Source organism: Cajanus cajan, chromosome 2 (assembly GCF_000230855.2).
Source record: "Cajanus cajan strain Asha chromosome 2, NIPB_CcT2T_4, whole genome shotgun sequence".
NCBI classification, from domain to species: domain Eukaryota; kingdom Viridiplantae; phylum Streptophyta; class Magnoliopsida; order Fabales; family Fabaceae; genus Cajanus; species Cajanus cajan.
The window spans coordinates 58,070,122-58,142,210 of NC_138518.1; the positions used below are offsets into that span (position 1 = coordinate 58,070,122).

Consider the following 72,089-nt stretch of genomic DNA (forward strand, 5'->3'; position numbering starts at 1 on the left):
AGATTGATACAAGAGAGGATGAGGACAGCTTAGAGTAAACAAAAAAGTTATGCTGACAGGATGATAGACCATGGGCCAAGGGCCCAGTTACCAGAGCTATGGCTAGAAGAATACAGGAAGAGTTGGATCTTGTGAAGACTAGTGGGCTTGCCAAGCCCAAGGTAATCTTCACTTGGAATGCTCTATCATGAAGAGAAGGCCTAGTTCTACTTGTTTATATTGTACAATTTATACATAGTCTTTTGTATAGGTTACTTTTGCCTTTGTATTTGTGAGGCACTTTACTTGCTTTTTCTAGTGTTTGTATATTGATTTTGAGGTAGGTTACTTGGAGAGTTTAACTCCATTTAACCTCCCTAGTTGATACATTCATTTTGTATTTTTTCAGTAGGGAAAAGGGGTGACATTTATAGCAAAGCTTGAGGGTGTGCTTAGAAATTGGGCCTGAGTTGGGCCTAGGAAAAATTTTGCATATTGGACTCATTTTGCTCCTAATTTTTCATAGATTTGATTTAGCTAGGTCTCATCATCATATGATGAACCTAGCTAAACCAAATCAAAGATTTTCAAATTAAATCATGGAGCATTTTGAGCCAAAGGCCGCCTAGCTCTTTCTTCCTCCTTGGCCGAAATTTTAAGCAACTCTTCTTGAGTTTTGAAGCTTGCCTTGCAAGCTTCTAAACTCAAGTAAGGTAAGCTTACCTTACCATGGTTCTTAAGTGAACCATGGTCAAGGTTAGCTTCTCCTACAAGCTTGCTAAACCGTAGGGAGTTAAGTATACCTTACCATGGTTCCTAGTGAACCATGGTTAAGGTTAGCTTCTCCTAGAAGCTACCTCTACCCTATATATTTTTAATTACCTCATTTGTATTCACTTTTGACAAATTTGAGAAATAAAATTCAGATTTCTCTCTCAAGAGTCTCTCCAAAACCGTAGGGAAAATTCTCTCTTAGGTTTCTCACCAAAGGTTTCCAACCTTTGCTTGGTTCCTCAAGCTTCCTACACAAGCTAAGGAGAACCGAATCTCTTCAAGACTTCTCCTCCATGAAGAACACTTCGTGGAGCTTCAAGAGTCATTGAAGGTGACCTCAAGAACATTCACGGTCCTAAGCATGGAATTATTGAAGATTATCCATCCTCTTCAACCTAGTTCCATCATTTTTGGTATCTAGAGCCTAGTGCTCTTGAGGTATTTGTCTCTAATTTTTTCTACTTGAATCCGTGTTGTATCTTCCTTGTATATGTCTAAACTTGTGTTTGCTGCAAGGATCTAGTTCTAATATGACTTTTGATGGATCCTATATGTCTAATATGAAGTAATTGATTCATGTTTGCTTGTTCCTATTCTTATGAATCAATTTCGGTTTTGTGCTTTAGGAACTCTTGAACTTGTGCGTTTTTGATTTTTTGTTTGAGTATCTCCATTAATTCACATGTGTCCGTGATTGGACAACATGCATTGAGTTTAGATTTTGTTTTGAATCAATTGTTTTGTCTTAGAAAGTCATGTGTAGTCCTTTGTATGTTAAAACTTCCTAGACTAGCTTGTTTGACCTAATTTTTGTTTTGTGTTGTTATATCCGAATTTGTTGTGTATTTACTTATTAAATCTGTACCTTACTATATGTGCTTTTGCTTTACATGATTGAGTTCCTAATTTGCTATTAGTTCTAGCAAATTTCCTAGAGTTAGGTTTCTAATATGTCTTGTTATAAGTTTTGTCAAAAAAATTGTTAAACACCAATTCCTATTAGGTTTTCTTGAGTTTTGTGTTGTGGCTGAAACCTTGTGCAATTTTTTTAGCCTTAAAACAGAGACAAAACAGAGGTGTGAGTGTCCTAAATGCATGAGAAAAACAAAAGAATGAGTGCTTAAAAATTTGACCTAAAAACAATATAAAATAGTGAAGCACTAGCTACAAAATGCATGTGAACACCTCTTGTTTTGTGTAAAAATTTTACTGCAGTAATTTTACATTAAAACTGAGACATATTTTTGTTAAAAAGGCATTAAAAATCCTGAACATTAAAAGAAAAACAAGTGAAAAATAATTTTCCAAAAAGAAAAAAAAGAAAAAGCAAAAGAAAAAGCCAAAGGAGTGAAAAATCTAGTAAACATTGCTCTCGGTTTTGGTGTGTATTTGCCTACATATTTTGTTGGTCCAGCCACATCTTTGTGTCTTGTTTTTGTTTATAATCTTAGCTTTTGATTTTGTAATCCATTCTAGTGCTTTTCATAGGTTATCCTTTGTGTGCTAGCTTTCAAAATTTGTCTTAATTTTTGCTTGTCAATTTTGTGGAATTCTTTCTAGTCTTGTCTCATTTTCCTCTACCAATTGGTGTAGCTTTCCTAAATTGTTCCTTTTCAGTTTTACACTAATATTCTAGTCTTGAAGGTGGTTGAGTGCTTCATAAAAGGTGTAGGAGGCCAAGGCAAAGGACATCCACTTGAAGGCTTTGGTGGTTGCTTAGGGAGTTTGTTCTCTCTTGGTGGCTAGGCTCTTGAAAACACCTAGAAGTGACTAAAGTCAAGTTGCTTCTAAAGAGGAGTGAAACACTTTGTGAGGCTGCAACTTGGTGGCTGGATTGGAGCAAGGAGTAGCTAAATCATTTGTGAAATTTTTTTTGTGAAAATTTAGAACTAATTTTAGTGACGGAAATTTTTGTTTCTAAAACTAGTTTTTCCTTACAAAATCCGTGACTAAAATTTGATTCTAATTAGTGGCTAAGTTGTTTTCTTTGAAATTAAGTGCAGCCACTAATTTCATGTGAATGTGAATTTACATTTCATTTGGAGTGTGAATTTACATTTCATTTGAAGAAAATTTGAATTTCATTTTTCTTGTAATTTCTTAATTTCCAAATTTTTGTACAAGGCCTTTATTAAGGAGTGTCTTGGAGTGCCTTTGGTGTATCTCCATCTCTCCTTAAGAGTTCTCATAGTAAATCTCGTTTAGTACTTGTGAGAGAGGTCCTTGAAGGTCTTTGGTACCTTTCAAGCTCTCACCTAGGTTTAAATTGCTTACCACGCCTAGTTTATGTTTTCTTGTCTTTAAGTTTTCAAGTCATTTATGTTTTAAGCAATTTATGTTTTCAGTCATTTAAGTTTTCAAGCAATTTATGTTTTCTTGCTCTTTATGATTTCAAGCATCATATAAATTGTACACTTAGGCACTTGATTGTTATTTTTCTTTGAGAAAAGAATTTTGTGAAAATTGATTTGTGCAAGGCAAAAGTACAAGGGGGTTTAGAGATTTTTACTTGAAGGGGCTTGGTTATTAAGTGGCTCTTTAGTAGCTCACCTCCCTCCAAAGTTCAATTTGTACTCTTAGACCTCCAAGTGCCAAGTCTAAAGCACTTCAAAAAAAAAATATTTTCATAAAAACTATTTTTGTGTGAAAATATTTTCTTGAATTAAAATGTCTCAAGATTCCTCCCATAGTGAAAGTGATGGCTCTCCAAAAAGTCTTTCATATATCACTAAAGAGTTCAAATCACTTAAACTATGGAAAAAGCAAGAGTCCATTCAAAGAGAGAAGGAAAAGATTGAAAGAGAAGGACAACTTGCTTATTTAGAGGAAGAATTGAGGATTTTAAGACAAGAAGAAGAAAAATTGAAAGAAGATATGAAGAAACATAGGAAAAAGAGTAGGAGCTCACATTCCCAATATACATCCCCTAATGAAAGCATGAATCAAGGGGATCACTACCAACACACTCCTAGAAGGTCCATAAGACCTAGGGAAGTCAAAGTTGACCTTCCACAATTCTTTGGTAAAGATGATGTGGAAGTATACTTAGATTGGGAGATGAAGGTTGAGCAACTCTTTGCTTACCACAGGGTAGGTGAAGAGAGAAAAGTCCCTCTGGCTACCCTTAGCTTCCAAGGGCATGCCATGTATTGGTGGACTGCTCTAAAGAGAGACGCCTCCACAATGATCCTCCAATTCAATATTGGAATGATCTCAAAAGTGCTATGAGAAGGAGGCACATTCCCACCTATTATGGAAGGGAGCTTATGAATAGGCTCCAAAGGCTCCAACAAAGAGACATGTCTGTAGAACAGTACAGGCAACAAATGGAGCTTTTAATGATGAGGGCATGCATAAGGGAAGAGGAAGCTACAACTGTAGCTAGATTCTTAAGTGGTCTTAATTTAGAAATAAGAGACCAAGTGGAGCTACTACCATACAGGGACCTAAATGACTTGGTCCAACTTTGTGTAAGGGTAGAACAACAAAGAATGAGAAAATCTTATAAGAAGGATAACTCCCACTCTTCATTTCTAAAGAAAGATTCCAAGAAGGAGGGAAAAAATTTTGAGAAGAAGAAAACTTTTGAACCCTCCAAGAATCTAGCAACAGAAAAAGGAAAGGGAAAGGACATTACACACACTAGTTCTAGGACTAGTGATATTAAATGCTTTAAATGTTTAGGGAGGGGTCACATTGCCTCCCAATGCCCCACAAAGAAGGTCATGATCATGAGGGGGCATGACATTTATAGTAGCCAAGATGAGGCTACTACTTCCTCTAGTAATAGTGAGGAAGAAGCAAGTGAGCAAGAGGAAGGTGTAGAGTCTACTTTTCCTTATGAAGGGGAGCTCTTAATGATTAGGAGACTCCTCAACAACCAACCTAGTGATACTCTATCACAAAGGGAGAACATCTTTCACACTAGATGCAAAGTTTCAAACAATGCATGTTCTCTCATTGTTGATAGTGGTTCATGGTGCAACTGTTGTAGCACTAGGCTGGTTGAGAAGTTGGGTTTAACTACTAGTCCCCATCCTAAACCTTATCAACTCCATTGGATTAATGAGGATGATGACTTGGCAGTTGACCACCAAGTAAAGGTCAAGCTTTCCAATGGGAATTATGAGGATGAGGTGCTATGTGATGTAGTACCAATAAAAGCTTGTCATATCTTATTAGGAAGGTCATGGCAATTTGATAAGAAAACCATGCATAATGACCTTACTAACGAGATTACCTTTACACATAAAGAAAAGAAATTTGTGCTTCATCATCTTACTCCTCAACAGGTGGCTGAGGATCAAGCACAAATGAAACTCAAAAGAGATAGAGAAAAAAGATTTAAAAAAAAGGAAAATAGAGAAAAAAAAAAGTCCGTGAAAACTAAGGATAGAGAGGAATCTAGGGAGAAAGGAGTTCCCTCCCTAGAGGTTGTTACTCAAGAGAATGTAATTTCCAAACAAACCCTCTTGATTCAACAACCCTCTTATATCCTTCTCTGTAACGGAACTCTATCTTGCACTGCCAGATCTAGTGGACATGAGACTTTACCTAAGGGGGTAAAAACACTTTTAAAGGAATTTGATGATCTATTTCCTCCCGAGGGTCCAATGGGCCTTCCTCCTTCAAGAGGAATAGAACATCAAATTGATTTGGTGCCTGGGGCTAGCCTACCTAATAGGCCTTCCTATAGGACCAACCCCCAAGAAACAAAAGAAATTGAGTCTCAGGTCCAAGAGTTGTTGGAGAAGGGCTGGGTTCGAAAGAGCTTAAGTCCTTGTGCTGTTCCAGTGTTGTTGGTGCCCAAGAAGGATGGCAAGTGGTGTGTTGTGATAGTAGAGCCATCAACAACATCACTGTGAAATATAGGCATCCTATCCCTAGACTTGATGACATGCTAGATGAGCTTCATGGAGCCATCATATTTTCCAAATTTGATCGTAAAAGTGGTTATAATCAAATAAGAATTAAAGAGGGTGATGAATGGAAAACCGCTTTCAAGACCAAGTTTGGATTGTATGAATGGTTGGTGATGCCTTTTGGGCTAACCAATGCTCCTAGTACCTTTATGTGTCTCATGAATCATGTTCTAAGGGATTGTATAGGTAAATTTGTAGTAGTTTATTTTGATGACATTCTCATATACAGTAGGAGCCTAAGTGATCACATAGGACACTTAAGGCAAGTTTTTAATATTCTTAGGAAAAATCAACTTTTTGGTAATCTAGAAAAGTGTACATTTTGTGTAGATAGTGTTGTATTTCTAGGTTTTATCATTAGCAAAAATGGGGTTCATGTGGACCCCGAGAAAATCAAGGCCATCCAAGAATGGCCCACTCCTAAGAGTGTTGGAGATATTAGGAGCTTCCATGGTTTGGCAAGCTTCTATAGGAGGTTTGTTCCTAATTTCTCCACACTTGCCTCCCCATTAAATGACTTAGTCAAGAAAAATGTGGAATTTATATGGGGAGAGAAACAAGAAAATGCCTTCACAACCTTAAAGCATAAGCTTACTCATGCACCACTTCTAGCTCTACCTGATTTTTCAAAAACTTTTGAGTTAGAATGTGATGCCTCTGGAGTTGGGATAGGGGTGGTTTTGTTACAGGGTGGGCACCCTATTGCATATTTTAGTGAAAAACTCAAGGGTGCCTCTCTTAACTATCCTACCTATGACAAAGAGCTCTATGCTTTGGTTAGGGCCCTTCAAACTTGGGAACACTACCTTATTCCCAAAGAGTTTGTCATTCATAGTGATCATGAGTCACTTAAATATTTGAGGGGCCAAGGCAAACTAAATAAAAGGCATGTTAAGTGGGTAGAGTTCTTAGAACAATTCCCATATGTGATTAAATACAAGAAAGGGAAAAATAATGTTGTGGCTGATGCCCTTTCTAGGAGACACACTTTGTTAGTCTCCCTTGGATCTCAAATCTTGGGATTTAATCACATTAAGGAATTGTATACTAATGATCTCGAATTCAAGGAAAATTATACCCAATGCTTAGCAAAGCCTCAAGGAGGTTTCTATATTTATGAGGGGTATTTGTATAAAGAAGGAAGAATTTGTATACCCCAAGGATCTATAAGGAAACTCCTTGTTAGAGAAAGTCATGAGGGTGGTCTCATGGGGCACTTTGGAGTTGAAAAGACTCTAAGCTTTCTAAAAGAAAAATTCTTTTGGCCCCATATGAGAAGGGATGTTGAGAGGTTTTGCTCTAGATGTATAGGTTGTTTACAAGCAAAGTCTAAAGTAATGCCTCATGGCATCTATACACCCTTACCTGTTGCTAACTCTCCATGGGTTGATATCAGTATGGACTTTATTTTGGGCTTGCCCAAGACCCAGAGAGGCATGGATTCGATTTTTGTGGTAGTGGACAGATTTAGTAAAATGGCCCACTTTATACCCTGCCACAAAATAGATGATGCAAGCAACATAGCAAGACTCTTCTTCAAGGAAGTGGTTAGACTTCATGGTCTACCCAAAACCATTGTGTCAGATAGGGATACTAAGTTCCTTAGCCATTTCTGGAAAACTCTTTGGAGTAGGCTAGGAACTAAATTGCTTTTCTCTACTACTTGTCACCCACAAACTGATGGGCAAACAGAAGTAGTTAATAGATCCTATCTACAATGTTAAGGGCAGTTCTTAAGGGTAACCATAAGTCTTGGGATGAGTACTTGCCCCATATTGAATTTGCTTACAACAGGGTAGTTCATAAGACTACCAAAATCTCACCTTTTGAGGTTGTGTATGGTTTTAACCCTCTTACTCCTTTAGACCTAATACCCCTACCAGATTCTTCTCATTACTTTCATAAAGAAGGGGTATCTAGGGCTGAATTTGTTAAGAAATTACATGAGAAGGTTAAAACTCATATACAACAACAAAATGAGAGAACTGCTTTAGATAGAAGCAAGGGAAAGAAAACCCTCATTTTTGAGGAAGGGGATTGGGTTTGGCTTCATTTGAGAAAGGAAAGGTTTCCTTCTCAAAGGAAGTCTAAACTCAACCCAAGAGGAGATGGTCCCTTTCAAGTCCTCCAAAGAATCAATGATAATGCTTACAGGTTGGATCTTCCCAGTGATTATGGAGTAAGCAACACTTTTAATGTGAGTGATCTTATTCCTTTTACAAGTTATGATGAGGAAGATGAACCTACAGATTTGAGGACAAATCCTTCTCAAGAAGGAGGGGATGATAGACCATGGGCCAAGGGCCCAGTTACCAGAGCTATGGCTAGAAGAATACAGGAAGAGTTGGATCTTGTGAAGACTAGTGGGCTTGCCAAGCCCAAGGTAATCTTCACTTGGAATGCTCTATCATGAAGAGAAGGCCTAGTTCTACTTGTTTATATTGTACAGTTTATACATAGTCTTTTGTATAGGTTACTTTTGCCTTTGTATTTGTGAGGCACTTTACTTGCTTTTTCTAGTGTTTGTATATTGATTTTGAGGTAGGTTACTTGGAGAGTTTAACTCCATTTAACCTCCCTAGTTGATACATTCATTTTGTATTTTTTCAGTAGGGAAAAGGGGTGACATTTATAGCAAAGCTTGAGGGTGTGCTTAGAAATTGGGCCTGAGTTGGGCCTAGGAAAAATTTTGCATATTGGACTCATTTTGCTCCTAATTTTTCATAGATTTGATTTAGCTAGGTCTCATCATCATATGATGAACCTAGCTAAACCAAATCAAAGATTTTCAAATTAAATCATGGAGCATTTTGAGCCAAAGGCCGCCTAGCTCTTTCTTCCTCCTTGGCCGAAATTTTAAGCAACTCTTCTTGAGTTTTGAAGCTTGCCTTGCAAGCTTCTAAACTCAAGTAAGGTAAGCTTACCTTACCATGGTTCTTAAGTGAACCATGGTCAAGGTTAGCTTCTCCTACAAGCTTGCTAAACCGTAGGGAGTTAAGTATACCTTACCATGGTTCCTAGTGAACCATGGTTAAGGTTAGCTTCTCCTAGAAGCTACCTCTACCCTATATATTTTTAATTACCTCATTTGTATTCACTTTTGACAAATTTGAGAAATAAAATTCAGATTTCTCTCTCAAGAGTCTCTCCAAAACCGTAGGGAAAATTCTCTCTTAGGTTTCTCACCAAAGGTTTCCAACCTTTGCTTGGTTCCTCAAGCTTCCTACACAAGCTAAGGAGAACCGAATCTCTTCAAGACTTCTCCTCCATGAAGAACACTTCGTGGAGCTTCAAGAGTCATTGAAGGTGACCTCAAGAACATTCACGGTCCTAAGCATGGAATTATTGAAGATTATCCATCCTCTTCAACCTAGTTCCATCACAGGAGAAGGAAAGACTTGGAACTTCAAGAAGGTGACCATGTGTTCTTGAAAGTCACTCCGTGGACTGGGGTTGGCAGGGCATTGAAATCCAGAAAACTTACTCCTCGATTTATTGGTCCTTTCCAAATTCTAAAAAGAGTCGGTAGTGTGTTGCCTACCAAATTGCTTTGCCTCCTAAGCTGTCAAATCTCCATGATGTTTTCCACATTTCCCAACTTCGGAAATACATTCATGATCCTTCGCATGTGATTGAGTCAGATCATCTTGAGGTTAAGGAGAACCTAACTGTGGAAGCTACCACGGTGAGAGTTGAGGATCGAATGGTGAAACAACTTAGGGGTAAGGAAATTCCTTTGGTGAAAGTTATTTGGGGAGGAGCTACACCTAAAAGTGCTACTTGGGAGCTAGAGGAGAAGATGAAAGCGTCATATCCATTTTTATTTGCTTCAGGTATTTTCGAGGACGAAATTTCTAAAAGGAGGGGAGAATTGTAACACCCCAGTTTTTATTTCACTTTTTATTTATTTTAATTGAGGCTATTTTGTTATAAAGGTATAGGGGTAATTTAGTAGCTTGGAACGAGCTGTTCCGGAATTGGAACGGGCCGTTCCAAACTACCAAAATATATGCGAGTTCGTTGCCCAGAACGGGCCGTTCTCAAGTTGGTACGGACCGTTCTGGACTATTAAAAACTTCCTTTAACTCTAAGTGAGAACGGGCTTGGAACGGGCTATGGCAGTTGTGAGTAATAAATGCAACCAGAACGGGCCGTTCTGGTTTGAGAACGGGCCGTTCTGAGTGTGATTTTTACCCATGTTTCAAGGTTTCAGAACGGGCCATTCCAAATTTGGAACGGGCCGTTCCGGCGGAGCCGGAGGCCTATAAATTGAGCTCTCTGTCACTCTCAAAAAGCACACCTCTCATTTTTTGATTTCTTTCTGCTCTCTCTTCTTTTCCCTCTACTTTCTGCTTCAGACCGAGGGGAACCCAGCGAGGGAGACCAACCAGATCTCGTATAAATTCAGCTTCTACATATCTAGGTACGGGGGAAAATGGAATTATTTATATGTAGAGTTACATGAGGGAATTGGGTAGAGGAATAATCCCTTAGGATTATGCGTAATTTTATAATTATTTCTGTTTGGAGAATTATTGGTTTTATTTGATTTTGTATGTATTTAGGACTATGAATATATGATTAATTTGTAAAAATGATGCTCTGGAAGAGAGAACGTAATTATAGAAAAGTGCCTGTAAGTCAGGTTTTGGAAAAATTGGATTATTTCTGTTTGAGGAATTAATGATACCATTAGATTCTGTATGTGTTGAGGATTAGAAATATATATTTAATTTGTAAGAATGATAATCTGAGAGGGAGAACGAAACTGTAGAAAAGTGCTTGTGAGTTAGGTTTTGGAATAATTGGGGGATTTTACTGTTTATGCTAAAATTATATTAAATTGATTATTATATTAATTTATGAATGTTATTGGTATATTATTTGATAAGAATTTATGATCTAGATGTGAATTGCTCGAAGGGTGTGTAAACCCTTATTTTGTTGGACTTATCTGTTGTGTATGTGATATGGAATTGTGTATGTAATATAGAATTGAGATATGAGATGAGATGTTGTATGGATGTAAATATGATTGTGATTGTGGTTCCCCACACTAATGACCAGGGATGAGACGAACCTTGAGTAGTGATGCTTCAAGGACGAGCGTGCCCCTGACATGGTGTGGGATGAGTGAGACAATTAACACGCATCACTTATGTTAAATATGGCAGCCCTGGCATAGGGTTAATTGCAAGAGATTGTGTGGATTGTGATGTGATTGTGGTTCCTCACACTAATGACCAGGGATGAGACGAACCTTGGGTAAGTGATGCTACAAGGACGAGCGTGCCCCTGGCATGGTGTGGGATGAGTGAGGCAATTAACCCGTATCACTTGTGTCAGTTGTGGCGTGGTCTTGACATAGTGTTAATTATAAGATTTATGTGGATTGTTATGGATTGATGTAATTGTGAATTGAGATGTGAAGATGATGAATGATTGATAAATTATGATATATATATATATATATATATATATATATATATATATATATATATGAATGCTTGTAAATATTTTATTAAGCAACGAGTTTTGATGAGATTACATTTGTGGTGTGTTTGTATGTGCTTTGCATATAGGTATTTTTTTTTCTCACCATATAAATTGTGGATGTTTTAGATGAGGAAGATCCGGCTTCGAGTGGCATCTAGAATGCCAACAATGGAATTGTGGGTATGCTCTGATATTGTGACATCGGGGCAGAGGATTTTTAGGACATAGATTTTTATATGGATTGTAATTATTATTTTTGAAAATAATTTGTAAACTCCTGCGTTTCATTTTTATTATTGTGGTTATTGAAGAATAATTTTGAAGATTCTCATGTGAACCCTTTTACCAAAATTGAAAAATTTATTTGTAAGTTTTCATTATTACAATATATGTGTTGGGGTAGTAAGGGTGTCACATTATTTGCATATTTGTCACTTGTTTTAAGTAGTATTAATTTTAACTTTGAGTTTAATGAATCAAAAGTTGAACATGTGTGAATATATTATATATATTTATCTTTTGTCTTCTAATTTAATTGAGAATCAATCAATCTACCTAGTCCTTGAGGAGACGACCTTACTCATCACTGTTACAAGTTGACTCTGGTACATTTGCCATGGAATCAACACTAGGGCGTTAATCAACCATACCAGACTCAGTGAGAATGTCCAAAGTATATTTTTGCTAGAAAATGGAATACTAGAAGCAAAATGAAGAATCCAGGGGTATGAGTGTAACATCTTTTCAACTTTTAAGAAGTCTCTCATTGAAGGAAGGGGAACCCATGGGGTAATTTAACATCTTTTCAACTTTTAAGGGCGATTATACTGTATGTCCAAATAACGGAGGAGTATTAACTGTAATCTCAAAAAAATACATGGGATGCGAGTATAATTTACTCTATAAGTAATCAACTCATTAGCTGGAGTTGTTGTATTTGAAGTGAGTTTGGTTCATTTGTGTTTGTCAAAATGGTTGGAGAAAGCCATGTGTTGATGTCTTGGAAGGTGAATCTCTCGAGTTATTGGAAGTTTTGAGTTAGGCTACTGATTTTGACCTAATAAATGTCATTTTTGAGATAGATCGTAAAAGAGTTGAAAAATAATAAATTTACATCTAATGCAATAAGTTTTGAAAAATTTACAATTAATTAAAAATTATTAAATAGTGTGATAATTTGAACTCTCCTTTTATATATATATATATATATATATATATATATATAACCCTAATTATAATTATTGTATATTTTGTAATATTCTAAAAGATTAATTTATTCACACAATTATTTTAAATTTAAATTTAAATTTGAAACTGTTATTTCATTAATTATTAGTTATAAAGGGTTTTCATGCTTCTAATTATTCCAACCCCTCTCCATTTAACCACTAGACTAACCCTAGTGATTAATGATTAATTTTTATTTTTGTGATTAATAACAATCACATTATTTAAATATTTTTTCTATAAATACTGAGCATTTGGAGGAGTTAGAAGCATGGTTCTTCCTATTTCTCTTATTTCTCACTCTCAGTTCTTTTTCACTATGTTCCCTCTTTTGATTGGGTTAGAAACTGATATATAATCTTGCACCGAAACATGTTCATTTTGTATTCTGAAGGACTTGTGAGAGTTTGCGGATAAATATTTTCGGACAGTGCTCTTGCACCCCTAACTTGTTCACTTATTTTAGCATTCATAAATATATGATTATGACTAATTGTAAAAACATCATCATCTTATATGCTAGCAATAGATATAAAAAAGGAGATATGAAAAAATTACAAGATATTATGATAATTAAACTGGCTCTCTCTCTATATATATATCATTGTATGTGTCATCATATGGTAACTATTCAGTCCACACTCTATTGAACTAAATCGAAATTTTTGTCTATGAATACTAAAACAATAAAGAACTTATTATATATCCATAGACTCTATAGACTAATTAAGGATACAATTCCAGTACATAGCAACAAAGAGAGTTGTGTGGTGCTTCAATCTACTTCCCCTTCAACATTTATCACATAAAGAAAATTAAATGGGAATACATAGAATAGAAGAGAAACAAATAAAAAATGATTTTGTAATTAAAACACAATGGTCAGAGATTAATAAGACTCACAGTCACGGTCCATTCAAAAATAAATTAAATAAATAAATATTAAATGACAAACATGGTCCATTAAAAAATAATGGAATTGAAACCAAATTTGCTATGTAATCCAACTTGCAGAAGAAATATTAAAGAAACTCAAAGTCCTCCTCCGACAATGGACTTGGCTATGTATATAATGCTGAACAACAGAAAGTTTTGCACTCACCACAAAGCAAAAGAGAGATCTAGAACTAAACTAAAATGGCAGAAACTGCAGTGTCCTTGGCCAGTCAGCATTTGCTTCCAAAATTTTGGGAAGCTATATGCTGAAAGATCTCCCAAAAGAAGTTTCGGACCTTACAGATGAACTGGAGAGCTTTCAAGATTTCATCAATGATGCTGATCAAGTGGCTGAAACTGAACAAGATGGTGGTAGACGTGATAGAATCAAGAAAAGGGTGATGCGGCTGAGAGAAGTAGCTTTTCGTGTGGAAGATCTCATCGATGAATTTATGATATGTGAGGAAAAGCAACCTGATGATCCTGCAGGATGTGCAGCTTTACCATGTGAGGCTGTTGACTTCATCAAGACTCTGATGCATCGCATTCTAGTAGCATATAAGATTCAGAAAGTTAAGTCCCTTGTTAGTGAAGAAAGAAATGGTTTCAAAAGCCATTTTCCTTTAGAACAAAAACCAAACAGTTCTAGAGGAAATCAAAATGTCACATGGCAAAAACTTCGAATGGCTCCTCTTTACACTGAGTGTGACACCCTCTACCCCAACATAATTACTTAATAAGCATTAACTATATTTAAAAAGTATATTAGAGTGATATAAAATAATAAATATCATAAGGTAGAAGATGCACATTCGTAATTAACATTTATACCAAACTCAAGAAGTCATAATAAAACAAAGATTATAAATTAATCCCAGTAAAGGTGGCAGTGCCTCCTAGTTAGGAATCAATTTATAATTTTTTTGTATCATACAAATATATTTAAATTTCAAAAGAAAGAAAGTAAAACATTATTATCCCAGAAAGAAGCCTAGCTAAGCCCGATGTCACATCCTATCAGAGCATGCCCACTTAAGCCTCTAGACTTCATTACCAACATCCTCATGATTAAGATTACCTGCAACATAAATATAAACATATACAAGAATAACAAGAGGAGTGAGAAACTTCTCACTTAGTTGCAGGTATAGAAATAAAAGTTAAATAGCACACACACACGCAATATAATTCACATATATAATCAATCTCACATATATGCTTATGTATAATGATTTTCTTGACTTGACTCACTAATGTATGCATGTGGCGCCATACGGAAGTTTCAGAATTTATCACTGGTGACCCAAAGGTACACCTATCACTGGTGTTCATACACCTCGTTAGCATGTTACATCACTGGTGTCCCGAAGGCACACCTATCACTGGTGATCATACACCTTGTTAGCATCACTGGTATGCGGCCTCAGCGGCACACCTGGAATAATATATGCATATGATGCATGTCATACATTCATAGACTCAACATTTAGCATATTACACATATAAGATTCATATTTCATAATTATGATTTATTTTATTAATCCAACTTTAATAGTCCAATAGTCCAACAGTCCAATAGTCCAACGGTCCAATAGTCCAACGGTCCAATAGTTCAACAGTTCAACAGTCCATTCATGGATCGTAGGTCACAAGTCATGAGTACATATTTCATACAGTCATATCCTCATAGGTCCGCATAGGTCTCATATATACTTCATATACTCAAGTCATAATAAGATCTTCATAAGTTCGCATAGGTATTTTTATTCTAAAACTTATTCTTTTTTAACATCAATTACATATTTATTAATAATAATATATTAAGATCTTTTAAGTAAAGTAGGAAGCTTAAAAGGTAATATAAGATAATAAGGAGGCTCAGCCTTCCATTTAAATAACAGATTACAAATTTATAAATACTTAGGAGGCTTAGCCTTCCATTCAAATAATAGATTAATAGATTCTAATATGTAAATAAATAGGATATAAAACAAATCACATCAATAATACATATTCAAAGAAATAAATAACAAGCAAGAGATTGGGAGCCAATCCAACAAACAAACTATTTAACAATTATTCCCACACCCCCAAGCAAGGTTTCCCACTCCCCCCTTACCTGGATAAGTAGGAGTTGGAACTAGCGCAATAACTCTCTAAAAACTTGGGCAGAATCTCCTCTTCTCTTTCCTTAAAAAGGAATCGGAATTAGGGCAGAATCTCTTCCTCTTTCTCTTTAAACACGGCACTGGAGCAGAACCTCCTTTTCTTTCTCCTTCTCTCTCTTACTTTCTCTCTCTATTTCTCCAGAATTTCCTTCTCTCTAGAATTCTAAATTTTCAAAACCTTAGGCCCCTATTTATAGAAATTTTGAAGTTACTATGCACTATGCACTATTCATTAAAATAATATTATAAGTTACTATGCACTATTCATTAAAATATTAAAATTAATTAAAAAATTGAAACTTGCTTCCCTCGTGGTTTCCTTAGCAGCCATTTACTGTTCACATATACATATACGTGAATAGTAAAATACGTATATGTAAATAGTAAAAATATGTATACATAAATAGTAAAATACGTATACGTAAATAGTAAAATACGTATACGTAAATAGTAAAATACGGGAATAAAATACTTATTCACATAATAAATAACTCTTTTCATTTGAATAAAATTTTGGGATATTACATTTCTCCCCTCCTTTAAGAAATTTCGTCCCCGAAATTTTCCTGAAATAGAAAAGGATAATCTTCACGCATCTTGCTTTCTAACTCCCAAGTAGCACTTTCTTCAAAATGTCCTCCCCAAACTACCTTAACCAAAGGAATTTCCTTTCCTCTTAGTTGTTTCACCCTCGTATCATCAATTCTTAAAGGAACTGTTTCATAGGTAAGATTATCTTTCAACTGAATGTTGTCGGACTCAATGATATGGGAAGGATCATGGACATACTTTCTGAGTTGGGAAACATGAAAGACATTATGAAGATTTGAAAGAGATGGGGGTAAGGCAATTTGATAGGCTACTTCACCAATTCTTTTAAGGATTTGATAAGGACCAATAAAACGTGGAGTAAGTTTACGGGACTTCAGTGCTCTGCCCACTCCTGTCCAAGGAGTAACTTTAAGGAATACATGATCACCTTCATTAAACTCAAGGTCCCTTCTCCTCTTATCACTGTAACTCTTCTGCCTACTCTGAGCTGCTCTCATTCTCTCCTGGATCATCTTAACTTGTTCAGTAGTTTGTTGAACTATCTCAGGTCCTAAGATAGCATTCTCTCCAGGTTCTACCCAACACAAAGGTGTTCTACATCTCCTACCATATAGAGCTTCATAAGGTGCCATCCCAATACTGGAATGGTAGCTATTGTTGTAGGTAAACTCTATCAAAGGTAGGAAACTATCCCAACTACCCCCATGTTCTAAGATGCAAGCTCTCAACAAGTCTTCCAAAGATTGAATAGTTCTTTCGGTTTGGCCATCTGTTTGGGGATGGTAGGCTGAACTCAATCTAAGCTTAGTGCCTAGAGCCTCATGTAAACTGTCCCAAAATCTAGAAGTAAACCTAGGATCTCTGTCAGAAACTATACTAGTAGGAACCCCATGTAATCTCACAATTTCACTTATGTACAACTTGGTTAGTCTCTCCAAAGAGTATCTAATGTTAATGGGAATAAAATGGGCAGACTTAGTCAATCTATCTACAATGACCCATATAGCATCTAAGTTTTTCGCAGCTTTAGGTAACCCCACTACGAAATCCATAGAGATACTATCCCATTTCCACACAGGCACATCCAAAGGTTGCAGGAAACCTGAAGGTTTTTGGTGTTCTACCTTAGCTTTCTGACATACCAGGCAGGCATACACAAATTCCTCCACTTCCTTTTTCATCTTAGGCCACCAGAACATCTTCTTAAGGTCTTGGTACATCTTAGTGGCTCCTGGATGAATACTAAGGCTACTCCTATGTCCTTCTTCAAGTATTGCTTTCTTAAGTTCAGGCACACTAGGAATACACAACCTATCTCTAAACCTCAATACTCCATCTATTCCAATTTTAAATTCACTTTCCACACCTTGATTTAACTTCTCAACTTAACTCAATAAGAAAGGATCTACCTTCTGACCTTTTCTAATTTCATCTATCAAGTTATTAGTCACCTTCAAGGTTCCCAACCTAATACTCTTAGAGGTTAGTTCACACCCTAAACTCATATCCCTAAATTCCTCAATCATGTGCAATTCCCTCATCATTAAAGAAGAAATTCTCAAGGATTTCCTACTCAAAGCGTCAGCTACCACATTAGCTTTGCCTGGGTGATAGTTCAACTGAAAGTCATAATCCTTAAGAAACTCTAACCATCTTCTCTGTCTCATATTTAATTCTTTTTGGTCAAACAAGTACTTAAGGCTTTTATGATCACTAAACACCTCAAATCTAGATCCAAACAAGTAGTGTCTCCACAACTTAAGCACAAATACTATTGCAGCTAACTCGAGATCATGGGTAGGATAGTTTTGCTCATGGGTTTTAAGTTGTCTAGACGCATAGGCTACTACCCTTCTCTCCTGCATAAGTACTCCACCTAAACCTGATTTGGAAGCATCACAAAATACCTCAAAAGTCTTGCTAGGGTCAGGTAATACTAACACAGGGGCACTAGTTAGTCTTCTCTTAAGTTCTTGAAAACTCTCTTCACACTTAGAGTCCCACACAAAAGGTTGGTTTTTCCTAGTCAATTTGGTCAAAGGTAAAGCTAATTTAGAAAAACCCTCTATAAATCTCCTATAATACCCAGCTAGTCCTAGAAAACTCCTAATCTCAAAAACTGACTTAGGTGCTTTCCATTCAAGAACCGCCTCTACCTTAGAAGGATCTACAGCTATCCCATCCTTGGATATCACATGCCCTAGAAAATTTACACTCTCCAACCAAAATTCACATTTTGCCAATTTAGCATACAACTGTTTCTCCTTAAGGGTTTGAAGAACGATCCTAAGGTGCTCAGCATGCTCCTCCCTATTCTTAGAATACACTAGGATATCATCTATGAAGACCACTACAAATCTATCCAAGTAAGGGTGAAAGATCCTATTCATGTAGTCCATGAAAACACTAGGTGCATTAGTCACACCAAAAGGCATCACTAAATACTCATAGTGCCCATAACGAGTCCTAAAAGCAGTCTTTGGGATATCCTCGGATTTCACTCGGATTTGATGGTAACCTGATCTCAAATCTATCTTACTAAACACACAAGCTCCAACTAGTTGATCCATAAGATCATCTATTCTAGGCAAGGGATACTTATTCTTAATGGTCACCTTATTCAATTGTCTATAATCTACACACAATCTCATACTTCCATCTTTCTTTTTGACCAATAAAACAGGCGCTCCCCAAGGTGAAACACTAGGCCTAATGAATTGTTTCTCTTGTAGTTCCTCTATTTGTTTCTTAAGCTCAACTAACTCTTTAGGAGACATCCTATAGGGTGCTATAGATATGGGTGCGGTACCTGGCACTAAGTTTATACTGAACTCAATCTCTCTCTCGGGTGGTAAACTAGACACATCCTTAGGAAATACTTCAGGAAATTCTCTCACTAAGGGAATCTCATCTAGCTTACTCTCAGTCTCAACTGTTAATGAAGATAAGATCATGTATACCCTTTCATTTTCCTTTAAACAAGTTTTAATGTTAGAAGCACTAAGAAATTCCGTACTCTTACATTCACCAAATAAAATGGATTTATCAAAGCAATTTAAAAGAACATGGTGAGAAGATAGCCAATCCATACCAAGGATTACATCTAATTGACTAAGAGGCAGACAGATTAAGTCAATTAGAAACTGTTTTTCAGAAATTGTCAAAGGGCATTTTAAACACACTAGGGATGTAGTTACAGGACCATTAGTAGGGGTTTCAACAACTAAATCAAAATTTAACAAAGACACAGGCAATTTCAGTTTTTGGACACAAGAGATGGAAATAAAGGAATGAGTTGCACCAGAATCAAATAGTACAACAAAAGGAGTCTCAGCTATGAAACAAGTACCTTGTATCAAATTTTCTGACCGAGCAGCTTCAACACCACTAAGAGCAAATACTCTCCCTATAGTCTTTGGTCGTTCGGTTTGCGATCCTGATCCAATGACACGTGTTCTTGGTGGTTCAGGACATTGAGTACTGATGTGTCCTTTACCATTGCAGTTGAAGCAAGTAACCTCCTTGTCACGACACTCTGATTTAATATGACCGATCCGTCCACACTTTCCACATCTTCCTGAAGAAATAGACACAGACCCTCCAACACTACCAGTAGTGTTCACAGTGGACGATTTAGTTCTATTGGCAGCAGCCATATTTCCCTGAGATCTGGTAGAAGCAGAATAAGGCTTACTCTTACCAGAAGTATTTGAATTCACTGCACGAATAGGACCTCCAACTCCCTTGTAAAAGACAGAACGTGCACGATTATCACGGTCATAGATTCTACTCTTGTTGACAAGCGTTGGGTAGTGATAAATCTCTTGATAATTAATTGCGGTTTTTATCTCAGGACGAAGGCCATTCACAAATTTAATACATTTAGCCCGTTCGCCACCCTCACCATGATAATGGGTACAATAACGGACCAAGGCATCAAATTTTTCAGCATAGTGTGCCACCGTATCATTTCCTTGCTTTAACTCGAGAAATTCAGCTTCCTTCTGGCTTCTCACATCATCCGGGAAATATTTCTCAAGAAAAACTCTTTTGAAGTTTTCCCAATTTAATTGCATTCCTCCATCTATTATCCTTTGAAGTGCTCCTTCCCACCAAAAATGGGCATCAGCAGTAAACATAAAGGTAGCCAACCTCACTTTCTGAGGAAAAGGACAATCCATAGCATTGAAGATCTTTTCGATCTCCATTAGCCAATTTATTGCAACATCTGGGTCATATCCTCCTTTAAAGGTCGGCGGGTTATTCTTCTGAAATTGCTCCAACCAGTTAGGAACAACTTCAGCCATATTGTTGTTGTTCATTGCTTGGGCTAATGCTTGGAGAGCATCAGCAATCGCACGATCATTTCTACCAGCCATAATCTGGATATATAGAACTTTTAATAAACACAGACAACTATAACATAATATATTTACAATCAATAAACATAGTAGACACATAACTCACGGCCGATAGAATCGACCTGCTCTGATACCACTAAAAGTGACACCCTCTACCCCAACATAATTACTTAATAAGCATTAACTATATTTAAAAAGTATATTAGAGTGATATAAAATAATAAATATCATAAGGTAGAAGATGCACATTCGTAATTAACATTTATACCAAACTCAAGAAGTCATAATAAAACAAAGATTATAAATTAATCCCAGTAAAGGTGGCAGTGCCTCCTAGTTAGGAATCAATTTATAATTTTTTTGTATCATACAAATATATTTAAATTTCAAAAGAAAGAAAGTAAAACATTATTATCCCAGAAAGAAGCCTAGCTAAGCCCGATGTCACATCCTATCAGAGCATGCCCACTTAAGCCTCTAGACTTCATTACCAACATCCTCATGATTAAGATTACTTGCAACATAAATATAAACATATACAAGAATAACAAGAGGAGTGAGAAACTTCTCACTTAGTTGCAGGTATAGAAATAAAAGTTAAATAGCACACACACACGCAATATAATTCACATATATAATCAATCTCACATATATGCTTATGTATAATGATTTTCTTGACTTGACTCACTAATGTATGCATGTGGCGCCATACGGAAGTTTCAGAATTTATCACTGGTGACCCAAAGGTACACCTATCACTGGTGTTCATACACCTCGTTAGCATGTTACATCACTGGTGTCCCGAAGGCACACCTATCACTGGTGATCATACACCTTGTTAGCATCACTGGTATGCGGCCTCAGCGGCACACCTGGAATAATATATGCATATGATGCATGTCATACATTCATAGACTCAACATTTAGCATATTACACATATAAGATTCATATTTCATAATTATGATTTATTTTATTAATCCAACTTTAATAGTCCAATAGTCCAACAGTCCAATAGTCCAACGGTCCAATAGTCCAACGGTCCAATAGTTCAACAGTTCAACAGTCCATTCATGGATCGTAGGTCACAAGTCATGAGTACATATTTCATACAGTCATATCCTCATAGGTCCGCATAGGTCTCATATATACTTCATATACTCAAGTCATAATAAGATCTTCATAAGTTCGCATAGGTATTTTTATTCTAAAACTTATTCTTTTTTAACATCAATTACATATTTATTAATAATAATATATTAAGATCTTTTAAGTAAAGTAGGAAGCTTAAAAGGTAATATAAGATAATAAGGAGGCTCAGCCTTCCATTTAAATAACAGATTACAAATTTATAAATACTTAGGAGGCTTAGCCTTCCATTCAAATAATAGATTAATAGATTCTAATATGTAAATAAATAGGATATAAAACAAATCACATCAATAATACATATTCAAAGAAATAAATAACAAGCAAGAGATTGGGAGCCAATCCAACAAACAAACTATTTAACAATTATTCCCACACCCCCAAGCAAGGTTTCCCACTCCCCCCTTACCTGGATAAGTAGGAGTTGGAACTAGCGCAATAACTCTCTAAAAACTTGGGCAGAATCTCCTCTTCTCTTTCCTTAAAAAGGAATCGGAATTAGGGCAGAATCTCTTCCTCTTTCTCTTTAAACACGGCACTGGAGCAGAACCTCCTTTTCTTTCTCCTTCTCTCTCTTACTTTCTCTCTCTATTTCTCCAGAATTTCCTTCTCTCTAGAATTCTAAATTTTCAAAACCTTAGGCCCCTATTTATAGAAATTTTGAAGTTACTATGCACTATGCACTATTCATTAAAATAATATTATAAGTTACTATGCACTATTCATTAAAATATTAAAATTAATTAAAAAATTGAAACTTGCTTCCCTCGGTTTCCTTAGCAGCCATTTACTGTTCACATATACGTATACGTGAATAGTAAAATACGTATATGTAAATAGTAAAAATATGTATACATAAATAGTAAAATACGTATACGTAAATAGTAAAATACGTATACGTAAATAGTAAAATACGGGAATAAAATACTTATTCACATAATAAATAACTCTTTTCATTTGAATAAAATTTTGGGATATTACACTGAGGAAGCTGAGGTTGTGGGCTTTGGCAAGCCTAAACATAAATTGAAAGATTGGTTGATAAATGGACGATTAGAGCGCACCGTCATCTCTGTGGTAGGAATGGGAGGACGGGGAAAAACCACTTTTGCCAAGCTGGTTTTTGACGACAAGGAGGTCTTTGAAAGCTTCAAATGTCATGCTTGGATCACAGCGTCTCAATCCTACACTGTAGAAGATCTTCTGAGGAATATGTTGCAAAAGTTTGGGAAAGAAAAAATGAATGTTTCTTCAATGGATCGAATGTCCTTGATAGATAAAGTGAGAGGCCACTTGCGACGTAAAAGGTATGTTATCTTTTTTGATGACGTATGGAATAAATATTTTTGGGATGAGATTGACTTTGCCCTAATTGATAATAAAAAAAGGAAGTAGAATATTAATCACAACCAGAAACGAAGAGGTTGCAGAGTTTTGTAAGAAATCTTCGTTCATTCAAGTGCATAAGCTAGAACCTTTAAGTGAAAAAGAATCGTTGAGATTGTTTTGTAAGAAGGCATTTGAGTATGGATCTGATGGACGTTGTCCAGAAGAACTTAAAGATATTTCTCTTGAAATTGTTAGAAAGTGTAAAGGTTTACCTCTAGCAATTGTAGCTATCAGTGGTCTTTTGTCACAAAAAGAGAAAAATACACTTGAATGGGGACTGTTAAGTCAAAATCTAAGTTTGGCATTGGAGAAGAATTCCGACTTTAGTATAGAAAAAATTTTAAGTTTAAGTTATGATGATTTGCCTAATAGTCTCATATCATGTTTATTGTATTTTGGAATGTATCCTGAGGACTATGAAATTGAGTCCGATAAACTTATTAGGCAGTGGATAGCCGAAGGGTTTGTCAAATCTGAAAGGGGGAAAACATTGGAAGAAGTTGCACAACAATATTTATTAGAATTGATCTTTAGAAGTTTGGTGCAAGTATTTTCATTTACCATTGATGGTAAACCTAAACGATGTAGTGTTCATGACTTATTATATGAGATGATCCTTAGAAAAATCAACGATACAGGATTTGGTCGGTATATTGGTGAGCATGACGATTCCGTTTCAAGTGGGATCGTTCAACGCCTGACAATTGCAACAAATTCTGATGATTTACTTGGAAGTATTGAAAGCTCATACATTAGGTCAATTTTATTGATCCCTCTTAAAGAGTTATCTGAAAACTTGGTAAGGATAATCCCTACTAAATACATGTCATTGAAGGTACTCAATTTTGATCATGCTCCATTACATTATGTTCCGGAAGATTTGGGGAATTTAATCAACTTGAAGTATTTAAGCTTGGGACATACAAAAATACAAAGTCTACCAAAATCCATTGGTAAGCTCCAAAACTTGGAGACCTTGGATGTGAAAGCAGTAGCAGCGTTTGAGATGCTGGAAGAGATTACAAGGCTTAGAAAGCTTCGTCATCTTCGAGTTAGCCGAAAATGTTCCTTTGAAGCAGTAAAGCATGGTCTTGGAGGCCTGACATCCCTCGAACAGATATGTACAATGAAAATAGATTCTGATGGAGTTGTGATTCGTGAGCTAGGAAAGCTAAAGTAATTAAAGGATCTATGCTTAAATTATTTTAGCAGAAAACACGGAGCCACTTTATGTTCTTCGATGAATGAGATGCACTCCTTGGAGAAACTACGTATCGAAATAATGGAGATGAATGAAGTGATTGACTTGCCCTATGTGTCACCCCAGCCTACACTTAAGAATCTTTGCTTGAGTGGCAAGTTAGAGAAGTTTCCAAATTGGATTCCAAAGCTCCAAAATCTTGTGAAACTGTCCTTGGCAGGCTCCTTTTTAACTAATGATCCATTGGAATCACTAAAAGATATGCCAAATTTGTTGTTCCTCAACATTAGTGACAATGCTTATCAAGGTTAAGATTTGCATTTTGAAGAAGGAGGGTTTCGGAAACTAAAGAAACTGCAAGTTGATTTTATGGATGATTTGTCTTGGATCAATTTCTATAGGGGAACACTTCTTTCTTTGGAAACACTTGAGTTATCGAACTTACCCGAACTCAAGGGATTACCAGGCATTCTAGGGTTAGAGAAACGTAGAGTTGTCAGTATTTGGTTCCTGCCAGATGATATTGAGGAAGGAATTTATGAATGTGGAAAAAAAAGTGCTGGATCGTCTGGTACAAATTCAGTGGTTTTGATTAAAAGTCTCTGCAAAATTGCTGAGATGTGGAGTCATTATAAAGCGTCCAACCTTGCAAATAAATGGTATATTTGCAATTCCTAAAATGATTTCTTTACTTTTGCCTCCCTTTTTCTTGATTTTCTTCTAGTTTATGCTTTATTTTTCTTTCTCTACATCACTACAAGTTAGGGATAAAATCCTCTAATAAGTATTAAGATATTATATGGTGTTGGTACGTACAAGGCTTCAACAACAATAGTTGCCGTTATTTGTTAAAAATAGCCTCTTCATTATTATTCTTGTTCTAATATAGAGGCACAGAAATCTATGTGTCTTTGAACATAGAGGCTTTGATCTAGACAAAATTATCAAGGACATTCTCTTTACCTCTTGGTCGTGGTTGTCAAGTTTTAAGAAGAATTTTCGATTCACATTCTCACAATAGTGTAGCAACCCTGGTCTTTGCATTTGTCCTAGGGTATGAAGGAGGAGATGGCAAATAAATTTACGTGTTCAATTTATGTTTTCTATGTCTTCTCCTGTTGTAAACGGGTTTATGATACCCCTTGTACTAGATTAATAAATTTTTTTGCTGTTCAAAAAAAAAAATATATATATATTTTGCTCTGAATTGCTAGGTAGTGGGTTTAATTAAGTTCAACAGGATTGAATTTTTTATTTCCATGTTGATAAGGGTCATGAATTCTCTGTTTTATAAATTCCCACTTTTTTGTTGTGTTTTTCTTCGTTCTACTTGGTGTTATTGTATTGATGATAGATTGATAGTAAATATAATGGATAAAACTCAAGTAAGATGCAATATTTATAATAGCCAGTCCAAATATAATGGGTGTAATATATCTAGTTTGGACTTGGTGGGTAAATGTATTTCTAGCTTAATCAGGCAGGGGTCACCCTTAAGGACTCTTGGACTTTACATATAATTAGTGTAACCCCATGGTGTTTGACTAGCTGTGAAGAAATAAAGAAATAATATCTGAAGGTTTTAGTATAAATTTGATGGGGTTATTTTTATGGTATTTGTCTGAGAGGATATTTTATGAATTATTTTTATAAGGTTATTACACAAACATACTCCACAATGATGAGATATTTTCCGCTTTGGGCCTTAGCCCTCACGGTTTTACTTTTGGTCATTACCCAAAAGGCCTCTCAATCATTGAAGTATGTTTGTATTATATAAGTTGTTATTTCTTGTATTATTTTATCGATGTGGGACTTGTTTGAATCCCAACAATCCTCCTCTCAAACAAGGGACCTAACCTTTCATGCAGCAGAATCTGTCTTTATATGGCACATTATATTTTATGAGTTATGAGGGGTTATAGGGTTATTGGTTGTCACCCAATCCAACCTGCTGTAACACCCCAATTCCTTAAAAGGATATTTTTATTAATAATGGCATTTTCGTAATTATTGATGGCATTTTCGTAATTTTAATAAAGGGACAAGGGTATTTCTGGGTTTCGGAACGGGCCGTTCCAAATGCAGAACGGGCCGTTCCAAAAGAAGGAATATGCTTGTTTTTAAAGACCCAGAACGGGCCTGGAACGGGCTGTTCTGGTATGGAGAACGGGCCTTTCTCGAAGCAGTACGAGGCGTTTTGCTGAGATTGAAAACGGGCCGTTCTGGTTTCAGAACGGGCCGTTCTGCTTTTTGGAAACGGGCGTTCCGATTTTGGAACGGGCCGTTCCAGTTGAGAAATTTGCCCACGTTTGAAGGATCCGGAACGGGCCGTTCCGAAATCAGTACGGGCCGTTCCGGTTGCGCCAGGAGGCCTATAAATAGGGCCAAGGGGGGGTGAAAAATTTATATTGAGCAAGAAGTGGTAATCTTAGAGAGAGAAAGAGGAGAGAGAGAGAGAGAGAGAGAAAGAAAGAAAGAAAGAGAGGGAAGAAAAAGGGGATCCAGAGGAGGAGACCCTGCCCAAGTTCCAACTCCGCCTATCCAGGTAAGGGGGGGAGTGAGAACCTCGCTCAGGGGTGTGGGGATAATTGTTGGATAGTTGTTTGTCGGATTGGCCCTCAATCCCTTGCCGTTGTTCTGTCTAAATTTCTATTTACTCTACTTTGCTTTTTGTTGAAGGTGCCGTTGTTCTGTATAAATTTCTATTTACTCTACTTTGCTTTTTGTTGAAGGTGCCGTTGTTCTGTCCAATTTCCTATTTATTCTACTTTGCTTTTTGTTGAAGGTGCCGTTGTTCTGTCCGATTTTCTATTTATTCTACTTTGTTTTTGTTGAAAGTGCCGTTGTTCTGTCTGATTTTCTATTTACTCTACCTTTTTCTTTGTTGAAGTAATAAATGAATATGAAATTAATGTTAATAATACATGAGTTTTAATATGAATAAGAATGCTCTCTGAATCTCTGTGAATACCTATGCGGACCTTATGAGGAGTATTGATGACATGACCATGTGAAATATGGACAAATGACATGAGACCTAAGAATTGACTATTGAGACAAACTATGATTATGAGACTATGACAAATGAGGACATGATGTACTAAATGAAATTCTGTAATAAGTTAAATGTTGAGTTCATGAAATAATGAATGTATGACATGCATCATATGCATATCTTATTCCATGTGTGCCGCTGAGGCCGCATACCAGTGATGTAACTTGCTAACAAGGTGTACCTTAGGGTCACCGACAGTTGATGATATGCTAACTAGGTGTACCTTAGGGTCACCGACAGTTGATGATATGCTAACCAGGTGTACCTTAGGGTCACCGACAGTTGATGATATGCTAACCAGGTGTACCTTAGGGTCACCGACAGTTGATGATATGCTAACCAGGTGTACCTTAGGGTCACCGACAGTTGTGCAGGTGTGCCTTAGGGTCACCAGTGATGATATGTGAAACTTCCTTATGGCGCCACATGCATGCATTTATGAGATGAGTCCATGACATCATTGCATGATAAATGAATGTATTTGTAATATTGATGATGTATGTGTATTGTTTACATGTGACTTATATTTGTTGTGTGTGTGTGGGTGCTATTTAACCTTTATTTCTGCACCTGAAAACTGAGTGAGATGTTTCTCACTCCCTTGTTGTTTTTGTATATGTTTTAAATTGTGTTGCAGATGATCAGCATCATGAGGATGTTGGTGATGAGGCTTAAAGGCTTCAATTGGGCATGCTCTGATAGGATGTAACATCAGGGCATAGTTATTTTAGTTTAATATGTTATTGTTTTTATAACTTTAGTTTCTCTTCTTTTGTAATTTCTAACGAAGAGATATCGTAGATAAAGTTTATTATTCAAGGAAATTGTATGTTAAGATTTGTAATTTGAACGTTCTTGATAAAAGACCAGAATGAATATCTTTGTTATATTTTATTACTACATGATTTGGAAAATATAAATTGATTCCTAACTAGGAGGCACTGCCACCTTTACTGGAGTTAATTTATATATATTTCCTTTATTATCATTTGTATATATATGATTTCTTGTTTTTCACTAAATTGTATTGAAAATCTTAACTTCTTTTCTTTTATAATTTCTACACTGGAGTTATGATTTATGAATCTTCTACCTTGTGATATTTGAAATATTTGTCAACTATGAAAGATTTTATTTACCCAAAAAGAAGAAAAGTAATATTTTATTGTTACATTTGTTGTATATTAATAATGGGGTAGAGGGTGTCACACCTGCAGCTCTGATACCACTGATGGGGTTATTTTTATGGTATTTGTCTGAGAGGATATTTTATGAGTGTTATTTTTTATAATTTTATTACAAACATACTCCACAATGATGAGATATTGTCCGCTTTGGGCCTTAACCCTCACGGTTTTGCTTTTGGTCATCACCCAAAAGGCCTCTCAATCATTGAAGTATGTTTGTATTATATAAGTTGTTATTTCTTGTATTATTTTATCGATGTGGGACTTGTTTGAATCCCAACAAAACTTGTATTGGATGGGATTGATCCTACATAAATGAGCTCTCTGGAAAAGCATTTTGCAAAGTCTCAATAATTTTTGTTGTCTTTTGCAACTCGATCTGTTGAAAATATAGGAAAATGAATCCTCACTTTTTTTTTTCTTTATATGCTACAGCTTAGATAGGATATTAAAAATGCTTGAACTCGTAAAGATAAGGTAGAGTTGTGTTTAGATTCTTCAAGGATGGGACCAAGCCATTCACATTAGGTGCAAGCACAGAGACCGACTAAAGAGGCAAGTAAATTCTTACAATAGCTTCCTTCCTCTTTTTTTTTTCAGCTTATTTGTTGGTGTTACTATGGATTTGTTTGTATAAATTTCTCTGATAACACTTCCCGGAGAAAAAGAAAAAGATAAAATAAAATAAATTTTTCAAAAAATTAAAATTAGCTTATGTATAAATTAATTTGAAGGAATTCTCTCATTAATTTCTCTAAAGACTTACTTTTAATTTGTGCATAAGTTAGTTTTAGTTTATCAAAAACTTATTTATTTTTCCTTCCATTTTTTTCCTCCTAAATGTGTTTTAGGAGATGTTTATTCAAATAGGCTCATATATATAAGATCTCATTCATTTGTTACCAATTAAGTCACATTATTTCTGGCATTAACAAAATTACACTACAAGAAAAATGTAAATTTCCAACGGAAAAGTCGGAAATTTCTGACGGATTTATATTTTCATCAGAAATTTCCGACAGAATTTTCCGTCAGAAATTTTCCGTCGGAAATTTCCGACAGAATTTTCCGTCGGAAATTTCTGAGAAAATTTCTGACGGAATTTTTTGTCGGAAATCTTATTTTTAATTTATATTTTTAATTTCTTATTTTTAATTTATTATTTTTAATTTCTTATATATATTTGTAGTATTAAAAATTTTATATATCTTTTAAAGGTATAAATATATATTATAATTATTTATTACAAGTTTTTTATATCTACGATTAGTATTAAAGATGAAAATAAATTAGGTTATACTATATTTTATTATAATTTACTTGGTTTGAACCTAACTTTCTTTAAAAATATATATTTTAAGTGTGACTTATTTATCTATCATAGATAATTTTTAAATATTTGGGTAGAACTACAATCATATAGACTTATTTTATAATAATTTAACACTATTAAAAATATAAAAATCTATATGTTAAATTTATAAAAATAAAGTTTAATTTATTTATGATATAAATATGTTTTTAATATCTAATATATATTTTTAGATGATAATGTATTTTAAAATATATCTTATAATAACAATTCTAAATGGAATATAAATCTTATGATTTTTCTTATTTTGATTTTTTTAATCAATGTATACAATTTTACGATTTTGATTTTTTCAATCAACGTATACAATAAATAAAAAACACAAAAGAAAAACATGCATGCTATAAATTTTATTTTATCAAAAAATTATTTGTTTTAATATATTACATTATATATGTGAATATTAAGACATATATATATATACATATATATATTATAATTAAAATTTTTTTAAAAATTAATTCATTATTAAGAAATTTTTTTTATCACATGAGAATTAATTTCCTTCAAAAATTTGACAGATATCAAATAAATAAACATTTTTTCTGAATCTATATATTTATTTTATTAGAATATTTTTTATTTTTTAAAATATATTATTTTTTAGATAAAAAATTATGTATATGTCAAATAGTAGTGAGGGCAAGTGCCTCACTATTCCAAACGTGCAGCTGTCGCTGTATATATATGTATGTGTGTGTATATATATATATATATATATATATATATATATATAATATAAGGGGTTATAATTATACCGGTGTAACTTTTACTAAGTATTATGCCGCTCTATAACTTTATATTAAATGTGAATTTTGTAAATCCAACCGTTAAATTGAAAGTTCATATCACTTTATACGTATATATCAAATTTTGTTAAAATTGAACAACAACTGGAAGATAATCCAAGTATTCATATTTTAGTGTATTTTGAAATGAATATATTACATCAATTTTGTTTTATAAAAATGAAGTATCAAATCATCTTGGATTAATATAAAGTTTTGTATATATAATCTATAAGAGATATGAACTTTCAATCTAACAGTTGGATTTACCAAATTCACATTTAATATAAAGTTATTGAGCGGTGTAATACATTGTAAAAGTCGCATTTAATATATATATATATATATATATATATATATATATATATATATATATATATATATATGAGGGGGGTTATAATTACAATGGTATAAATTTTACTAAGTGTGACACCGCTCAATAACTTTATATTAAATGTGAATTTTGTAAATTCAACCGTTAAATTGAAAATTTTTTACTCTTAAATCATATATATATATAGACACACACACACACACACACACACACACACATATATATATATATATATATATATATATATATATATATATATATATACATGAGGGGAGCTATAATTACAATGCTATAAATTTTACTAAGTGTTACACCGCTCAATAACTTTATATTAAATGTGAATTTTGTAAATTCAACCGTTAAATTGAAAATCTTTTACTCTTAAATCATATATACAAAATGTTATATTAATCGAAGATGATTTTTTATAAAACAAAATTAAATCTGTCGAAAAATTTATATTTTTGATGAGAAAATTTTTGTAAGAAAAGTTATATTATTGATAGTATATTTCAGACAAATTTATATTTGTCAAAAATGTAAGAACTGGTTTTAAATTTGATATGAAAATATTATGATATAATTAGATAAGATTTTAAGTTAGTATTTTATTAATGGTTGATAATTAAAAAATAAAACATGGATAAATACATTATTTGAATTTTATATGTTTGATTTAAGATAACTTACAAAATAACTCTTGGTAAAGTTATTCCGCTCAATAAGAATAAAACACGCTAAACAGTGAAATAGAACCCTTGAGAGGCCAAATATGAGAGTTGTTACATTAATAAATTTATTAAAATTATAATTTCCGACGGAATTTTCCGTCAGAAAATTTGACAGCAATTTTCGACGGATTTTTTTTTTCCGACGCCACTTTTTCTGACGGATTGAAATCCGTCGAAAAAAGCAAAATCCGTCGAAAATTTACCTATTTCCGTCAGAAATTTCCGTCGGAAATCAGCACTTTTCTTGTAGTGTTAGTAGCAAGGTTCTTTGTAAGTTATGATTATATTTTCTACATATCTTGTACCAGTTGGTGGATTCAAGATAGGAAGAAAAGTTGGAGAGTGGACAACATCTAATTTTCATTCATACTTACCATGAGAAAACTACCTCACCTAGGCCTGCAGGTATCTACCCATCAGTGCTCAATAGAACCCAATGGATTGTATAACTTGAATTCCATCTTTATTGATAAATTAAGGAGTACTACATTCTTTGAGAAAACTCAAACGTACCCTCTGGGATTCAACACTTAACAAAACTTGAAGATTGGATATGCCAGCTGAATTGGAGCAGAGCATTGCTCCCAATTGAGGATAAGAGCATTGGATGATCCAACATGTTGATAAGTGTGGATTTTACTTTAATTTCATGTTTAAGTTAACACTTATTCATCATGATTTTAATAGAAAATCTTCAACTTATCCCCTATTTTTATTCATCTTAGTAGTAACAGTTATTGTACAGTGATTAAGTTATTTTGTTGAGAGTTAATGATTTTTATTAGAGTTGTGTTGTTCCTTTTTTTGCAGGTCCTGGAAGTTAAAAGTTTGGAGAATTTAGGAGCCAAACAGCTCAGCTCTTTGAAAAGAGTTGAGCGCTTTCATGGCTTCAAGCATCAGTGGAGCAGGGGAACCAAATAGCTCAGTCATTCACTAGTACAAAAGAGGTATTCAACGTCGGATATTTTGAGCATTTTACGTCAGAAAAAATACCGACGTAAAAGCGAGAGACGTAAATTTACGTCGGACCTATCAAATCGACGTAAATTAATTTACGTCGGACATTACCAAATCCAACATAAAAAGTAGTAAAAAAAACAAAAAAAAACATATGAATGCAAGCAGAACGGCCCGTTCTGCTTGGAGAACGAGCCGTTCTGCAAGCAGAACAGGCCATTCTGCAAGCAGAACAAACTGTTCTGCTTTTTAGAACAACCCAAAAGAAAACGCCAACGACCTATACAAATAGAACAACCAAAAAATCGAATAAAACAGATAGCCACAATAGCAATGCGAAGTAGAAAAGTGTTAATGAAACCTTGATTCATACCTAATGAGTTGCAACAGTATGCGAATGAGTAACAAAGAGTTCACCCCTCTGCAAAAGACAAAAAACGATTCAGTAATAAAGGAGAAGGAGAGGGTTTACAGAGAAAAAAATGAAAAGTGATGAAGAGTGAATGCGCGCGGTGTGCCTCGCACTCTCTTATTCAATTTCGCGAACTTTTTTACGTCGGACCTGATAGGGTCCGACGTAAAATGTCAAATCTACGTCGGACAAAACATACCTCCGACGTAGATTTGAGTTTTTACGTCAGACCCTAATAGGTCTGACGTAAAAAAGTTTGCGAAAATTACAAAAATGCCACCGTTTTTTTACGTCGAATTTTAGTATTTCCGACGTAAAAGGGGTGACGTAGTAACCTTGTTTTGAACTAGTGATTTGTGGTTTGGTCCCAGGGGTGCATTTCAGACATAGAGGCCCAAGTGCTCAATAGTTTCAAAACGGCTTAGCCCTTGGAGTTACTTCACAATGAAGAATTCTCCAAATCGTTCAACCAATTCCAAGGGGTTGAGTGGTTCCCTCTCTCTCTTCCATGCTCTGTTTTAATTTTCAACACATATAAGGACAGGGGGAATAGAGAGAATAAAACAAAAGAGTTGAAGAAAGATTTCGAGGTCCAAGAGCCCGCTAGGAATGGGGCTTCTAAAGGTTTCCTTTCTTTTTCTACACCTCGTTCTCTATAGTTTATAGATTGATTTAATTTCTTCATCATGAGGAGTTGATCTATCATCAAACTCTTATGTATTCCTTTTGATTCATATACATATAATGATTTATTATTCAATATCAATGATTTTGATTTTGTTCTTAACACTACAAGAAAAATGCATCGAAAAAAAGGGATTTGCATCTCTTGGAAAAAGGGGTATCGGAAAAAAAAATCCGTCAGAAATTTTTTATAGATATATCCGTCGGAAATTGTTTGAAAATCTTTATGTGATTCCAATGGATAAATTAATTTATTAAAATTAATTATGTCTTGTAGAATCTAATGAAAGTCCAAAGTCTCAAAAAACTCCAATCTGGTTGGGTGTTTGAAAAAGGACCGAGCCATTTCCAAAGGGTTAAGTCGTTTCAAAAGGGTTAGGGTTCAACAATTTATCAAATTCTCATGTCCTCCTTTTGATTCTTGATCCTTATTCTTTTCAATAATTAAAAAATGCAACTGTTTTCTAATTATGCAGAGTGAAACTGATAACAATCACACCTCCACCAAACCGAGATACGATTATTCCAAAATGGAATCCTCCACCAATGCATTGTCGTTATATGACTAATGAGTAATAAGCATAATTTTAAAAGCTAAATTGGTCATCAAATCGATTAGGTTACTGGATCAATGAATCAGAGGCCTAATTGATAAATTACTAATTGATTCGCATCACTTAGTTTCTATTAATTGTTTTAAAAAAATTCATGCTATATATATTTTATACTTATAAATTTTAATAAATTCATATTGCATCTTAATTTTAATTTTCATCTTATTTAAAATTATCTTTATTTTTATTTTGTATAAAGAAATACATGAAAAAGTTATCTGTTAAACTATAAAAATTAATAAAAAAAATAAAAATATAAATAATATGTGTGTATATATATATATATATTAATATACTTGTAATTGGTATCACAAAATAATACATGTAATATTTGCATATATATATATATATATATATTATCAAATATATAATTTAAAATTAATAATATACTATAAAAGTTATTTAAGTTGTACTTATTACAAACATTGGAATTAATAGGTGGTAATTGTAGTGTTTAATATGGTTCTTCATGCTCCTGATAAGTGTCAATTTTACTTAAATAACTTAACTCTTTTGACACTTATTTAACTAGTTTTGAAAGAAATCTGTGTTTTACCCCTAAACTATTATGAAATTCGAAAGAGTTGTATAAATTAGTTAGTTTATAAAGAGTTGATGAAAATTTTACTTAAACTCTTGTTTTATGTCTTGTAGAATTTAATGAAGGTCCAAAGTCTCAAAAAACTCCAATCTAGTTGGGTGTTTGGAAAAGGACTGAGCCATTTCCAAAGGGTTAAGTTGTTTCAAAAGGGTTGGGGTTCAACAATTTATCAAACTCTCATGTACTCCTTTTGATTTATATATATGATAATCTATTATTCAGTGTTAGTTATTTTGATTCTGATTCCATTCTTTATGCTAAAGTGACTTGATTACTCATCTTTGATCTTTGATTTGAATTTTGGTTGAAAAATATTTTCTAAATCTAATTTTGAATCAAATCACCTAACAACTCTAAAGAATAGAAATAGATTTGAAGTTGTTACAAGTTCTTAAACTTAATGTAAGGTTTCTAATTTGATAAATAAAAGAATTATTTATTGAGTTAGACTCCTTGGAATTTTTAAATGCAAGAAATTTATTTGGAATGATCTTAAAGAATTCAATAACATTAGATAATAGAAATCATATATAGATGATCTTAGGAAAACATAAGGGTGATATTGGTGAAACTCAATTACAACAACTTTACATACCATTATCTTTCAATTTTACCATTGCTTTGTTGTTATCTTTTAATAATTCTAATATTGAAACATGAACTACATCATATTTATAATATCTGTGAATCCTTCTATTTCAAGCTTTTACTAGGATATCATAAATTATAAATATTTTCCTAGTCTGTAGCTTTGACAACCCATATTTTATTTCGATGCTATAATGACTTGGTGTACTTGTTTCAAAATCTCATCACTCTCATGAGTAGGGTTTTATTCTCATAGATTGTGTTTTCCTTTGATTGTTTTTTAAAAGCAATAAACAACATCTCTGCAGTTGAATTGGTCTAACCCTTCGGTTCAACGGGTCCTACTGGCCGGTTGGTTATGTGGGACTTCAACAGCAATAGTTACCGTTGTTTTGTTTTAAATTTTCATTTTTTGTGGTGTATTTTTTGATTCACTTGGTGGTATTGATGACAGTAAATATCATGGACAAACCTTATTTAAGGGAGTGAAGGTCAGCAATGTAGGATGCAATTTATGATGGACAGTGTTGCAGGACTTGGGGCAATATAGTTCTATTAATATTCAGGCTGGCAGGTATTAATATTCAGGCAGGTGTGACTAAGGATTTTCGGACTTAACAATTCAAAATGTGGTCCTTCCTATATCTGGTGCAACTCCTTACTGTTTCATGCAGCTCTATGAAGCAATAAAAAAATAATAGCTCAAACTTTTGGTTTAAATGTGTAATGGAAGGCACTACTGATCCTACATATATACGAGTTCACTAGAAAAGCACTTTGCACGGAGAGTTCTATGCTGTTAACTTATTCCCTCTTTTGTAACATCATATCAAGAATTTCTCTAGTACTTTGGAATTCCAGTGAAAATCCTGAAATTGACTCCACGAAAAAATAATGCTGACAAGCACCAAACACCACGCACGTTCTCCATAACATATATTATTGTTTAATTGCATTAATTGGCAGATTAGCTAAATCACAATATTTTCACGACTTTCTCTTTAATATATAGTTAGTTTTCACACTTTCGTGGTACATAGAATCAGATTTGGAACTGTATTTAAACAGATCCAGATTGACCCATAATCTGCTTTTATGGTCTGATGCGAAGACTTTTTATGACATGACATTATATTTAACAATATTATATGAGCAACTTATTTAAAATTGGGTAGCGTGATATGATATGGATATGGAGACAACTAATCAACATTAACAAATTGCAAAGTCAGTACTAGCAACCATGCACGTTCCCACCTGTATCTGAAACTTGGCCAGCGCTCATGTGAGTCAAACTAGCTACCATGTGTTTTTGGACAAGTGGATGATATTTTAATTTGGCCGTGCCAAATTTTATGACTAAAACCACTATTAAGAGATGTTTTGCACTCACCACAAACACAACCAAAAAAGAGAGCTAGATTGAAATGGCAGAAACTGCAGTGTCCTTGGCTCGTGAGCATTTGCTTCCAAAACTTGTTGAAGCCGTGAAAATGCTTAGAGACCTCCCAAAAGAAGTTGCAGACATTACAGAAGAACTAGAGAGCTTTCAAGATTTCATCAATGATGCTGATAAAGTGGCTGAAGCTGAAGAAGGTGATGCTAAGCGTAATAGAATAAAAAAAAGGGTGATGCGACTGAGAGAAGCAGCTTTTCGCATGGAAGATGTCATTGATGAATATAAGATCATTGAAAATGAGGAAAACCACCTTGATGACCCTCGATGTGCAGCTTTACTATGTGAGGCTGTTGACTTTCTCAAAACTCTCATCCCTCGCCTTCAAATAGCATATAATCTTCGGGATGTTAAATCACTTGTTTCTGCTGAAAGAGATGGCTTCCAAAGGCAATTTCCTTTAGAACCAAGAACAAGCGGTTTTAGAGGAAATAAAATTGTGCCATGGCTCAAACTTCGAATGGATCCTCTCTTTATTAAGGAAGATGAGGTAGTGGGCCTTGACAGCCATAGACTTGTTTTGAAAAATTTGTTGACAAAGGGACGACAAGAACGCACAGTCATCTCTGTTGTAGGAATTCCAGGAGTGGGAAAAACCACTCTTGCAAAGCAAGTCTTTGACAAGGTCTATAAGGACTTCGAGTGCCATGCATCGATCACAGTGTCGCAATACTACGATGTAGAAGCATTGCTAAGGGATATGTTGGACAAGCTTTGCTGCGACAGCATGAAGGATCTTCCTCCGAATGCTTCTCGGATGGATCGAAGGTCGTTGATCGAAGAAATCCAAAAGCAGTTGCGGAACAAGAGGTACGTTGTGCTTTTTGATGACGTGTGGGAAGAAAAATTTTGGGATGACATTGAATCTGTTGTGATAGATGATCACAATAAAAGTAGGATATTAATCACAACTAGGTACGAGGAAGTTGCGGACTTTTGTAAGAAATCTTCGTTTATTGAAGTGCATAAGCTAGAAGAACCATTAAGTAAGGAAGAATGTTACAGATTGTTCTGTAACAAGGCATTTAAGTATGGTTCTGATGGATGTTGTCCAGAAGAGCTTAAAGATATATCTGTTGAAATTGTTAGAAAGTGTAAAGGTTTACCTCTAGCAATTGTGGCCATTGGTGGTCTTTTATCCCAGAAAGATAAAAGTGCACACGAATGGAGATTGTTTAGTCAAAATCTAAGTTTAAAGTTGGAAAGGAATTCTGAGTTAAATAGTATAACTAGAATTTTAAGTCTAAGTTATGAAGATTTGCCTTACAATCTTAAACCATGTCTATTGTATTTTGGAATGTATCCTGAAGACTATGAAGTTAAATGTAGTAGATTGATTAGTCAGTGGGTAGGTGAAGGGCTTGTCAAACATGAAATCGGAAAAACTTTGGAAGAAGTTGCACAACAAAATTTATCAGGGTTGATCCGTAGAAGTTTGGTGCAAGTATCTTCATTTAGCATTGATGGCAAAGTTACAGGATGTCGTGTTCATGACTTAATACATGACATGATCCTTAGAAAAGTGAAGGAAACAGGGTTTTGTCAATATTTTGATGAGCATAATCAATTAATGTCAAGTGGGATCGTTAGACGCTTAACAATAACAGCAGGTTCCTATGATTTGATTAGAGTTGAAAGATCACACATTCGGTCAATTCTAATTTTCACAAAGGAAATTTTATGTGAACACTTGATGGGCGAAATCCTTGCAAAATACATGTCGTTGAAGGTACTTGATTTTGGTTATGCTCAATTCAGTCAATTGTATGATGTTCCTGAAAATTTGGGGAATTTAATCCACTTGAAGTATCTAAGCTTCAGGTATACACGGATACAAAGTCTCCCAAAATCTATTGGTAAGCTCCAAAACTTGGAGACCTTGGATGTACGAAATACATTTGTGTCTTACATAGCAAAGGAGATTAGCAAACTTAGAAAGCTGCGCCATCTTCTGGGTGATACATTATCTTCCATTGAAGTAATGGATAGTCTTGGAAGCATGACATCCCTTGAAAATGTAGAAGAATCCAGCCACCAAAACCAGCCAAACAACTTTCGGTGCTGGTGAAAAAAATCAAAAGGGAAAATTACGATTTTGCCCCTAAGCTTTAGGATATTTACGAGATTGTCCTTGGAGCTTCAACTATAAATAGGCCTCCCCATTTCACTTGTAAATCAACTCAGAAATTACTCAAAAACACAAGTTTCCTCTTGTAGAGTGAGTGTTTGTTGAGTGAAGAGTTCTGTATTCCCACAATTTGTGGAAGGTGGTAATAAAATATTTTCGGAGTTGGTCCCGTGGATGTAGCCCTAGTGTAAGGGTGAACCACGTAAAATTCTTGTGTTGTCTACTTTCTTTTCTTTCTTTGTCTATCATCATCTAGCTAGTTTTATTTATTTGTTGCCGCCTATATGGCTGGATCCGCCTAAATGGCTGGTTTTATTAACATGTTTCTGCTTTCTTACCTAACAACTGGTATCAGAGCCGGTTGTTTCTGCTAAACAGCTGGCGAGAGTACTGTTCAAGTAAATAGTATTTTGTGAAAAAAAAAAATACTATTTACGTGAATAGTGAATAGTGCAAATTGGTCTTCATCACCAATTTGGCAGAAGTTTGCAGAAGCGATCCGAGAAGAAGCAGATAAGTCATGGAGAGCAACACAGGCACCATGGTGAAATTGACGGCAACAAATTATTCATTGTGGAAGTCAATGATGGAGGATCGTCTTAATTTATTGGACCTTTACGATCCAATTGAAGGCGATGGATCGAAGCCCGAAAAGATGTCCGATGGTGATTGGAAGAAATTAAAGAAGAAGACTTTAAGTACCATCCGTCAATGGGTGGATATTACTCTCTATAATCAAGTGTCCAAAGAAACAGATCCCCAAGTTCTTTGGAAGAAGCTAGAGAGTATGTACGAGACAAAGAATGCTCAATCAAAAATATTCATGATGCGAAAGCTCATGAATTTGAAACTACAAGAAGGACGAGCCGTAGCGGAGCACCTGAATGACTTCGAAGGCCTAGTCATGCAACTAATTTCAGCAGGCTTAACGCTTGAAGATGAGATGCAAGCATTGCTACTCTTGGGGTCATTACCAGACAGTTGGGATACTTTAGTAGTATCCTTAAGTAATTCTGCACCAGAAGGCAAAGTATCATTGAATATGGTAAGAAATAGCATACTCAATGAGGAGATCCGAAGAAGAGATGCTGTCAAAAATGAGACTCATGCTCTTGTCACAGAACGCAGGAGTCGAAGTAAAAGCAGAACACCAAGAGGGCATAGAGATCATTCCAAGTCCAGGGAGAGACGCAGTTGCTACAACTGTGGCAAGCCAGGCCATCTCAAGAAAAATTGTAGATTCCTGAATAAGGAAATCCAGGACAAGAATCAGGCAAATGACAGAAACACTGCAGCAGCAACATCAGCCAGTGATGATGAAATAACACTCTTATGTAATCAAGGAGAGTGTTGTCATATTGCAGAACCAGATGAGGAATGGATTATCGACTCGGCTGCCTCATACCATTGTGTTCCCAAGAGGGAATACTTTACCACCTACAGAAAAGGAGATTTTGGCCACGTGAACATGGGGAACAAAAGTACTTCACAAATAGTGGGAATTGGTGACATCCACTTACAAACTGGTGTTGGGTGCACATTAATACTAAAAGATGTGCGGCATATTCCAGATATACGTTTGAACCTGATTTCTGTGAATGTGCTGGACAAGGAAGGATATGAACATTCCATGAAAGGTGGCAGATGGAAACTCACCAAGGGAAGCTTGGTGGTAGCAAAAGGGAAGTTATGTTGCACGCTTTACAAGACATATGTAAAGGTGTGTAAAGGACAACTAAATGCAGTGGAAAATGATGTTTCACCTAATTTATGGCACAGACGACTGGCGCACATAAGTGAGAAAGGATTACAACTTTTGGCCAAGCAGTCCCTTATTCCTCAAGCCAAAGGAGATTTTTTGAACCCTTGTGATTATTGCGTATTCGGTAAGCATCATAGAGTATCATTCAAAAAGAGCTCCAATCGGAAAAAGAATAAGTTGGAGCTAGTACATTCTGATGTATGTGGTCCCATGGAGGTAGAATCACTTGGTGGCAATAAATACTTTGTCACATTTATTGATGATGCTTCACGAAAGACATGGGTATACCTGCTACAAGCAAAAAGTCAGGTATTCCAATGTTTTCAGCAGTTTCATGCCATGGTAGAAAGGGAAACAGGAAAACAGTTGAAGTGTATCCGAACAGATAATGGTGGAGAATACATCTCAAAGGAGTTTAAAGATTATTGCTCCAAGTATGGTATTCGTCACGAGAAAACTGTTCCTGGCACACCTCAACACAATGGCATTGCAGAACGGATGAATCGTACAATTGTGGAGAAGGTACGATGTATGCTCAGAATGGCTAAACTACCAAAGCCATTTTGGGGAGAAGCTGTACAGACTGCTGTCTATCTCATCAACAGATTACCATCAGTACCATTGGGTTTTGATATTCCAGAGAGAGTTTGGGCAGGAAAAGAAGTAAGTTACTCTCATCTGAAAGTCTTTGGCTGCAAAGCATTTATGCACGTGCCAAAGGAACAAAGATCAAAGCTGGATGATAAAGCCATTCCTTGTGTTTTTGTTGGATACGGAAATGAGGAATTTGGTTACAAGCTATGGGATCCAGAAAGGAAGAGAATTGTCAGAAGCAGAGACGTAATATTCCATGAGCACGAGACGATAGAAGATCTAAAAGGTGGGGAAGCTGCAAAACCTATGGAAGATGGTGTTAATCCAACATCTCATGTTCCATCAGAATGTGCCACTGATGGAAGACAAACCCAAGAACCAGAACATGAGACAGAAGAGCCAGTTTTTGGGGACGAAGAAAGCGTAGATGAAGAAGTTGTTGTACCTGATACAGAGGCTAATGAGCAGGGGGAGCCATCCTATACCTCTGGGCAAGTAGAACCACAAATAAGAAGATCTACCAGAGAACGCCAACCATCTACAAAGTACCCCAGTTCTGAATACATCCTCATTGCTGATGAGGGAGAGCCTGAAAGCTTCCAAGAAGTGCAGTCTCATAAAGACAAAGGCTGCTGGGTGAAGGCAATGCAAGAGGAGATGGATTCTTTAAAAAGGAACAATACATATGAATTAGTACAGCTGCCAAAAGGAAGAAGAGTACTCAAAAATAAATGGGTATTCAAACTAAAGAAAGACGGTGATAAGCTAGTCAGACATAAAGCGAGACTCGTGGTAAAGGGTTTCAGCCAAAAGCAAGGTATTGACTTTGAAGAAATCTTTTCTCCAGTTGTTAAAATGTGTTCTATCAGAGTCATACTAGGACTAGTAGCAAGCATGGATCTGGAGTTGGAGCAGCTTGATGTAAAGACAGCATTTTTGCATGGTGATTTAGATGAAGAGATCTATATGGAGCAACCTGAAGGCTTTGAGGTCAAAGGAAAAGAGGATATGGTTTGCAAGTTGAAAAAGAGCTTGTATGGATTAAAACAAGCTCCACGACAATGGTATAAGAAGTTTGACTCATTCATAAAGAGTCAAGGTTTCAAAAGAACAGATGCAGATCCTTGTGTGTATATCAACAGATATCCAAATGGTAAATTCCTTATCCTTCTCCTATATGTGGATGATATGCTAATTGTAGGCCAAGATGTTCAAATGATCAAAAATCTGAAAGTAGAATTGTCAAAGGCATTTGACATGAAGGACATGGGCGCAGCAAAGCATATCTTAGGAATGGACATCATCAGAGATAGGAAAGCAGGAAAATTGTGGTTATCACAAGAAAGATATATTGAACGGGTTCTAGAGAGGTTCAATATGAAAAATGCTAAGCCTGTTATTACACCACTTGTTGGGCATTTCAAACTCAGCAAGAAATCATGTCCAACAATAAGGGAGAAAATGTCAACAATTCCATACTCTTCAGCAGTCGGAAGCTTAATGTACGCTATGGTGTGTACAAGACCAGATATCGCTCATGCTGTTGGCGTCGTGAGTAGATATTTATCAAATCCCGGGAAGACACATTGGGAAGCAGTAAAATGGATCTTGAGATACTTGAGAGGAACATCCAAACTGTGTTTAAGATTTGGAGGAGCCAAACCAATTCTTGAAGGCTATACAGATGCAGATATGGCTGGAGACCTTGATGATAGAAAATCCACTTCAGGATATATATTTACTTTTTCAGGGGGAGCTATATCATGGCAATCTAAGTTGCAAAAATGCATTTCCTTATCCACAACTGAAGCAGAATATGTTGCGGCTACTGAAGCTGGAAAGGAGATGTTGTGGATGAAGAAATTTCTTCAAGAATTAGGGTTGAAGCAAGAGGAATACATAGTTTATTGCGATAGTCAAAGTGCCTTAGACTTGAGCAAGAACACTATGTATCATTCTCGGACCAAACATATTGATGTAAGATATCACTGGATTAGATTGGCCATTGAAAAGCAGTTATTCCAGTTAAAGAAGATTCATACAGATAGAAATGCTGCTGATATGCTAACAAAGAATGTGACCGGAGAAAAGCTCAGACGATGTATCGAGCTTGTCGGGATGACTGTGGCTGGAGGGGGAGATTTGTAGAAGAATCCAGCCACCAAAACCAGCCAAACAACTTTCGGTGCTGGTGAAAAAAATCAAAAGGGAAAATTACGATTTTGCCCCTAAGCTTTAGGATATTTACGAGATTGTCCTTGGAGCTTCAACTATAAATAGGCCTCCCCATTTCACTTGTAAATCAACTCAGAAATTACTCAAAAACACAAGTTTCCTCTTGTAGAGTGAGTGTTTGTTGAGTGAAGAGTTCTGTATTCCCACAATTTGTGGAAGGTGGTAATAAAATATTTTCGGAGTTGGTCCCGTGGATGTAGCCCTAGTGTAAGGGTGAACCACGTAAAATTCTTGTGTTGTCTACTTTCTTTTCTTTCTTTGTCTATCATCATCTAGCTAGTTTTATTTATTTGTTGCCGCCTATATGGCTGGATCCGCCTAAATGGCTGGTTTTATTAACATGTTTCTGCTTTCTTACCTAACAGAAAAGATACGTGTACTCAAAATAGATCCTGACGGATTGGTGATTAAAGAGCTAGGAAAGTTAAAGCACTTAAAGGATTTGAGGATTGCTAGTTTTAGGGAAGAACACACAAACACTCTATGTGCCTCAATACATGAGATGCAATTAGAGGCACTACATATTTATGAGCCTCTTTGGATAAAAATTAGACTCTATCCAGAAGATGACAATGAAATAATTGACTTGCCCTTTATGTCATCCCTATCTACAGTCAGGAAGCTTTTCTTAAATGGGAAGTTAAAAAAGTTACCAAATTGGATTCCTCAGCTTCAAAATCTTGTGAAATTATCTTTGAAGAATTCCAAGTTAACTAAGGATCCATTGGAATCACTGGAAGATATGCCAAATTTATTGTTCCTCTCTATCAGTTCTCATGCTTACGTAGGTGAAACTATGCATTTTCAAGATGGAGGGTTTCAAAAACTAAAGGAGCTAGAGCTTATATATTTGTCCAAATTGAATTCCATCTTTATTGGAAGAGGAGCACTATATTCTTTGAAAAAGCTTCAATTAGAAAAAATCCAACATCTCAAGACAGTACCCTATGGCATTCAACACTTAGAGAAACTTGAAGTTCTCAATATCAGGTATATGCCATATGAATTTGAGCAGAGCATTGCTGACGATGGAGGACAAGAGCATTGGATGATCCAACATGTGCCCTATGTACAAATTACAAACTTGTCGACTTTCCCAAAGAGAGAGTCAATTTCAAAAGTCCAATAATGTCCAGATTTCTATATAAAAAAGGTGTTTTCATTTTCCGTCTTATTAATATATATATATATATATATATATATATATATATATATATATAGATCGACAGGCAAACATTATTTTTAATATTAAAATAATGCAATTGTTTTCTAAATGTAATCCTTTGGAATTCTATTGAAAAATTAGGAAAATGACTCCTTAAATTTTTTCTCTTTATTAAAAATGGTTGAACAAATGAACAGATTAGGGAGATTTGCGTATTTGGATTCTTGAAGGTTGGGACCGAGCCATTCTTATTATGAGCAAGCACAAGGACTGGCTAAAGAGGTGAGTAAATTATTACAATAGCTTCCTGCCTTTTTTATAAAAAAAAATTCCCTTATTTGTTGGTGGTATTATATCAGATCTTATTCATTTGTTATCACTTGACAGTTGGTGGAATATTCAAGATAGGAAGATAAGCTAGAATTGGACAACATCTAACTTTTATATCCATACCATCCCAAAATTACCTCACTGGCTAGCAGGTAATGAATCTACCACCAATGCTCTATATATGGTTTGTACCGTAGATATGAGTGCTATTGTTGCTTATTGTTTTAAAACTTTTGAGTTCAGGTTTTTCAATGCAAGCTACGAAGCACAAGCTGGTGGACACTGTAGTGATTGATGGGATTCAGTTGTAGTCACCCACATTAGTGATTTTGGTATAATAAAAGTACTCAATATCCTACAATGTAAAAGGACTGCTGGCTGATATGTTGTGCAAGTTAGGGTGTGTAAAAAAAAATTATAATGAGCCAATTTAAATTTAAAATTGAATTGCACTGTTTTAAAAAAAAATCAATTAAAAAAACGTTAAAATCTTAATTTAGTCTCTTATAATATTAAAAAAAATTAATTTGATTTCATTTTAATTTATGAGTTCAATTTAATCCCAATTTTTAAAATACTTTAATGTGGGACTTCCGTCCAAATTTTACAAACGATGTTAAATCTTGATCACGTGGATGCCAACTGGATGCAAAGGTTCATGAGAATCAAGCCCGTGATTCCAAATCATGGGTGAGAATGATTTAACACCGCTTGTAAAATTTGGACGGAAGTCCCACATTAAAGTATTTTAAAATAAATTGGAATTAAATTGAACTCATAAATTAAAATGAAATCAAATTAATTTTTTTTAATATTATAAGGTACCAAATTAGGATTTTAGCATAAAAAACTACGTTGTTTATATAAAATCAATTTTAAAATTGATCTGATAATTAAATTTGATCTACCACTTTTTAATTAATGAAATAAAATTAAATCAAAACAATATATTTATGTCTAGTAATTTAGAGTCTCACATAAAATGTTTGAGTGTTAGTGTCATTGTTTTTTTTTTTTTTTTAAACTTTTGATTATCTTTAAACTATTTATTTATAATATAAAAATTGAGTTACTCTATATCATGTTGACACTTCATTTTAGTTGAGTTACTCTACATAAAATTGTTTGAAAATCTTTACACTAGTAGAAAAATAGGATACTACGTCACCCATTTTATGTCGGATATACAAAGACCTGACGTAATAAAAATGCGGTGGCATGTTTCGTAATTTTGTTAAATTATTTACGTCGGACCTCCAAGGGTCTGACATAAATTTTAACATCTACGTCGGCTATGCATTGTGTCCGACATAGATGTTAAAATTTACGTCGGACCCAATTAGGGCCGACGTAAATAACCCACAGATGCTTAAAAGAAGGTGTGTTGCGCGCACTAGCTAGTTCAAAAATTTCATGGTTTCCTTCTCCCGCCTCCTCCTCAAATCGTGCATCTTCTTCTATCTGTTTTCTTCCTCATCCCTCCGCCTCCTCCTCAAATCGTGGTTGTCCTCCTCATCTGCACCTTATTATGTTTTTCTTCGCGTGATGATGTTTTTCTTCTTCGGAGGGTTGCATTTTTCTTCTTCGGAGGGTTGCGTTTTTCTTCTTCGGAGGGTTGCGTTTTTCTTCTATGAGGTAGCATCTTCTATCAAGTTTGTGTTTTCTGGGATGTTTTTTTCGTAATAATGTTTGTGTTGCATTTCGCGCGAGTTTTTGAAACTGGAGAAGGAAGTGACCAAGTCCGGGTTTGGAGAACCCACTCCTGGGTCTATCAAGCAGAACGGGCCGTTCTGCTTGCACTCAATTTTTTTTAAAAATTTTTATAACTTTTTTACGTCGGACCTTGGCATGTCCGACGTAAATTTACGTCGATTTTCGCGCCCCGACGTAAATTTACGTCTCCCGCTTCAACGTCAGAAGTTTTTCTGACGTAAAAACCCATAAAATGACCTACGTAAAATGTGTATTATGTACTAGTGTTATATGATTCCAACGGATAAATCCCTCATATTTGACCTCTTAAGGATTCTATTACACGACACTTCACTTTTCAGCGTGTTTTGCACTTATTGCACAGTTTTTGAAAAATTTCCCAGAAGGACACCTATCCCTATATTACTTCAAGTCAAGCACGCTTAACTATGGAGTTCTGATGATATAAGCTATCGAGAGGCGCAGATGTATGTTGTTAGTATAGGTAATACAAATTAATTTATTTAAGTCATTCTCAACTATACAATCTCATACTTATACTATTTTTAAACCCCTCTCATTTTGGTATATCCGGACCATTATAAAAATATAATAATATATATAAATTATATTAACAATAATAATAATTATATTATATTTAATTATTTTTTATTTATATATATACTTATTTTTATAATTAATAATTTACTTATTTCTATTTAAAATTAATATTATGATACAATTTAAATTATTTATTATAAATTTAAAAATTTAAATAATAATTTATATATTTTAAAATGAGAAGAGTTATAATAACACCAGTGTAACTTTTATTAAGTATTACATCACTCAATAACCTTATATTAAATATGAATTTTGGAAATCTAACTCTTAAATTGAAAGTTAACTTTTGCATATTATTCCTTTCCCACACTTACCAAGGTGATCCATAGCTTTTCTCCCTCTATTGCTCCATCGTCGTGAAGACTGCTCCTCTATCACCTTCATCGCCCCATGCACCTACCCACCTCGTCTATGCCCATCCCTAACCCAAATCCTCTGCTGCCTTTGTTGTCTCTTGCCACCTCCCCATCCCCTAGATGCTCATCCCCAAATCCTCTAAATCTTTACCAATTGTAGATTTTCCATGGAAGTCAAATCTTTTCCAAATCTTACAACCACGGATACTTTTATATTTAAATAGGCTAGGTACGTTGTTGCACTCTTCAAATTATATATTCATTATTTGTAAAATCCTATGTTTTATATTCATTGCTTCTAGTATGTCATGTGGTAGCTGCTACTACATAGCCAATATTTAGAAATTCTAAATGTAGGAGTAAATTTTGAAGTTTTGGTTTGAATATTAATATATTTAGAATCTGAGAAAAAGAGATGAAGAGTACTGATGGAATCTTCTTGGAATTTGAAGGATGAAGACAAAGGTTAATGAAGTTATATTAGGTTCTATCCTTCATGAAATTCTTGGAGGGGTCCTTCAACAGTTTGATTTGATGACATGTTTTTCTCAAACTCAATTGGTATTTTGTTCTCCAATATTTTTAATTTATGCTATTCAAGTTTCACATATAAATTTATAGTGTTGTTGTAATTTCATACACCAAATGAAGTGAAGATCAGGACTTTCATGAAGTATATTATACAATACGCATAATTTAGAGATGGCCAAATACTTCCTACCAAAAATGTCACTTCTCTTTCTTAGGTTGATTATTAGTCTTCATGCATTGTATTTAGGCCAACGAGAACATTTCCTGGTAGTATAAGGATGACAAAGGTTAATAAGGTTAGATTTGTAGGTTTTGAGGGAAAGGTGAGGATTAACATAATTAAAAGTAGAAGTTGAGCAACAAAGTCGAAGGATCATGGAAGATGCATTGCTTTCTATGTTCCATGTTGCTTAGAAAGGTCCCTCATCAACAGTTTGCTGGCACGCTTTCTCAAACTCAATTGGTACTTTGTTCTTTGGCATTTTTTAATTTATGTTGTTCAAGTTTTCACATATAAATCTATAATAATATTCTTATGTAATTTCAGATACCAAACAAAGAAAGTGAAGACAAGGACTTTTGTGATGTTTCGTACAATCACCTGAATCAGTGATGACCAAATATATGCTCAAAAAATGAGGCTGTTCTTTTACTTTTCATGTACTGTATGATCAGAAAACTAAACTAAGTTGATAACTCACTTAAAAATATTGCATTGTAAAAAGGGTAGAAAAAAAAATATTGGGAGGTAAACATATTAGACAACATTATGGATATGGAATAAAACTATCCTATTTTGTGTTATATATATATATATATATATATATATATATATATATATATAGGAGGGATCCTTTTACTTCAGGAGTAAGTCTACCTAGACTTACTTCATTCAATAACTCATGTTCTACATCAAATTTCAACGATCCAACGGTTCAATTTAAAGTTCTTAATGCATAGATCAAATCTACAAATTTTTAGAAAATTTGAAAATTATTATATACTTCATTTCATTAACTCAAATTGATGGATAATCATAAAATCATTTTATACATTGATTCGAATTAATGAAACCAAGTATTAAATAATTTTCAAATTTTCTGAAAATTTGCAGATTTGATCTATGCATTAAGAACTTTAAATTGAACGGTTTGATCGTTGAAATTTGATGTAGAACATGAGTTATTGAACAGAGTAAGTTTAGGTAGACTTACTCTTAGAGTAAAAGGATCATTCCTCATATATATATATATATATATATATGAGGGGGGTTATAATTACACCGGTGTAACTTTTACTAAGTATTACAACGCTCAATAACTTTATATTAAATGTGAATTTTGTAAATCCAACTGTTAGATTGAAAGTTCATATCTCTTAAATCATATATACAAAATTTTATATTAATCCAAGATGATTTGATACTTCATTTTTATAAAACAAAATTGACGTAATATATTCATTTCAAAATACACTAAAATATGAACATTTTGATTACCTTCAAGTTGTTGTTCAATTTTAACAAAATTTGATATACACATATAAAGTGATATGAACTTTCAATCTGACGGTTAGATTTACAAAATTCACATTTAATATAAAGTTATATAGTGGTGTAATACTTAGTAAAAGTTACATCGGTGTAATTATAACCCTATATATATATATTATGCACCGTTAGATCTTTTATTTTTTAATTTCGTATGAACAAAAAAAGTAAAATGCTTATATATAATGAAAATATAAAAAATATGATAATTTTATTTTTTTTTATTACAAATTTATTTATTTAATAATATTGTTAATAATTTAATATGCATTTTATTATTTTTATTACACCATACACATAAAGAAGTTAACTTATCAAATATTTTTATAAGTCTAAATTTAACTTTTTTAAAGAAATATTTTTTTAAATTTAAATAATTTTTTTATTAAATAAGTTAAACAGACAGATTTTAAATAGACAAAATCACCAATTTTATTTAAAGTTTAATCTATTTTTATCTCTAATCATAAAAGATATTGAAATATAATACTGGCTTGTATAACCACATTCTCATAAACAATATCACTAATGTTATTGTTTAATTACACTAACAGATAAGCTAAATCACAATATTTTCACAACTTGTTCTACAATAATTAGTTTTGACACACTATTAGAATTTCTCTTATTATATACGACTTTTCATGCGAATTTTGTATAAAAATTCACAAAAAACATTGTTCCTATGCATTTTTCTGTGAAATTTTATCTCTAGGTAATACTTTCATGGATAATATATTTTTGCGAAATTTAAAATTCGCAAGAAATTTTCCTGCGAAATTTCTTGCAAAAAAATTCGCAGGAAAATTTCCTACGAAAAAATTTGCAGGAAATTTCTTGCGATTTTTTTTGCAAGAAATTTTGCAGAAAAATTTATTACGAAAAAAATATAAGAAATTACTATAAGTTCTATTAATAATTTTTCAACTTTCAAATGCTCATAATGAATTCATCCGAAGCATTGAAAAATTTGCTTCCATGCCTCCACCATGTGATACATAACCTTTTAAACTGTTAGATTGTAAATTATAAATCTAACACTCAACCATACAAATTAAATTGTAAGATAAGTGTTACCTCAACTTATATACTTTTTAATTGTTTTATTCACTATTAGAAAAGTGTCATTTTCCTGCGAATTTTCCTACAAAAAAATATTTGCAGAATTTTTTTGCGAATTTTCTTGCAATAATAATTTCACATATATTTTTTTATGAATTTATTTGTGAAAAATAATTTGCAGATATTTCTTACAAATTTTTTTACGAAAAATAATTTACAAGAAATTTTTGCAAATTTTGCTACAATTTTAATGACAATAGAAAATTTTTTTCATGGTGAAAATTTGTAGAAAATATTGTAAGAATTTTATTTTGTTTCTTGCAAATTTTGTTTTGCAAAAAAAATTTTACAAGTAAATAGTAGAAAAATTTTGCAGGTAACTTTTCTTGAGGATTTTCTTGCCAATTTTAATCCGCAGGAAAAATCAAAAAAAATATTTAAATTTATAAGTTTAACATTTTAAAAAAACTTCAAGTCCCACATCGATTAAAAATAAAACAATTAAAGAGTATATAAGTTGAGGCAACACTCACCTTACAAGTTGATTTGTATGGTTGAGTGTTAGACTTATAATCTACAATCTTAGAATTTAAAAGATTATGTATCACATGTTGGAGGCATGGAAACAAATACTTCAGATGAATTTGAAACTTTCTTACAAAAAAAAATTTGCAGAAAAGTTTCCTGCAAAAAAATATTATGAAAATATATTATTCACGAAGGTATTACTTGCAGATAAAATTTCACAAAAAAATTTGCAGGAACAACATTTCCTGGAAATTTTTATGAAAAATTCACAAGAAAAGTCGCATGTAATAAGAGAAATTCTAATAGCGATTTCCAATCGATGTGAAACTTAAAGTTTTCTTTAAATATTAATTAGATCATGTCTTTAGAAAATGATTAATTCATTATATTGAACAACAAATTTATATTATTATAAATTATTTTAACTATTAAAATATTCAATATTCTAAACATATTAGTTTTTTTATTAAATAATTATATTTTAAAAATTATTATTAAATTAAAACTTATTATCATTTATTTATCATATTTATAAAATTTTATATATTTAATTTAATAAAATTAACATTAAAATTAATTATAATGATATATTTATAAATAATTTAGTCAAATAACATTTTTTTAAATTAAAAATATTTTAATTATTAAACTTATAAATTTAAACATTTTTTTATTATTACTGCTGATTAAAATTTGCAGGAAAATCTAGAGGAAAAGTTACTCGCGAAATTTTTTCTACCATTTAGTAAACATTACCAACAAATTTATTTTTACAGGAAAATCTACAAGAAATAAAATAAAATTCTTACAACATTTTTTGCAAGTTTTTACCATGGAAAAAAATTTCTATGATCATTAAAATTGTAGCAAAATTTGTAAAAAAAAAAAATTCTTGTAGATTATTTCTCATAAAAAATTTATAAGAAATATCTGTAAATTATTTTTCACAAATAAATTCACAAAAAAAAATTATAAAATTATTATTGCAAGAAAATTTGCAAAAAATTTCTACAAATATTTTTTTTTGTAGGAAAATGAAAATTTTCTAGTAATGACATATATATCTATGTTATGATAAACAATATCACTAACATTATTGTTTAATTACATTAACAGATCAGCTAAATCACAATATTTTCACAACTTGCACTATAATAATTCGTTTTCACACTTTCATGGTGTTACATTGAATCAAATTTCAAACTGTACAGATTCAAATCGAACCATAATCTTTTTTTGTTGTCAGATGCAACGCCTTTTTATGAGATGCGATGATATTTAACTAGATTATAATGGCAAATTATTTAAAATTTGGGTAGCGTAATATGAAATTGATATGGTATCAATTAATGACAAGCATGGTCCAGCCAACTATATATCCAACTCACCGAATAAATATTAAAGAATGGGGAAGAGAAACTCAGTACTCTCTGACTATGAACTTGGCTATGTATATATAATACTGAAAATATAACGTTTTGCACTCGCCACAAAGCAAAAGCAAAAGAGAGAGCTAAACTAAAATGGCAGAATCTGCAGTGTCCTTGGCCGGTCAGCATTTGCTTCCAAAATTTTGGGAAGCTCTCAATATGCTGAAAGATCTCCCAAAAGAAGTTGCGGACCTTACAGATGAACTGGAGAGCTTTCAAGATTTCATCAATGATGCTGATCAAGTGGCTGACACTGAACAAGATGGTGGTAGACGTGATAGAATCAAGAAAAGGGTGATGCGGCTTAGACAAGTAGCTTTTCGCATGGAAGATCTCATTGATGAATATAAGATATGTGAAGAAAAGCAACCTGATGATCTTGGATGTGCAGCTTTACCATGTGAGGTTGTTGACTTCATCAAGACTCTGATCCATCGCATTAAAGTAGCATATGAGATTCAGGAAGTTAAGTCACTTGTTCCTGCAGAAAGAAATGGATTCAAAAGCCATTTTCCTTTAGAACAAAAGCCAAACAGTTCTAGAGGAAATCAAAATGTCACATGGCACAAACTTCGAATGGCTCCTCTCTACACTGGGGAAGCTGAGGTTGTTGGCTTTGACGGCCCTAAAGATCAATTGAAAGATTGGTTGATAAAGGGACGATTAGAGCGCACTGTCATCTCTGTGGTAGGAATGGGAGGACAGGGAAAAACCACTCTTGCAAAGTTGGTTTTTGACAACAAGGAGGTCTTTGAATGCTTCGATTGTCGTGCTTGGATCACAGTTTCGCAATCCTACTCTGTAGAAGGACTGCTGAGGGATATGTTGCAGAAGTTTGGCGAAGAAAGAATGAATGTTTCTTCGATGGATCAGATGTCCTTGATAGATCAAGTGAGAGCCCACTTGCATTCTAAAAGGTATGTTATCTTTTTTGATGACGTATGGAATAAATATTTTTGGGATGAGATTGACTTTGCTCTAATTGATAGCAAAAAAGGAAGTAGGATATTAATCACAACCAGAAACGAAGAGGTTACAGAGTTCTGTAAGAAATCTTCTTTCATTCAAGTGCACAAGATAGAGCCTTTAAGTGAAAAAGAATCTTTGAGATTGTTTTCTAAGAAGGCATTTGAGTATGGATCTTATGTATATTGTCCAGAAGAACTTAAATATATATCTCTTGAAATTGTTAGAAAATGTAAAGGTTTACCTCTAGCAATTGTGGTTATCGGTGGTCTTTTATCCCAAAAAGATAAAAGTGCCTTTGAATGGAGACAGTTCAGTCAAAATCTAAGTTTAGAGTTGGATAAGAATTTCAACTTTAGCCTAGCAAAAATTTTAAGTTTAAGTTTTGATGATTTGCCTAATAGTCTCAGATCATGTTTATTGTATTTTGGAATGTATCCTGAAGACTACGAAGTTAAATCTAACAGACTTATTAGGCAATGGATAGCTGAAGGGTTTGTCAAATCAGAAGGGGAAAAAACACCCGAAGAAGTTGCACGGCAATATTTAGTAGAGTTGATCCTTAGAAATTTGGTGCAAGTATGCTCATTTACCATTGATGGCAAACCCAAACGATGTCGTGTTCATGACTTATTACATGAGATGATTCTTACAAGAATCAAGGATACAGGGTTTGGTTTGTATATTGGTGAGCACAACGATTCCGTTTCAAGTGGGATCGTACGACGCCTAACAATTGCAACAGATTCTGATGATTTGCTTGGAAGTATTGAAAGCTCATACATTAGGTCAATTCTGTTTATCACCCGTAAAGAGTTATCTGAACACATGGTAAGGAGAATCCCTACTAAATACATGTCATTGAAGGTACTCGATTTTGATCATGCTCCATTGAGTTATGTTCCGGAAAATTTGGGAAATTTAATCTACTTGAAGTATTTAAGCTTGGGATACACAAAGATTCGTAGTCTACCAAAATCCATTGGTAAGCTCCAAAACTTGGAGACCTTGGATATCGACGGCGCGCTAGTGTTTGTGATGCCAAAAGAGATTACAAGACTTAGAAAACTTGGTCATCTTCGGATTAGCCGAATATCTTCCTTTGAAGCAGTAAAGGAAAGTCTTGGAGGCCTAACATCCCTCGAACAGATACGAACAATGAGAATAGATTCTGATGGAGTTGTGATTGCAGAGCTAGGAAAGCTAAAGAAATTAAGGGATTTGAGCTTAACTCATTTTAGGAGAAAATACAGACGCACTCTGTGTTCTTCGATAAATGAGATGCACTTCTTGGAGAAACTACGTATCGGAGCAAGGGATACCAATGAAGTCATTGACTTGTCCGATGTATCGCTCCATCCCACACTTAAGAAGCTTTGCTTGAGTGGGAAGTTAGAGAAGTTTCCAAATTGGATTCCAAAGCTCCAAAATCTTGTGAAATTGTCCTTGGAATTGTCCTTTTTAACTAGTGATCCGTTGAAATCACTAAAAGATATGCCAAATTTGTTGTGCCTAAATATTAGCCACCATGCTTATGAAGGTGAAAGTTTGCATTTTGAGGATGGAGGGTTTCAGAAACTAAAGGAACTGCGGCTTCAAAATTTGCAACATTTGAATTTCATCAGTATCCATAGAGAAGCACTTCTTTGTTTGGAAAGGCTTGAGTTAAGCGAATTACCCAAACTCAAGGAAGTACCTTCTGGCATTCTGCAGTTAGAGAAACTTGGAGTTGTCCATATATTGAACCTGCCAAATCATATTATGAGATTTTTTAACTATGGAAATCCAAAGCGCCGGATCATCCAGAGCAAACCCATATAGAATGTTTTAAAATTCTCTGCAAAATTGCCAAGATATGGAATCATCATAAAGCGTCCAACCTCGCAAATAAATGGTATGTTTGCTTCTTATTAATAACTGTAGAATGATATTTTTGGCTTTATTAGTTCCTAAAATTATTTCTTTACTTTTGCCTCCCTTTTTCTTGATTTTCTTCTAGTGTACGCTTTATTGTTCTTTGTCTACATCAATCATACAAATTAGGGATAAAATCCTCTAATAAGTATTAAGATATTATATGGTGTTGGTACGTACAAGACTTCAACAGCCATTAGTTGCCGTTGTTTGTTAAAAATAGCCTCTTCATTGTAATGCCTGTTCTAATATTGTGATCTGAATTGCTAGGTAGTGGGTTTGAAGTTCAACTCATGCTGTGTATAGCAAATCTTTTGGATTGCTCTTCTTGGTCAGGGGCTGGACCAGGGCTAATGGACGCTGTTACTCAAGGTGCCATACTAGCAGGAAAACCAGTTAGTGGATTCAAGATAGGAAGAAAAGCTGGGGAGTGGACAACCTCTAACTTTCATTCATACTTACCATCAGAAAATTACCTCACCTAGGCCTGCAGGTATCTACCATCAGTGCTCAATAACTTGTACTATTAGTATTGATATGGGTGCAATTGCTGCTTAGATTGTTTTTGAACTTTTGAGTTCAGGTTTTTCTCTGCAAGGAAGCACAGTCTGTTGATGCTGTAGTGGGGAACAATTCATTTGATAGGTTGGTTGGTACTCTAGATGAGTTGTTTGATATACTGGAATTAATTCAGCTGCACTGGATTGGATCTAAGTTTCCTTGTTCTCTTCCTGTTGATGAACTATGATTCATTTTATTCAAAGCTGTTTCACTTTTTAAATGATTGTGAGGGTTCGGGAACTGTCTCTAAAGGAAAGGTTGCATCATTGTGGAAGGTTTGTAACAGCAACTCAGAAGATTTGGCATACCTTGAAGAATTCTACTGCATTTATATTCTAGTGACAAAAGTAAGAATGTCACTAAATTGTATAAAAACCGGATGGAATGACCAGTTTGGGGGAAGAAAGTGAAACTTTTTAAATTTGGAAGAATAAATAAAAAAAATGGAGAGAAAAGTGTATTTTAGCCTAATATTAAAAAAAAAAATTAATGTGTGAGGACACCGTATATTTAGTTATAATATTTGAATATCTATTTAATGATTTGAATGTTTATGAAAAGTCATTCCTGAATTATTTATTTATAATGATTAAAAATAAATTATAAAATATTTTACCAACACTAAATTATGTATATAATGACTAATGTGAAAATGTTGAAAAGATATTTTATAATTATTTTTATTGTCATTTAAAATAATATTAAATGTCATTAAAAGTTTATTTTGTTATAGTAATAGAAACAAGTTCCAATGATTTGATTGGAATTGAAAGATCATATATTGAGTCAATTCTAATTTTCACAAAGTAAATGTTATCTAAATACTTGATAGGCGAAATCCATGCAAAATACATGCCGTTGAAGGTACTTGATTTTGGTTATACTTGATTTTGTCAATTGTAAGATGTTCCTGAAAATTTGGAGAATTTAATCCGGTTGAAGTATCTAAGCTTTAGGTATACACAGATACCAAGTCTTCCAAAATCCATTGGTAAGCTCCAAAACTTGGAGACCTTGGATGTACGAAATACATTTGTGTCTTACATTGCACAAGAGATTAGCAAGCTTAGAAAGCTGCCTCATCTTCTGGGTGATACATTATGTTCCGTTAATTGAAGTAATGGATAGTCTTGGAAGCATGACATCCCTTAAAAAGATATGTGTACTCTATATATAGATCTTGACAAATTGGTAATTAGAGAGCTAGGAAAGTTAATGCACTTAAGGGATTTGAGGATTGCTAGTTTTAGGGAAGACCACGGGAACACTCTATGTGCCTCAATAGATGAGATGCAATTAGAGGTACTATGACTTTTTAACATCATTTTATTTCAAAATTCTTGTAATGATTAACTTTTAAAAAAATTATGAAAATGCCTAAATTGTGTTTCTTAAACACAAATTTTAGGGTAAAAATCGTGTTTTAAAACACAACTTTTCTATTTATAATATTTAGATATTTTTTTCAAATTTAAGAATAAAAGTCATATTTAATAACACGAATTTTGAATATAGTTATTTTTTTATAATGATTTTATTTATTTTTTACTTATTTAATTTAATTTTTTTTTTTAAAATGAAGCCTTGTTATTAAACATGACTTTTTTTTTAGTATAGTGGAAAGAAAAATAAAGAAACCAAAGAAGAAACAGAACTTAAATTAAACTAAAAGGAGCATCCCGCACTATAGCTGGAAGCTAATACCAAAAATGTCACTTCTCACCTTGATGAGTGCAATTGATAATATAAAAAATATTGATAATTTCATTTTTAAATTACAAATTTATTTATTTAATAATGTTATTAATAATTTAAATTTAGTTTTCAGTTTTCACACTTTCATGGTTTTTCATTGAATTCAATTTGAAACTGTACAGATTCAAATCGAACCATAATCTTTTTTGTTGTCAGATGCACTACTAAAAAAAGTGTCATTTTCTTACAAATTTTCCTGCAAAAAAATATTCGCAGAAATTTTTTACAAATTTATTTGCGAAAAATAATTTACAGATATTTCTTACAAATTTGGTTACAATTTTAATAATCATAGAAATTTTTTCCATGGTAAAAATTTACAAAAAATATTGTAAGAATTTTATTTTGTTTCTTGCAGATTTTCTTGCAAAAATAAATTCGCAAGTAATATTTACTAAATGGTAGAAAAATTTTGCAAGTAACTTTTCCTGTAAATTTTCCTGCAAATTTTAATCTGCAAGAAAAATAAAAATATATAGTTAAATTTAATAAGTTTAATATTTTAAAAAAAATTCAAGTCCCACATCGATTGAAAATAAAACAATTAAAGAGTATATAAGTTGGGACAACACTTACCTTACAAGTTGATTTATATGGTTGAATGTTAGACTTATAATTTACAATCTTAGAATTTAAAAGATTATGTACCACATGTTGGAGGCATGAAAACAAATGTTTCGGATGAATTCATTGTGAGCATTTGAAAGTGCTGCAAAATTTCTTGCAAAAAAATTCGCAGGAAACTTTCCTGCGTTTTCCTGCGAATTTTTTTTTGCAGGAAACTTTCCTGCAAAATTTTTTTCTTGAATGAAACTTTCTTGCGCATTTTTTTCGCAAGAAATTTCGCAGGAAAATTTCCTGCGAATTTTAAAATTCGCAAAAAAATATTATCCACAAATGTATTACTTGCAGATAAAATTTCGCAGAAAAATTTGCAGGAACAACGTTTCCTGCGAATTTTTCATAAAAATTTGCAGGAAAAATCGCATGTAATAAGAGAAATTCTAGTAGTGATGCGAGAACTTTTTATGAGATGCGATGATATTTAACTATATTATAATGGCAAATTATTTAAAATTTGGGTAGCGTAATATGCTATGGATATGGTGACAACTAATTGACATTAACAAATTGCAAATTTAATACTGGCATGAACTTCCCACGTGTCTGAGTAAGTCAAACTACCATGTGTTTTTAGGAAATATTACGTGATGTTTCATACTGCTTCAACTAATTACAATGACAAGCATGATCCATTCAAATAATCGAATAAACAACTCTAGAATAGCTATATATCCAACTCACCTAATACATATTAAAGAGTGGGGGTAGAGAAACTCAAAGTCCTCCTCTGACTTGGTTATGTATATAATGATCAACAACATAAAGTGTTGCACTAACCACAATATTGAAAGAGAGAGGTATGATGAAAAAAGTCCAACACAATAATAATAACTAATTAAAAAAGAGTAATAATGCAATGAGAATTAAATCTTTCAATTTACAAGAATATGTGAGAGCAGCAACAAAATAGAAGGAAAAAAAGAAACCTAAACACACAGACACAAATATTTTTAATATGAAAAATTCCTAATAAAAATCATGAGTTGCTTTCCCTTTAAAACTTGTTGTTTCGAAATTATTTTCTTCTGTGTTCCACTTCAATAAAGAAATATTTAAAATACATAATATTTAAATAATTAAACTAAAAATAAGATTTAAAAATATAATATATATTAATAATTATCTAAATTAAATAAAATATAAATGCATATTTAAAGATCACTTCACTAGAAAAGCAATTCGCACCTAGAGTTCTATGCTGTTAACTTATTCCCTGTTGTCTAACATGTCAAGAGTCTTTTTAGTCCTTTGGAATTCCAGAGAAAACCCTGAAATTGACTCCACGGAAAAATAATACTGACAAGCACCAAGAACCGAGCACCAAGCGTTTTCCCCATAACATATATTATTGTTTAATTGTTTTCACGACTTGCTGTACAATAGTTAGTTTTCACACTTTCATGGTACATTGAAACAGATTTGAAACTGTATTTAAACAGATCCAAATGGAACCATAATCTGACTTTTTATCAGATGAGATGATATTCAACTATATTATATGTGCAACTTATTTAAAATTGGGTAGCATGCATGATATGCTATGGATATTGTGACAACTAATTAACATTAAAAAAAATTGCAAATTTAGTACTGGAATGGACGTTTCCACGAGTTTGTGAAACCAGCGCAGCTAATGTAAGTCAAACTACCATGTTTTGTGGACAAGTGGATGATACTTTAATTTAGCCGGCCCAAATATAATACCTCTTTAGAGTTGGCGCAACAACGTGGAGGTTGCGGTTTGGGACCCTAGGGTTCGTGAGAGGCTCGCAAGGTTGAATAGTCGGAAGGATGATTTTACGTTTCCCGCATTAAAGTCAAACTTATTTATGATGTAAAAATCTTATAATAACCAACGTAAAATACCTCTTTTGCATTAGTGAGTGTCTGAAACTCATGTAAGTCAAACTACCATGTTTTTGTGGACAAGTGGATGATACTTTAATTTAGCCGGCCCAAATATATTTGACTAAATGATGTTAAAATAATAAAATAAATATTACAATGACAACTGTCAAGCGTGATCTCTATTTAAATAATAATCGAATACAGATCTACAAATTTGCTATATATCCAACTTGCTGTATAAATATTAAAGAATGGGTGGTAAGTGAAACTTAAAGTCCTTCTCTTACTACAGAATTGAATATATATAATCTTAAAAAACATAAAGTTTTGCACTCACCACAAACACACAGCGAAAAAAGAGCTAGACTGAGATGGCAGAAACTGCAGTGTCCTTGGCTCGTGAGCATTTGCTTCCAAAAATTGTGGAAGCTGTGAAAATGCTTAGAGATCTCCCAAAAGAAGTTGCAGACATTACAGAAGAACTGGAGAGCTTTCAAGATTTCATAAATGATGCAGATCAAGTGGCTGAAGCTGAAGAAGATGATGGTAGGCGTGATAGAATCAAAAAAAGGGTGATGCGGTTGAGAGAAGCAGCTTTCCGCATGGAAGATATCATCGACGAATTCTCGATTCATGACGAAAACAATCCTCACGATCCTCGATGTGCAGCTTTACTCTGTGAGGCTGTTGAGTTCATCAAAACTCGGATCCTTCAACTTCAAGTAGCATATAAGATTCAGGAGGTGAAATCACTTGTTTGTGCTGAAAGAGATGGCTTCCAAAAGCATTTTCCTTTACCAACAAAACCGAGTGGTTCTAGAGGAAATCAGAATGTCACATGGCACAAGCTTCGAATGGATCCTCTATTTATTGAGCAGGATGAGGTTGTGGGCTTTGAGAGTCCAAGACGTACGTTGAAGAATTGGTTGATAGAGGGACGAGAAGAGCGCACTGTCATCTCTGTTGTTGGTTTGGCAGGAGTTGGAAAAACCACTCTTGCTAAGCAAGTTTTTGACAATGTCCATAACAACTTCGAGTGCCATGCATTGATCACAGTGTCTCAATCCTACACTGTAGAAGGACTCCTCAGGGATATGTTGCACCAGTTTTGTAAAGAAAAGATGGAGAATCTTCCTGCAGATGTTTCTACCATGGATCGACGATCGTTGATTGAAGAAGTCAGAAAGCAGTTGCGCAACAAGAGGTATGTTGTCATGTTTGATGACGTATGGAATGAAAAATTTTGGGATGATGTTGAATCTGCTGTAATTGATGATAAAAATAAAAGTAGAATATTAATTACAACCAGATATGAGAAGGTTGCATACTTATGTAAGAAATCTTCTTTTATTGAAGTGCATAAGCTAGAAGACCCTTTAAGTGAAGAAGAATGTTTCAGATTGTTCTGTAACAAAGCTTTTAAGTATGGTTTTGATGGACGTTGTCCAGAAGAACTTAAAGATATATCTCTTGAAATTGTTAGAAAGTGTAAAGGCTTACCTCTAGCAATTGTGGCCATCGGTGGTCTTTTATCGCAGAAAGATTTTTGTGCACATGAATGGATACTGTTTAGTCAAAATCTAAGTTTGGAGTTGGAGAGGAATTCTGAGTTAAACAGTATAGGAAAAATTTTAAGTTTAAGTTACTATGATTTGCCATACAATCTCAGATTATGTTTATTGTATTTTGGAATGTATCCTGAAGATTATGAAGTTAAATCTAGTAGATTGATTAGGCAATGGGTAGCTGAAGGGTTTGTCAAACGTGAAACTGGAAAAATATTGGAAGAAGTTGCGCGACAAGAGTTATCAAGGTTGATCCTTAGAAGTTTGGTGCAAGTGTCTTCATTTAGCATCGATGGCAAAGTTAAACGATGTCGTGTTCATGACTTAATACATGACATGATCCTTAGAAAAGCTAAGGAAACAGGGTTTTGTCAGTATTTTGGTGTCTATAATGAATCAGTGTCAAGTGGGATAGTCAGACGTTTAATAATAACAGTAGATTCCAATGATTTAGTTGGAATTGAAAGATCACACATTCGGTCAATTCTTATTTTCGGAAAGGAAAAGTTAACTGAACAATTCATGGACAAAATGTTTTCAAAATACATGTCATTGAGGGTACTTGATTTTGAAAATGCTGGACTGTTAAATGTTCCTAATGCTTTAGGCAATTTAATCCACTTGAAGTATCTAAGCTTTCGGAACTCATGGATACAAAGTCTTCCAAAATCCATTGGTAAGCTCAAGAACTTAGAGATCTTGGATGTACGACGAACAATGGTGTTTGACATACCAAAAGAGATTAGTAAGATTAGAAAACTACGTCATCTTTTGGGTGAAGAAATATCTTTTATTGCAATGAAAGAGTGTCTGGGAAGCATGACATTCCTTGAAAAGATACGCGTACTCAAAGTAGATCCTGAGGGAGTGGTAATTAGAGAGCTTGGAAAGCTAAAGCAATTAAGGAATTTGAGGATTACTAATTTTACAGCAAAACTCACAAACACTCTATGCTCCTCCATACATGAGATGCAATACTTGGAGGTACTACACATTCATGTAGGACATGAGAATGAAGTAATTGACTTTCCTCTTATGTCATCCTTGTCAACACTTCGGAAGCTCTTTCTAAATGGAAAGTTAGAAAGCTTTCCAAATTGGATTTCACACCTCCAAAATCTTGTGAAATTGTCATTGAATAATTCTAAGTTAACTAATGATCCACTGGAATCACTAAAAGGTATGCCAAATTTGTTGTTCGTCTCTATCAGCCATTATGCGTATGTAGGGGAAACTTTGTATTTTGAAGATGGAGGGTTTCGGAAACTAAAGGATCTTGAGCTTAAATATTTGAACAAGTTGAATTACATCTTTATTGAAAGAGGAGCATTGCAGACTTTGAAAAAGCTTGGGTTAAAGAAAATCCCCCAACTAAGGAAAGTACCCAGTGGCATTCAACACTTAGAGAAACTAGAAGTTCTCCATATTGAGGATATGCCATCTGTGTTTGAGCATAGCATTGCAGAGGATGGAGGACAAGATCATTGGATGATTCGGCATGTGCCACGTGTACAAATTAAGAACTCGTATTTTGAAAGTGTGGCAAGAGCTATGGGTATTGACTCAAGTCCGCTTACCAGTTTGAATAACCAGCTGTACGGGCGGATACAAGTCAAATTTTTTTAAATATGTATAGTTATAGCAAAGTTCCTAACTCGGTCGATTAAATTCATGGACTTAGTTTGCAATTTTTGTGAGTAACCCATTTATTAATAAGTAGTTTTTTTATGCATTTTTACATTCATGTATTTATATTAATTTTTATGTTACAAATATATTTATATAAATTTTTATGTATTTTTTCTTTCATGTTTTCATAGGTTAAATAAAAGAAAATAAATCTTACCAATTTTTTTAGTATTTATAAAAAAAAAATAGATAAGATTAGATCCATGGAATGACCCATTTATCCACAAGCTTCGTAGTGGAACTCAAAAAAAAAAAAAAAAAGTTCAGATCGAACTTAATTATCTAACTCATTAAAAACGCATATTTCTTGGGTCGGACCAATCCGTATACTCAACCTAAACCAAAACGAGAATATCATGAATTTCAGAAGTCTAATAATGTCTAGATTTCTACATAAAAAAGGTGTTTTATTTTTTTTCTTCTTATCAATATCTCTATGGATTAATATTCTTGGCCATTATTAATTTCACTAATAAAATAATGTTGGGATATAAATAAGGTCTTACATTGATAAAATAAGAGAAGAAATAATAACTTATAAAGCACACACATGTTCTAATGATCGACAAGTCTTTTGGATGATAATCAAAAACAAAATCGTGAGAACTGCATGAAAGGTTAAGTCCCTTGAAGGAAAGATTTTTCGGATACAATTAAGGTCCCACATTGATAAAATAAGAAAAGAAATAATAACTTATAAAACACACACATACTCCAATAATTAAAAGACCTTTTGTTTGGTAACCAAAAGCAAAATCATGAATGACTTGCCACAAGAAAGAATTTTTTGATAAAAGTTCATAAAGTGAATTTTTTTTGAGAGAACTAGACTCTTAAAAGAGAAAACTCAATGTTATTTCTCATAAAAGGCTCAAAAGTGATGAGTTACATGAGAGGAGAAGTATATATAGAGTTTAATTATCTTATGGTGTAAGCTAGACTAACCTTAGTTAAGTGTAACCAAGGTTAATTAACTTGTGCTTAAGATAACCAACTCTAGTTATATGTTTGGTGTGAATAGACAAAGCCATATGCTTGATTGGAGTTTGTTGGAGTTTTAAATATACAATGAAAATCTTGTCTCTTCCATGAATGTAACATCTGACTTGTCAAGTGGAGGAAGTAGACGTCCAACTCATTTGCACCAAGAGTCCAATGAGATGTTCATGTGTCATTCAAGCCCAATAAATCCAAATCTCCTTTTTTCAGTTACTCCTCTCTAAAATACTAATTACAAAAAAAAAAATTTCTACACTACTTGATCTAAAATTACAAGGTCAAAAATAAGAAAAATATTTACAAGGAAATTGTTGGAAATATTTTGTGAAAAATATAGAAAAATTGGATCTTGCAGATAAATTAAAATTAGAATTGAAGATGGAAAATTATCATTAAAATTACCATTAAAATTCATAGAAGAGGATGTCTATGTATAGGCTTACAATCAATTTAAAATTCATAACAAATCTCATCTACTAACAACCCTACCTGTTGAGATTATATTGAATAAATGAAAATAAAATATAAAAATAAAACTGTAACACTAACAAATATCTTATCTAAAATTTATTCAAAATTCAAAATTTCAATAAAGGAAAATCTCATAAATCTAACACTTCTCATTGAGATTTGCCATAAACATCACAAATTTTAGTTTCATGAACTCCAAAAATTGAGTTTTGAAATGCTATGTCATCAAGTTGTTGCACATCAATTTCTTGACCCAAATCATTGTTTTCATAGTCATTCAATCTAACTCCTCCTCTTGTCTTTGAATATCATTTGCTGGAATTTGTCATATCAAATACATCTTGCATAAAAGTGTGACCAAATCTTCCATGCCAAACATTACTCTCATCAATTTTAGCAATAAAATCATGATCTTCAACCAAATCAAATTTCAAATAAAAATTGTTTTTGGTCATTTTAATCTTTGCAATCTCTAAACCAAGTTCATCCATGATAAAACAATAATTCTCTTTAAAAGAGACTCCATAACCATTCCTTAGCATTTGTGGAACACTAAGAACATTTTGATACAATTTTGGAATGTAGAGAACATCTTTAACAATTATCGGTTGCAATAGAAATTGTTCCTTTTCCATTAGCTTGTACAATTTCACTATTTCCCATCTTGACTTTTGACTCAATTGATTTGTCAATGGAGAGGTAAAAAATGATAAATATTTAGTCATGTGACTAGTGTAATCACTGTCAATGAGCCAAGTATTCAATTCATGTGAATTCAATTCTTGAAATGCCATAAATAAATATTCATCTTCATCATCATTTTTTCTTCAATCACATTTGTCCATTTTTCTAATTGTTGTTCAAGCTGTTTCTTCTTTAATGTACAATACTTTTCATTGTGATCATTTTATTGCAAAAATTATAGTGAAAAAATGGTTTATCTTTAAACCAACAATCTTCTATAGAATGGTTGGTTCTTTGGCAATGAAAACAAGGAAAAAAAATTAATTTTCTCGAAGAACCTTCATCTTTTCCTTTGTTCTTATTGAAAGTTTGTGACTTTCCAAAATTCCTTCCATTGTGCTTTTCTCGAAAGGAACCTTCAACAGCTTCATCACTTCTAATGGAGACTATTTGCTCTTGTGCGTGAAGCTTGCTGGTCAATTCAGTAATTGTGAGAGTTTGCAAATCACAAGACTCTTTAATTGCAGAAATCTTGGCTTCAAATCTTTCAAGCACCAAAACCATGATTTTTTCGACAACCTTTTGATCTGTAAATGATGTTTCACCAAGAAGTCGCATTTGGTTCACAACATCCATTAATCTGCCAGAATAATCTTTGACAGATTCGTTATCTTTCATCTTCATCAATTCAAATTCTCTCTTCAATGTGAGAAGTCTAACAAATTTGACTTTGCTACTGCCTTCAAATTCATCTTTAATCTTGTCCCTCACCTGTTTAGGTTTTTTCAAGTCCATGATTTTAGTAAAAATATGATATGCAAGTCTTGCATGTAGAAAATTGATGGTTTTATCTTTCTTCAGCTTCTCCTCCTCATAAGCTTTGATTTGTGCAATGGTTGGATTTTCTCTCAATGGTGGTGGATCAGCTTCAGAAATTACAACATTCCATAAGCCTTGAGATCTTAAAACAAATTTCATCTTGACGGCCCAAATATGATAATTTTCAGCATTAAACATTGGAATTGCAGGTGAATTAGTGGAAGTAGACATCCTTGCACCAAAAATTGTTTAAAAAATAAATCACTCAATTTAGTGTTTGCACTCAACGTCAATGTGTTATAGCGCTCAATAAACTTTTCCTCACAACCCGTAAGAAGCAAGCTCTGATACCATTTGTTCTTACCGAAAATTGGTCATAGGGACGATCCGCTGGGTAAGATCGGTGAGCCTCCTTCACTGGTACGCTGGTGCTCCAAGATGGGGGTGGTACCTGCAAAAGAGACTTCGATGCCAAAGTTAGTGTTTGTGTGAGTATTAGTCTCGTTTAACACTACTAGAAAAATTAATATTTGTGTCGAATTTTGTGACGGAAAAAATAGCATCGCTAATAGTGACGCATTTTGTGAGGGAATTTTAAGTTTTGTGACGGACAAGAATTTATTGACTTTTGTGACGGATTTTGTGACGGAATATATTCCGTCTCTAAAAATCCGTCACAAATTTCGTCACTGAATCAAAAAAAAAATATTTGTGACGGATTTTGTGACGGAAAAATTTTCATCTCTAAAAATCCGTCACAAATTTCATCACTAAATAAAAAAAAATGTTTGTGACGGATTTTGTGACGGAATGAACTTCGTCTCTAAAAAATCCGTCACAAATTTCGTCACTAAAAAGAAAAAATTTAGTGACGGATTTTTCTCTCTCAAAATTCCGTCACAAATAGGTTAAAATATTTTGTGAAAAAATTTGTGACAAATTGTTCCCTCTCAAAATATTAAATTTTATTTATGAAATTTTTATATTTAAGAATTATGCATAATTAAAGAAAATATGTTAATTTTTTTTTAAAAAATAATAAAATTAAAAATATTTTATTTCATTAAAGGACTGAAAAAATTATGACATTCATTTAATTAAATAAAAATTGTCAATTTTGAACATAAGAAACTAAGACATTCATTAAAAATATTTTAAAAAAAACTTTTAAAAAAAAATATTAATTTAATTTTGGCTTAATTACATTTTTGATCCCTCAAGTATTGTAATTGTGCAATTTTGATCCCTAAGATTTTAATTGGATAATTTTAGTCCCTAAAGAATTGTAATTGTGCAATTTTAGTCCTTTAATTTTTAATTGAACAATTTTAGTCTCTCAAAAATCATAATTGTGCAATTTGAATCTCTCCCATTAAAAATTTAATAATTTTAAAATTTCAATATATATATATATATATATATATAATAATTTTAAATTATACCATTATTTGCTTATTTAAGTTAACATATACTATAATTTTTATTAATGTAACAAATGATATATATTTATTATTACTAAATCAATAAAATTTATATATTATTAATAATTTAATATTGCTAATAAATTAATATCAATAATATTTTTAGTATATTTATAGATAAATTGATAATTTGATAAATATAACTTAGTATATATTAATATACTTTTACAAAAATATAAATATAGTAGATAAGATATGTATATTTATATTTTTGTAAAAGTATATTAATATATAATAAGTTATATTTATCAAATTATTAGTTTATGTATAAATATACTAATAATATTATTGATATTAATTTATGAATAATATTATAAAATTATAATATATATATATATATATATATATATATAAATATATATTTATGTATTTATTAATAATAAATATGTATCATTTGTGTGACACCCTCTACCCCACATACCATAACACAAATAACAAAAATTGAATAACATAATCTTTTTCATATTTGAAATACCAAACATGTTTAATTCAAATCAAAACTCATGTATTTGTAGAATTAAATACATATTCATACATCTCACGCAACAAGGAATACAACAGAACAATCAAAAAGCAAAATATAAACTTGCATAGTTTATTTGTTTCTCTCAGGGTTCTCTTAAGAACCCACAGAGTACTCTAATCCATACAATAAACATATTACTCATATAATTGTCTCTTACAATTGCATTCCCTTATGGTGTGTTTGGATGAGTAATTTTACAAATTCAAGGAATTTGAAATTCTTGGTATTTGAATTACTTTGATTTCAATTTCTATCATTGTTAAAATAGTAATAATTATTAAACACCTTTAAAACATTGCATGAAAGTTATTAATATGACAGGTATTACTCGATATTGTGTTTTCAAGTATCCTAATATTGTGAAAAATATGAGTTAGAATTGATTAATGAGAGAGACTAAAATCACACAATTATGATATTTAATAGACTAAAATTGTTCAATTAAAAATTGAAGGACTAAAATTGCACAATTGCAATCTAAAATTACTCAATTAAAATCTTAGGGATCAAAATTGCACAATTGCAATACTTGAAAGATCAAAAATACAATTAAGCATATAATTTTTTAGCTAAAAAAGTTAAAAATGAATGTGTAATTAGAAAAGTTTAAAATATTTATTTTTTAATTTAATAATTTAATTATAATATAATAAATTTTAAAAAAACTTATAAATTAAAGTAAAGAAATCAGAAGTGTCAATTTATTTTTCTAAGTTATTGATTTGTTATTTTTTAGTTTAGTTGTTTATTGAAAAATTTCTTTCTAATGTCATAATTTTATAATTTTAAAGTGTAAATTTTTAGTTAAAAAATTAAAAGTTTCTTATTTTATGTTAATAAAATAATATCTTTTAATTTCTTTATTTTTATGTTTAAAAACAAACTATAAATTAATGTAATTTAGATTTAAAAGTGACAAGGATAATTTACAAGTTTTTAATTATTTTTTTTAACTTTAATTGCTTCTAAATGAAGGAAAAAAAAGTAAGAAAACAAGATATCTTGAAACCCTTCATTGAGTCATATCAAAATATTTATTATAATTTTAATTATGATTTTTATAATCTTTTGATTTAATACTAGATTTCTTTTGATTATAATATTTTAATGTATTTTATTTGAAGTATCAGTTAAAATATTTTATTATCTTTTCATTTTAATTTATCGTAAAATAATTAGAATATTTAATTTAGTATCATAAAAAGAAATAATCATTTTAAGATTTAATTTATTTAATTTCATTATTTATTATAATACTTTTAGTCATTGTATTGATAATTTTTTTTTTATCATTCAAATGTCAATTGATGTGACAATTTTTATTAAAATGTCAAAGCTAGGATTCGAACTATGGACATGGAGATTATGGGCCACGCATGGTACCGCTATGCCATTTTAATTTCTTTGTAAAATATTAAAAGTAATATATATACATAATATAATATCTTTTCTAAACTTTGAAAAATCCTCAACATTATATTAGATATCTTTTAATTTAATATTAAATATCTTTTAATTATAAAATATAATAAATCAAATCTAAAATCTGTAATAATTTATTTGATACAAATATTTAATATGAAATTATTTATTATAAATTTAGTTATGATTTTTATAATCTTTTAATTTAATACTTGATTTCTTTTGATTATAATATTTTAATATATTTTATTTGAAATATCAATTAAAATATTTTATTACCTTTTCATTTTAATTTATTGTAAAAGAATAAGAATATTTAATTTAGCAGTAATAAAAAATAACTATTATAAGATTTAATTTGTTTAATTTTATTATTTATTATAATATTTTTAGTCGCTATATTGATAAAAAAATATTTTTAATTAAAATATATTTTAAAATTTTAATTAATTTATTTCATTCACTCTCTTTATTAAAAAGTGATAAAATATAATTTATATTCAATTAATTTAATAAAATAAAAACTTAAAAATATGTATTTAAAATCTATAACAATTTCTTAAATACAAATATTTAAAATTTTAAAATAAATGTTTATTTATTTATTTATTTTAAATAAATTAAGCACAAATTAAATGTTGTGATTTTTTTTAGAGTATTCATCCTTAAAGTTGCAAGCTCAGTTACTTGCTGTAGAGAAGGAGAAACATAAATATTGAATAATTCATCTTTTGAGAACCATGAAGGATCTCAGATCAAAGTTAGAGCAAGTGAGTATAGCTGATTTGTTTTTAAATTTTTATTGAAATAAATGATCAAAATATATTGCCTCTTTTAATGTGTTGCTTCAAGTCAAAATTAGCCAATCTGATTACAAAATAAATTAAAGGCAAAAAAATCACGTATCAATTCATATCATAATCAAATTTGATTATAAAATAAAAATGAAAGATCATATATGGTTCCGTGAAACATCAGTGTTTTAGCGACCGAAATAGCGACCGATTTTATTCGTAGCTACATCAGTGTTTTAGGAGTATTTTTTTTTCAACAGGAAAAAATTTATAAGAAATCTTTTAACTTCCTATTTAATTTGATTTCTACTTGTCATAATTATTTATGAACTAGATTTTAATATTTTAAAATAAATTATCATCAAATGAAAATAATTTTATACCAACTTGATTTCTTTGGGAAAGTAATATATATATATATATATATATATATATATATATATATATATATATATAAAATACAGAAGCTTATAATTTTTATTATCTTATAATTTAATATTGGATTTCTTTTGATTATAAAACATAGTAAATAAAATCTAAAATTTGTATTAGTTTCTTTGATAAAAATATTTAATTAATTTTAGTATATAATAAATTTAATATCAAAATGTTTATCTAGATTTGAGTTATAATTATTATAATCTTTTTTATTTAATATTAGATATCTTTTGATTATAAAATATAATAAATAAAATCTAAAATCTGTAGCAATATCTTTATACAAATATTTAATATCAAAATATTTATTATAATTTTAATTATGATTTTTATAATCTTTGGATTTAATACTGGATTTCTTTTGATTATAATATTTTAATGTGTTTTATTTGAAATACCATTTAAAATATTTTATTATCTTTTTATTTTAATTTATTATAAAATAATTAGAATATTTAATTTAGTATTATTAAAAAATAATCCTTATAAGATTTAATTTATTTAGTTTCATTATTTATTATAATACTTTTAGTCATTGTATTGATAAAAAAATATTTTTAATTAAAATATATTTAAAAATTTTAGTTAATTTATTATCATTCACTTACTTTAT

The 72,089-nt window shown here is 32.7% G+C and overlaps 6 protein-coding genes and 1 long non-coding RNA gene across 10 annotated transcripts; 5 read left to right on the forward strand and 2 right to left on the reverse strand.

Moving 5' to 3' along the window:
- Positions 1 to 14,118: 14,118 nt before the first annotated feature.
- LOC145954406 (uncharacterized) lies at positions 14,119 to 22,324 on the reverse strand. 2 transcript variants are annotated; one of them, XM_083068520.1, is made up of 3 exons: positions 21,972 to 22,324; positions 19,404 to 20,436; positions 14,119 to 14,412 (listed from the first exon to the last, which is right to left on the reverse strand). In XM_083068520.1, exons 2-3 carry the CDS (start codon positions 20,431 to 20,433, stop codon positions 14,375 to 14,377), a joined length of 1,068 nt encoding a protein of 355 aa, XP_082924646.1. In that variant the 5' UTR covers positions 20,434 to 20,436; positions 21,972 to 22,324; the 3' UTR covers positions 14,119 to 14,374. The 2 variants fall into 2 exon arrangements, 1 of the variants encoding a protein (XP_082924646.1); XR_014431618.1 differs by lacking the exons at positions 19,404 to 20,436; positions 21,972 to 22,324 and adding an exon at positions 15,454 to 15,841.
- Positions 22,325 to 22,645: 321 nt separating this feature from the next.
- On the forward strand, positions 22,646 to 24,131 carry LOC145955075 (disease resistance protein RPM1-like). Its single transcript, XM_083069778.1, has 2 exons — positions 22,646 to 22,869; positions 22,976 to 24,131. The coding sequence occupies exons 1-2, from the start codon at positions 22,646 to 22,648 to the stop codon at positions 24,129 to 24,131; spliced, it is 1,380 nt and encodes a 459-aa protein (XP_082925904.1).
- Positions 24,132 to 36,888: 12,757 nt separating this feature from the next.
- On the forward strand, positions 36,889 to 44,782 carry LOC145955077 (disease resistance protein RPM1-like). The gene is made up of 2 exons (XM_083069779.1): positions 36,889 to 38,951; positions 44,024 to 44,782. The coding sequence occupies exons 1-2, from the start codon at positions 36,906 to 36,908 to the stop codon at positions 44,780 to 44,782; spliced, it is 2,805 nt and encodes a 934-aa protein (XP_082925905.1). The 5' UTR covers positions 36,889 to 36,905.
- Positions 44,783 to 45,010: 228 nt separating this feature from the next.
- Positions 45,011 to 45,681, forward strand: LOC114914903 (uncharacterized). The gene is made up of 3 exons (XR_003803597.2): positions 45,011 to 45,100; positions 45,206 to 45,300; positions 45,392 to 45,681. It is a non-coding gene; the product is annotated as an uncharacterized LOC114914903 (long non-coding RNA).
- A 7,318-nt stretch (positions 45,682 to 52,999) lies between these two features.
- LOC109812846 (disease resistance protein RPM1) lies at positions 53,000 to 56,921 on the forward strand. Of its 3 annotated transcripts, XM_083068523.1 has the most exons (4): positions 53,000 to 53,837; positions 54,354 to 55,780; positions 56,071 to 56,293; positions 56,384 to 56,921. In XM_083068523.1, exons 1-2 carry the CDS (start codon positions 53,014 to 53,016, stop codon positions 55,705 to 55,707), a joined length of 2,178 nt encoding a protein of 725 aa, XP_082924649.1. In that variant the 5' UTR covers positions 53,000 to 53,013; the 3' UTR covers positions 55,708 to 55,780; positions 56,071 to 56,293; positions 56,384 to 56,921. The 3 variants fall into 3 exon arrangements, with proteins under 3 accessions (XP_082924649.1, XP_082924647.1, XP_082924648.1); XM_083068521.1 differs by having other exon boundaries at positions 53,000 to 55,780; XM_083068522.1 differs by having other exon boundaries at positions 53,000 to 55,780; positions 56,075 to 56,293.
- Positions 56,922 to 60,850: 3,929 nt separating this feature from the next.
- Positions 60,851 to 64,636, forward strand: LOC109793565 (disease resistance protein RPM1). Its single transcript, XM_020353034.3, has one exon. It carries the CDS (start codon positions 60,960 to 60,962, stop codon positions 63,777 to 63,779), a length of 2,820 nt encoding a protein of 939 aa, XP_020208623.2. The 5' UTR covers positions 60,851 to 60,959; the 3' UTR covers positions 63,780 to 64,636.
- A 984-nt stretch (positions 64,637 to 65,620) lies between these two features.
- LOC145955078 (uncharacterized) lies at positions 65,621 to 67,046 on the reverse strand. The gene is made up of 2 exons (XM_083069780.1): positions 66,335 to 67,046; positions 65,621 to 66,093 (listed from the first exon to the last, which is right to left on the reverse strand). The coding sequence occupies exons 1-2, from the start codon at positions 67,044 to 67,046 to the stop codon at positions 65,621 to 65,623; spliced, it is 1,185 nt and encodes a 394-aa protein (XP_082925906.1).
- Positions 67,047 to 72,089: the final 5,043 nt, after the last annotated feature.

Excerpts from the sequence above, each read along its gene's own strand:
- LOC145954406 (XM_083068520.1), bottom strand. The coding sequence starts at position 20,433 with ATGGCTGGTAGAAATGATCGTGCGATTGCTGATGCTCTCCAAGCATTA. Across the intron at positions 14,413-19,403 it reads GTCAGAAAATTTGATACAAG|GTAATCTTAATCATGAGGAT; the intron begins GTACTTGTTTCA and ends TTTATGTTGCAG.
- LOC145955075 (XM_083069778.1), top strand. The coding sequence starts at position 22,646 with ATGGGAGGACGGGGAAAAACCACTTTTGCCAAGCTGGTTTTTGACGAC. Across the intron at positions 22,870-22,975 it reads GGCCACTTGCGACGTAAAAG|AAACGAAGAGGTTGCAGAGT; the intron begins GTATGTTATCTT and ends AATCACAACCAG.
- LOC145955077 (XM_083069779.1), top strand. The coding sequence starts at position 36,906 with ATGGCAGAAACTGCAGTGTCCTTGGCTCGTGAGCATTTGCTTCCAAAA. Across the intron at positions 38,952-44,023 it reads GCATGACATCCCTTGAAAAT|ATACGTGTACTCAAAATAGA; the intron begins GTAGAAGAATCC and ends CTAACAGAAAAG.
- LOC109812846 (XM_083068521.1), top strand. The coding sequence starts at position 53,014 with ATGGCAGAATCTGCAGTGTCCTTGGCCGGTCAGCATTTGCTTCCAAAA.
- LOC109793565 (XM_020353034.3), top strand. The coding sequence starts at position 60,960 with ATGGCAGAAACTGCAGTGTCCTTGGCTCGTGAGCATTTGCTTCCAAAA.
- LOC145955078 (XM_083069780.1), bottom strand. The coding sequence starts at position 67,046 with ATGTCTACTTCCACTAATTCACCTGCAATTCCAATGTTTAATGCTGAA. Across the intron at positions 66,094-66,334 it reads GAACAAAGGAAAAGATGAAG|AATTGAATTCACATGAATTG; the intron begins GTTCTTCGAGAA and ends TGGCATTTCAAG.